The sequence below is a fragment of the Tripterygium wilfordii genome, chromosome 5, assembly GCF_013401445.1.
Source record: "Tripterygium wilfordii isolate XIE 37 chromosome 5, ASM1340144v1, whole genome shotgun sequence".
In the NCBI taxonomy this organism is placed as follows: domain Eukaryota; kingdom Viridiplantae; phylum Streptophyta; class Magnoliopsida; order Celastrales; family Celastraceae; genus Tripterygium; species Tripterygium wilfordii.
This window is the reverse complement of record NC_052236.1, coordinates 2,113,955-2,186,043: the sequence shown is the minus strand read 5'-3', so window position 1 is coordinate 2,186,043 and position 72,089 is coordinate 2,113,955. Positions and strand designations below refer to the sequence as shown.

General features: G+C 38.8%; 4 protein-coding genes across 4 annotated transcripts; 3 read left to right on the top strand and 1 right to left on the bottom strand.

Moving 5' to 3' along the window:
- The first annotated feature begins 32,876 nt into the window (after positions 1 to 32,876).
- LOC119998517 lies at positions 32,877 to 35,738 on the top strand. The gene is made up of 5 exons (XM_038845870.1): positions 32,877 to 32,952; positions 33,022 to 34,082; positions 34,160 to 35,302; positions 35,380 to 35,570; positions 35,630 to 35,738. Exons 1-5 carry the CDS (start codon positions 32,877 to 32,879, stop codon positions 35,736 to 35,738), a joined length of 2,580 nt encoding a protein of 859 aa, XP_038701798.1.
- Positions 35,739 to 46,019: 10,281 nt separating this feature from the next.
- Positions 46,020 to 47,171, top strand: LOC119998516. Its single transcript, XM_038845869.1, has 2 exons — positions 46,020 to 46,211; positions 46,257 to 47,171. The coding sequence occupies exons 1-2, from the start codon at positions 46,020 to 46,022 to the stop codon at positions 47,169 to 47,171; spliced, it is 1,107 nt and encodes a 368-aa protein (XP_038701797.1).
- A 19,597-nt stretch (positions 47,172 to 66,768) lies between these two features.
- On the bottom strand, positions 66,769 to 67,596 carry LOC119998515. Its single transcript, XM_038845867.1, has one exon. It carries the CDS (start codon positions 67,594 to 67,596, stop codon positions 66,769 to 66,771), a length of 828 nt encoding a protein of 275 aa, XP_038701795.1.
- A 298-nt stretch (positions 67,597 to 67,894) lies between these two features.
- Positions 67,895 to 69,584, top strand: LOC119998514 (G-type lectin S-receptor-like serine/threonine-protein kinase At1g67520). Its single transcript, XM_038845866.1, is given in 8 exon segments — positions 67,895 to 67,937; positions 68,026 to 68,201; positions 68,447 to 68,657; positions 68,755 to 68,844; positions 68,847 to 68,985; positions 69,068 to 69,108; positions 69,111 to 69,217; positions 69,308 to 69,584. Coding segments are annotated over 8 exon segments (1,005 nt in total). The 3' UTR covers positions 69,506 to 69,584.
- Positions 69,585 to 72,089: the final 2,505 nt, after the last annotated feature.

Below are 72,089 nucleotides of genomic sequence, written 5' to 3'. Positions count from 1 at the left end.
ATTTTTCAAAGGGTGAGGGATCATGTAAAACTGGAGTAGGAAGTCTATTAATGAGGTAGGTTGCTGTTTCAAAAGCATCCCACCAGAATTTAAGAGGCATGTGAGACTGGGCAAGAAGTGTTAGGTCGGTTTCTGTGATGTGGCTATGTTTTCTTTCAGCTCTCCCATTTTGAGCGGAAGTATGGGGGAAATTCAATCCCATGAGTCTTAACAAAATCACTAAAGCTTCAGTACTCACCTCCCATATCAGATTGTATACATTTGATTTTTCTCTCAAATTTGGTTTCCACAAGATTTTTGAATTGGAGAAATATACCAAAGGCTTCAGACTTTAGTTTGAGAGGAAACTCCATGTGAACCTGCTATGATAATCAAGGAAATGCATATAATATTTGTAACCAGAGGTGGAGTGGATCGGTGCAGGTCCCCAGAGATATGTGTGAATGAGATCAAGAATGTTTGAAGCATGAGAGGAGGACGTTTGATATGCAAGTAAGTGATTTTTTCCATATTGACATGCATCACAAAACGAGAGACTAGAATTGGGAGTAGCTTTTTCATTGCAGCTGTTTAAAATAGAGGACAAGACCGTTGGGAAGGATGGCCTAACCTCCTATGCCAAACTTCCTTTGAAGAGACTACAACACCTGAGTTCATAGACTCAGTATTCTTGGAATTTAAAGACTCATCATTACATGTAAAAGCTTGAGTTGAAGATGAATTGAAAGTTGAGTGATGAGAGGCAGCTTGAGTAGAATAACTGTTGATGTTAGTAGGCAAGTCAAATTGATAGAGTCCATCCTTAAGCTTCCCTTGGAGCAGTACCATTCCTGTTAGCTTGTCCTTAACAAAACAACCAAATGAGTGAAATTCAACAAAGACATTATTTTGAGATGTAAGTTGGGAAATGCTAACCAGGTTTTTGGCAATTTTTGGAACATGTAGAGCATAATGTAGTGCTAGATTCATGTTCTATCTAGTAGGCAAAAAACCTGAACCAGTGTGTAGAATATTGAGTTTATGGCCATTACCAACCATTAAAGTGTCATTACCATGAAAGTCATTCTGTTGAGTGAGCTTGCTGGAATTGCCGATCACATGGTTGCTAGCTCTACTGTCAGTGTACCAAGCAGGATCATAAGTAAGTTCTGGTGAAGCTATGAAGGCAGAGGATTGACTATGACTCATTTGTTGATTGTTCCTGTTCAGGTTGGGAGGTGTTCCCATATAGTTTAAGTCGATGCGAAAGTAGCAATGGGCAGCACTGTAACCCACTTTTCCACACACTTGACAAACCGGTCTTGCATTTCCTCCTGACCTTCCACCTCGAAAACTAGAGCGACCTCCTCTGCCTCTATAATTGTTCCCTCTTGGTTGTCTACTGGAACCTTGAGATTGCCCTCTGTGAGGATTGCTCCTGGTTGTAGTGAAATTGGCACTGGCTTGATTGATGTTCATGGTGGATAGACCACTATTGATTTGCTCCAAACGTCGCTCATAGGTGAGAAGAGCTGATTTCAGTTCCATCCAACTGACATTTTCTCTTTCATTTATTTGACAAACTACTGGATTGTATTCCATGGAGTCCAAGCCAGCAAGAACCTGTGAGACTAAATCATCATTGTTGACAGGTTTTCCTGCCAAGGCCAAATTGTCAGCAAGCTTTTTCTTAGCTGTTAACTATTCATTCATCTTAAGACCACCTTTCTGCATCTTCTGGAATTCTTTCTTGAAGAAGATAACGATAGAGCAAGTTTGCACCGCAAACAGGGTCGTCAATGCGACCCAAAGTTTTTTTGAGCCTTCTTACCCCAGAACTTCTGAAGCAACTTCCACATCAATGAAGTTGTAGATCCACCCAAGAAGTTTCTGATCTTGGATAGCCCAGTTTTCGTGGTCTGGGTTTGGTCGATGTAGTAACCGGTTTTCGTCCGACCCAAAAAAATAAAAAATAGAAAAACACAAAAAATGCAAAAGCCCATTCTTGAGACCGCGAGCTCACAAAAATTTAAAAAGCCACTTTTGGACCCACAAGCCTGTAAAAACTCATTTCCTTGACCCACAAGCCCACAGATATTCAAAAGTTTGTTTCTTGGATCCTTAAGCCCACAAACACCCAAATATTAGCCCAATAAAACCAAACCGTAGAAATTATCTATAAAATAAGGAAATTGAAAGATTTTGGGAAATAAAACCTCAAAAAGGAAAATGTGACAACTTTTTAGGGTTTTGCAAAAGGAATGAAAAATACAAAAAGGGTAATTTTCTTAGGGTTTCTAAAGAGGAAGAAAATAAGGTTTAAGGCGACTTTTTGGTAAAAGAGTAGAAATAGGGTTTTTGTGTGAGGTGGTACGGCATTATATAAGGGAGCTAAGGGGGAGGAGAGACACAATTAAGAGAGGAAGAGAAAGAGAGGAGGCGTGAGAGAAAACAAAAGGCTGAAATTGAGAGAACAAGAGGGAGGGCAGCCACACGAGCAAAAGAGAAAGAAAAGAGAGGAAAGTAAGGTTTTGGTGAGAAAAACAATAGAGAATCGCCGACAATATAGAGATCAAGAAATGAGAAACGGAGGTGATTGTTCTTGTCCTGTATTCGGCAGAGTTTTATTCTCTGAAGGTAGTAGTACTCGATTCTCAATCCAACGTTATTTTTCCTGTTTTAGGTGTTAATAACTTTGTTGATGGTTCACGGGTTAGTGTTGAGCTTAATTGTGCCAACGTTTTTCATGGATATATGCTTTGATGAAATTGGGTTTGCTCTCTATTTTTACTTAGGGTTCTGCCTTGATATATGTGGTTCATGGTGTATGATTGATAAGAACAAAATATGAACCCATGCTTGCTGATTTTCAAATCTGGTTTCTATGTCCATGTCTATTCGATGTCCATGTTCATGATTGTTTCCTCTGGTTCCATTATTGGTCTGCCTCTAATGTTGTTCTCCTGGCTTTACATCTGGTTGCTCCCTGTTTTAGCTGATAAAAAGTTTTGGCCTCATGTATATATGTATATATGGCCCGAGTATATATGTATATGTGTATGAGTGTATATATGTACGTGAGATTATATGTTTATGTGTGTATATGCAAATATTGCATGGGTGTTTATTGTGTATGTGTATGTAGCATGGTTTGGGTCTACATGTGTTTATGTGTGTATATGAATAGATATATACATGGTAAGGTTTGTGTATGATATTATTGTATATATGTTTATATGTGTACGTGAATCTATAAATATGGGTTTGGTTTGATATTATATTTGAATACTCTTTGATCACTCTTTGTGTTTGATGTTAGATTTGAACTGGGCTTAACCCTACTTGAGCAAGAGGGCATATTTAGAGGATTTGGGCTGGAATTATTGAGAGCTTGAGTAATTTTTAGATTTTGTCCAGATTATTTGTAATGTGCACATATGTGGCCCTTATGTTGGGTAATTCATTCATATTGACATGTATAATTTGGACGTTTATTATTCAAATTATTTTTATTATGAGTGTATGAGTTTAAAATTGAATGTAGGTCATCTCAATTAAGGAAATCATAAGTCGATTTCCTTTATTTGAATTATGGGCCTTATTTGATTTCATTTATGAATTTGTCATAAGTTGGCAATAATAATTTTAATTGATAGATGACATTTTCTCAATAGATCATTTATACCATAAGTTGGTATTTAAAATTAAACCTACCAAAAGTTGGTATTGTATTTTCATTAAACCTACCAAAAGTTGGTAGTGTATTTCCAAATACAAACTATTAAAAGTTGATAGTAATATTCCAAACTTTTTCCCAAAAACTATCATAAGTTGATAGTATTTTTCATACAAACTTTTTTCTCAAAACAATTATATCTTGCAGAGAGCAAGTTTCCAAGAGATAGCCATTAAATTAATTATGGTAACTGTTTTCAAAAGGGAGTTATGGGGTGCCTAACACCTTCCCCACACTCAATCCATCCCCGTACCCCTTTTCTCTGGTTCGCAGGTCTTTACGATGTCCAATTGCACCTTAAATCAATTGGTGGCGACTCTAAACATTTTTCATCCTCCAACGCCGGTCCACGTCGTGACCCCGGTTGCGACAACTGGCGACTTCACTGGGGACACCAGGTTTTTTAAACCTAAGAGGGTCAAGCCCATATGATTAATTGATTAGTTATGGTTACTTCTTTTTGTATGATTAATTGTTTGTTTCCTTTATATGTTAAAGATGTTGATCTATTTTGTTGTGGTAAATTTTTTTTTGTCATCTCATACATTCACACTCACTATAGCCTACCACCCGAGCTCTACCTTTAGTATTAGAGAGGGTTGACCACTATTCTCGTGAGATTCCGTCTCCGCATGGATAGTGGAAGACATCCTCACCGGATCGACTTCCCTTAAAAGTTAAGGGAGGAGCTTTTGTCCCAATAGTTGGGATTTTAAAAGCAACCTGATCTGGGACCTCGCGGAGTAGTTAGATAAACTTACCCATGCACTTTATAAAGCCCTAGATCCATGTTCGAAACCTCCAGAAATTTAAGTTACCCTATGTAATGGCATATTCTATTTTTGTGTGATTTATTCATTTGCTGCTGATGTTTTGTTTTACACATTCTTAATTGTAATTTCCATTACTGGTTTCTTTTCCCATGGAATTCACATAGGAACAGTCATTGCAATTTGGTTTGATAATATTGTCAAAACATCTTTCAATTGAAACAGGATGGCTTCAAGAGTATCCATATATGAAATGGTGGATATCTATGACGTAAGAGATGAGTTGAGCAGAATGCAATCCGAGCATGGAGATAGTTTGAAAGAGGATGTCTTATTACCAAGGGTAATGAAGACAGAATTTCAGAGTCACACATTGCCACGTCTGATAAGTTTATGGGCAAGGGTAAGTTCGCATTTGAGCCCGGAGTTCTCAAAAAATATGGTCTCATCGGGAGTCTGCTAAGGGTCGATACACCAGTGACATTGCTTCAAGCAGCTATTTCATATTGGGATCCGACATACAGGTGCTTCACATTTGGGCAAATAGATTTCTCACCCACAATTGAGGAATATGAGTTACTACAATTGGAGCCTCATAATACGAAAATGTATTACTTCCAGGAAAACATGTCAGGTGAAAAAATTATTGCCAAGATGTTGGGATGTGAGATTGAGAATGTCAAGAGGATGGGTTCATTCAAAGGGAGCAAGTGGTGTTTCCTAATAGAGGAGTTGATGAAATATGTGGAGGGAAAGCCGAAGACAACATTGGGACAGTCAGCATTGGCACTTGCAATATATGGAGCTATATTATTTCCTTGCACTCAAGGATATGTGGAAGGGAGAGTGATCAAGCTTTTTAATCAGGTAGATCATGGTGTGAACCCAGTTCCTGCAATAATATGTGAAACGATTCGTTCTCTCAACTTTTGTCGTTGCAATATAAAAACAAGGTTCAATGGATGTTCAGCTTTGCTCGGAATCTGGTTGGTAAGTCACATCAAATACTGCAGGGAGCTTGATTTTCCAAAGATTGGCTTTAAGGATCACACGTGGCCAGAAAGGAGACCAATATTGGAGTTCACAGAGGCAAAGTGGAAACCTGGCCACCCGAATATTGGAGAATGGGAAGAGTTCTTGCAATCCCTGGATGTTCGTAGTGTAGAAGGAAAAGCACCTTGGTTTTTGCCTGACACATGTTTATATAAATGTGGAGATTTTCCTTGGGTTCCTCTTTTAGGCTTGTAGGGAGCTGTCAGTCAAGCACCAGCATTAGTATTTAGGCAAATAGGGCCTAATCCTTGTATTCCAGCAACACATGGGTTGTTGGATCTTGATTTTTATTATGATGATGGAGAAGATTTGGAGTTGATTGTACCTAGGGTACGAAAGATACTTCAAGCATGGAAAAATCTCAAGATTATGAATCGAGGCAAGCACACATCAGATGGTACCCTAATTTACTTTAAGTGGCATGAGAAGAGGGGCAAAACTATTTCAGAAGATCATATCCAAGGAGGAAATACCCATAAGGAAAGAACAAGGGTACCTCAGAATATAGTAGGGGAAAATGAAATGAGGTTTCAAGGAAATGAGCATACGGGTCACAGAAGGAAAGGGCCTGACATTGAAGAAGTCGAAGACTTAACTGTGAAGAAGATTCAGAATTTAGAAGAAGTGTTACTGAGGATGACTCAAGAAGCCAAAAGCTATAAAAGGAAGTATGAGTTAACACAAGAAGAGCTCTCTCAAGCAAAGATACAAGAGATGGAGGAAATGAAAGAACTAGAAAGGGTGAGTAAGAAGAGGAAGCAGTTGGAACAAAATAACCTACAGATGCAATTTGAACTCCAAAGGACAAAAGTGGAGATGTCACATGCATTAGAGGAACTTAAATCTTGGAAGTCCCAACACCAAAGAATTGAGCGAGCAAATGTCACAATGGAAGCAGCCATGAGAAGAACGAATGAAGAAATTAAGCAGCTAAGAGTGTTACATCAAGAGTTGCTAAACCTGATCCAGACTGAGATGGTCAGGCTAGCAGATGAGAATGAGGCATTACTTGATGGACTTGTAGAGAATCGTGAGGCACGGTCTACGCTTACGTGTCAGATTGAGATAGCAATGTGCCAAGTGATAAAGTTGTCTGCATGGGCTATTGCTTTTGAGGAAGAAGCTGCAAAGTTGAGCCAAACTGAAGTGCTTCAAGGGCAAGAGTTAGGGAAAGTCCTACAATTCTTGGCCAATCTTTGCAAGGACCTAGAGATAATTGGAGGGCTCCAGCATGGAGGGTTTCCAAACTAGGGATTAATTTTATTTTCAGGCCTATCATGTAAAAGTAAAAGTCGTTTTAATGTAATGATGTTTTGTTTTTATTGTCTTTTCAAATTGCAATGACTATATAGGATTCACACACAAGCATGCATAAGAAAAATAACAAAACAATAAAACTAAACTTGCTACATTTTTTCAAATCAAGGGTTTTAATGCATCATTAATCATAGCTTTCAAGAAGCAACATCGTCACCCCTATCAAACTCGTCTGCAATCCAAAATTACCGAGAATATGGAGCACGAAATAGGGGAACAGAGTCAGAGTCGGGATATAGCAGAATTGAAAGAGAAAATGGCCTTATTGGTGAAGAATATGGCGTTATTGATGAAGAGGAAAGGAATAGCTGAAAATTCTGAAATATTGGATGTTCTAGAGAATCATCCGCACCAGGAAATACCAACTTACCCACCCGGGTTTACTCCTATTCATAATCAGCCTTTGCCTGGTATGCATCAACATCAATATGCTTCCCAACAAGCAGTTATTCAGAACCCGACGTATACTCATCCAGTTGAGACTCATATGCATGATAATTCATTCCCAATCGGTGCTGATACCAAGGGAGTTTTCACTAGTAGAGTAATGACTGAGGGAATTCAAAAGGAAGAAAGTAGTTCAGTGGACGCAATTAAGAAGTTGGAAAAGCGATTAAGGGCCATGGAGGGTTTTAATGCTTCTAGAATGTTGAACCCAACCAATTTGTGCCTCGTGAAGAATTTGAATATTCCGCATGATTTTGTACTGCCAAAATTTAGCTTGTTTGATGGCACGGGAGTTCCCTTGGATTAACGATGTATTATCGGCGTATGCAGCCATATGCAAGTGATGAGAATGTGTTGGTGCATTATTTCCAAGATAGTCTGACTGGGGCAGCTCAAAGATGGTTCAATACCCTTAATCCTTCTTCGGTATCTTCGTGGGAGGACTTAGCTGAAATGTTTATGAAGCAATATAAGCACAATGAAGAGAAGATCCCTACCGTTTATGATCTGCAGAATACAACAATGAAGAGTGGGGAAAGCTTCAGCGAGTTTGCTCATCGATGGAGGGATTTGGCAGCTCAAATAATTCCTCCACTATCAGAGAAGGATTTGTTGAATGCTTTTATTGATGCTCTCCAGGAGCCTTTTACTTCCAATTTGGCGGGAGGTGGCCATAATAACCTAGCTGATATGATACAGGCAGGAGAACGAGTTGACCGATGTATGAAGAGAGGTACTCTGTATTATCCCACCCCTGATAAACCAGACCCAGCTAAAGGAAGTAAAGGCAAAAAGACTGAAGTGCATTCTGTGAATTTTGATTCAAATCCCGCTGTTTATGGTGTGCCTACTTCAGACTATCGCCCTAGAAGCAATGCCCCAAGGATGTCAAGTCTAGGAGCCTACTATAACCATAACCACACCCAAAATCCTTATTCACCCCGATTCAATGCACCATCACCCAATCAATACCCACAAAACCCAAACACTTACCAAAACTTCCAAAACCCAAACACTTACCAAAGCCCTCGTCCAAATTTCCAAAACCAAAGACCCAGAAGGCCCGTTGAGCATTTCGATCCTTTGCCCATAACCTATGCTAAATGTTTCACGAAACTTCAAACGCAAGGAGTAGTGGCTCCTATTTCGGGACGGGTCCACCAACCTCCATATCCCCATTGGTACGACCCTAATACCACATGCTTATATCATGGAGGTACACTCGGGCACTCAACTGAAAGTTGTCTACAATTCAAAAGGATAGTCCAGGGGATGATTGAAGCGAAATGGCTGGATCTTAATGCAATCAATAAACCAAATGTCAACAACAATCCATTGCCTAATCATGAGAAGGAGGGTGTGAATGCCATTGAAGAATTCTGTGCTACAAAAAGATGGGTCTCAGAGATTGCGATGCCGTTGGGCCAATTGTTTATGGTGTTGAGGAAAGAAGGATTGGTTGAGGAGGTAGTAGTGGATACACCCATTCAATGTGGACTTTTTGACGCCATGAAGGCTTGTGAGTTCCATAAAAGACAAAGGGGACATGCTATTGAGAATTGTTGTGGCTTTCAGGAGAAGGTACAAGATTTGATGGATTTGAAGATAATAAAGTTTGAGGTGAAAGTCCAGTCAAATGAAATCAATGTCATAGGAGGATATTATCAAGGGCCTAGGCCGAATTGCACTCCTCAATTTGTCTTGCAGTATTATGTGAAGATGCGCCACCAGTTGGACCACTAAAACCAAAGATAGATCCTTTGTACAAAAATGACAAGGCTGTACCATGAAATTATGAAGTAGGAGCTAGTGGAAAGCAGGGAGAAATGGTAGATAATATTTCTGGTGTCAGTGGAGTTACCCGAAGTGGGAGATGTTACGCAAGAAATAAGACAGAAGGAAATCTAGTGGTGGATCTTGAAGCTGAGCGTAAAAGGAAAGGGAAAGCAATACCTGAAATTGAAGGGTCAGGTTCTATTCTAGAAGAAGGTCTTTTTGTACATCCAGAAGAGAAAAAGAAAGTTGTAACTGATATGGAAGTTCAGGAGTTCCTGAAAATTATTCGGCAGAGTGAATACATGGCAGTGGATTAATTGAAGAAAACCTTGACAAAGATTTCGATCTTGGAGTTGATAATGAGTTCTGAGCCACATCGACAAGTCTTGATGAGAATGTTAAACCAGGCGTATGTATCAGACAAGATTCCTACAGACTCTTTCAATGGCATTGTGGGAAATGTGTTAGCGTCCCATTTGTTGTCCTTTACTGAAGATGATATTCCGCCTGAAGGGATGGGGCACAACAAAGCTTTGCATATTTCAGCCATGTGTCGTGGAAAGGAATTAGCAAGTATCCTGGTGGACAATGGGTCATCCTTCAATATTTTACCAAATGAGACTTTTGAGAAGCTGTCGATTGACAGATGTTATTTAAGACAAGTACCAATGGTAGTGAGGGCATTCGACGGAACTTGTAGAAAAATTATGGGAGAAATTGAAATACCTTTAGAAGTTGCAAGTGTAATGTTCAATGTGCCGTTTGTGGTAATGGATATCTCACCAACTTATAGTTGCCTGTTGGGACTACCTTGGATTAACATTGCAGGAGCTGTTCCATCATCGTTGCACCAGATGCTCAAATTTATTTATGATGGAAGGGTTTATATAGTAAAGGGTCAGTCAGAATGGATGGTTGCCAACTTGTCTAATAGTTCTCCTACTGATGCTCCGACGGAGGGGATTGAGAGTTCATTCCAACATTTTGAAATTGCTAGTGCTAGCTTTGTGAAGGAAGGACTTTCTCCCCTAAAGCCACAAATATCCAAGGTTACGAAGAATGTAGCAAAATTTATGTTGAAAAAGGGGTTTCGCCCAGAAGAAGGACTCGGTAAAAATCGACAGGGAATTAAGAAGCTAGTAGAAATGGTGAAACATCCAGAACGTTGGGGTTTGGGTTATAAGCTAACCAGGGTTGACAGGAATCGTATGCAAGCAGAAAAACAGGCAAAGAGGTTTGCTCGTCTGGAAGGAAAGGAATTGGAAGTTGAAAAGAAACTGATTCCCTGGCTTTATGACAATTTTGTGTATGGAGAGATGCAGAACAAGATAAGTTTGGCTGATACTGGGACAATTTTTGGAAAACTACCATTGGAAAACTCAACTAATGTAACTGGGGCAATTTTGGTAAATATATGTGATCAGTTTGAAGAGTTCCAAGTTGCTGTGGTGGAAGAGGAATAGAGTTCGGCTGCTAGACCTTGCCTTGTCATCTCGCGTCCCTCAATATTCAAACTCGGCAACTGGACTAGTCTGGAGCTCCCAGTATCTCTCAAGAACCCACAAGAGTAATCCCGAGTGCACTACCATTGTGGGCCTAGCTCACGGCCTTTGTTTGGGTCTTTTGTAATGAGCATGCTTTACTTTGCTTTCAATAGATTTTATAGTATGGCGATTGCATGTTCTATCCAATGAAAGTCTCCTGATAGTCATCCATATTCATGTTTCTTCATTTCCATTCAAGTTTTTATTCTCCATTCTCAATACCACTTTCATTCATTTCTTTAAAAGGATTGAAAATTATGATAATAAAGAGGACGAACTTAAAGACCAGATTTTGATACACCCATTAGCAATGTTGAATCTGACTATGAAATAGATGAAGAAGTTGAGATTTTTCCTGAGATGTTAAGACAAGTCAATCAAGAAGAGAAAATAATATAGCCACATCAAGAGTTAACTGAAGTCGTGAATTTGGGAACTGAAACGGAGAAAAAGGAAGTCAAGGTAGGAGCTGCCTTTGAAGGAGAAAGCAAAAAGAAGTTGATAGATTTATTGCATAGTTACCAGGATGTCTTTGCATGGTCTTATCGGGACATGCCCGGTCTTGATACAAACGTTGTAGTTCACAAGTTGCCATTAATTCCAAAATGTACCCCCGTGAAACAAAAGTTGAGGAGAATAAAAACATATATGTTGTTGAAGATAAAAGATGAAGTGAAGAAGCAGTTTGATGCTGGTTTCTTGGCAGTGGTACGATATCCAGAATGGGTGGCGAATATTGTACCTGTCCCCAAAAAGGATGGCAAAGTTCGGATGTGTGTCGACTATAGAGACCTCAATCGCGCAAGCCCGAAGGATAACTTCCCTCTTCCTCACATTGATGTTTTAATGGATAATACAGCCGGTCATTCTACTTTCTCTTTCATGGATGGATTTTCGGGTTACAATAAGATCAAGACGGCACCAGAAGATCGCTAGAAAACAACTTTTATTACTCTACGGTGAACTTTTTGTTATAAAGTCATGCCTTTTGGTCTGAAGAATGCTGGCGCCACTTATCAAAGGGCCATGGTCACTTTGTTTCATGATAAGATGCACAAAGAGGTTGAAGTTTATGTGGAAGACATGATAGCAAAATCCAAAGAAGGTGAAGATCATATTGTGAATCTCCAAAAGTTGTTTGATCGATTAAGGAGGCATCAATTGAAGTTGAATCCAGCTAAGTGCACATTTGGGGCAACCTCGGGGAAGTTGTTAGGTTTTATTGTAAGCAGGAAAGGAATTGAGGTAGATCCTGATAAAGTGAAGGCGATTTTGGAGATGCCACCTCCTCGGACAGAAAAGGAAGTTAGGGGTTTCTTGGGAAGATTGAATTATATCGCTAGGTTCATTTCACAGTTGACGGCTACTTGTGAACCTATTTTTAAATTGTTGCGTAAAAGTAACTCTACTGAGTGGAATGAAGATTGTCAGGTAGCATTTGAAAAGATCAAGCAATACTTGAAAAGTCCTCCAGTGTTGATTCCTCCTGTGACTGGCAGGCCGCTTATTCTCTATTTGACTGTCTCAGATAGTTCGATGGGATATGTGCTCGGACAATATGACTCATCGGGAAGGATAGAGCATGTCATTTATTACTTAAGCAAGAAGTTTACTAGTCGTGAAGCAAATTATTCGATGTTGGAGAAGACTTGTTGCTCGTTGGTTTGGGTTACGCATCGACTTAGGCAGTACATGCTTTATCACACTACATGGTTGATTTCCAGGATGGATCCTATCAAGTACATTTTTGAGAAACCTTCTCTTTCAGGGAGGATAGCTAAATGGCAAATGTTATTATCAGAATATGATATTTTGTATGTCACACAGAAGGCAATCAAAGGGAGTGCAATAGCAAATTAGTTGGCAGATGGAGCGATTGATGATACTCAATCTATGGATTTGAAATTTCCAGAGATTGATGTCATGTATGCGTCAATAGAAGTGGAGAATCAGAAGAATTTGGCAAAATGGCGCAAGCCCGAAGGATAACTTCCCTCTTCCTCACATTGATGTTTTAATGGATAATACAGCCGGTCATTCTACTTTCCCTTTCATGGATGGATTTTCGGGTTACAATAAGATCAAGATGGCACCAGAAGATCGCGAGAAAACAACTTTTATTACTCTACGGTGAACTTTTTGTTATAAAGTCATGCCTTTTGGTCTGAAGAATGCTGGCGCCACTTATCAAAGGGCCATGGTCACTTTGTTTCATGATAAGATGCACAAAGAGGTTGAAGTTTATGTGGAAGACATGATAGCAAAATCCAAAGAAGGTGAAGATCATATTGTGAATCTCCAAAAGTTGTTTGATCGATTAAGGAGGCATCAATTGAAGTTGAATCCAGCTAAGTGCACATTTGGGGCAATCTCGGGGAAGTTGTTAGGTTTTATTGTAAGCAGGAAAGGAATTGAGGTAGATCCTGATAAAGTGAAGGCGATTTTGGAGATGCCACCTCCTCGGACAGAAAAGGAAGTTAGGGGTTTCTTGGGAAGATTGAATTATATCGCTAGGTTCATTTCACAGTTGACGGCTACTTGTGAACCTATTTTTAAATTGTTGCGTAAAAGTAACTCTACTGAGTGGAATGAAGATTGTCAGGTAGCATTTGAAAAGATCAAGCAATACTTGAAAAGTCCTCCAGTGTTGATTCCTCCTGTGACTGGCAGGCCGCTTATTCTCTATTTGACTGTCTCAGATAGTTCGATGGGATATGTGCTCGGACAATATGACTCATCGGGAAGGATAGAGCATGTCATTTATTACTTAAGCAAGAAGTTTACTAGTCGTGAAGCAAATTATTCGATGTTGGAGAAGACTTGTTGCTCGTTGGTTTGGGTTACGCATCGACTTAGGCAGTACATGCTTTATCACACTACATGGTTGATTTCCAGGATGGATCCTATCAAGTACATTTTTGAGAAACCTTCTCTTTCAGGGAGGATAGCTAAATGGCAAATGTTATTATCAGAATATGATATTTTGTATGTCACACAGAAGGCAATCAAAGGGAGTGCAATAGCAAATTAGTTGGCAGATGGAGCGATTGATGATACTCAATCTATGGATTTGAAATTTCCAGAGATTGATGTCATGTATGCGTCAATAGAAGTGGAGAATCAGAAGAATTTGGCAAAATGGGCTATGTTGTTCCATGGCGCTTCTAATATCATAGGATGCGGAATAGGTACGGTATTGATATCACCTGAAGAAAATGTTATCCCGTTTATAACTAAGTTGTATTTCGAATGTACCAACAATGTGGCTGAGTATGAAGCATTTACGATGGGAATTCAAGCTGCTATTGATATGGGGATTAGGAGGCTACAGGTCTATGGTGATTCACAGTTGGTGATTAGGCAATTGAATGACGAATGGGAAACCAAAGATGACAAGCTCATTCCATACTACCAGCATATCAAAAAATTAATCAAGTTTTTTGATTGGGTGGAGTTGGATCATATCCCAAGGGAAGAAAATCAAATAGCAGATGCTCTGGCAACTTTGACAGCAATGTTCGATGTAGACCCAAGAGGTGAGGTGTAGGTGATTAAAATTGAGAAACGAGAAGTTCGAGGTTATTGTTCAAATCTGGAGGGAGAGCCTGATGGTAAATCGTGGTATCATGATATTCAACAGTATATTGAAAAGAAAGAATATCCATCAGGGGCATCAGAGAATGATAAGCGTACCATCAGGAGATTGGCAGGATCTTTCTTTTTAAGTGGAAATGTTCTTTATAAAAGGAATGATGGGATAGTTTTTCTGCGTTGTGTTGACATGGCTGAGGCTAAACAAGTCATGGAAGAAATTTATGAAGAAATATGTGGGACTCACTCCAGTGGATATGCAATGGCACGGAAGATTATTCGTGCTAGATATTATTGGTTAACCATGAAGAAGGAATGTATAAGGTATGCAAATAGGTGCCACAAGTGCCAGATTTATGCAGACAGAACACATGTTCCCGTTAATCCATTACATGTGTTGACGTCACCATGGCCTTTCTCGATGTGGGGATTAGATGTCATTGGTCCAATTGAGCCGAAGGCTTCTAATGGGCATCGTTTCATTTTGGTTGCTATTGATTATTTTACTTAATGGGTGGAGGCTGCTTCGTATTCTAATGTGATGAGTAGCGTGGTTGTTCGGTTTTTGAGAAAAGAGATTGTTTGTCGATATGGAGTCTCGGAAAGAATTATTACTGACAATGGTATAAATTTGAAAAACAAAATGGTGAAGGATTTTTGCGACGAGTTCAAAATTCGTCACCATAATTCAACTCCATACCGCCCAAAGATGAATGGGGCTGTTGAAGCAGCAAATAAGAATATTAAGAAGATTATCGGGAAGATGACAGAGAGTTACAAAGATTGGCATGAGAAGCTCCCTTTTGCTTTATATGGTTATCGAACATCAATACGCACATCTACCAGAGAGACTCTTTTCTCTTTGGTGTACGGTATGAGGCGGTTTTGCCTATTGAAGTAGAGATTTCATCCCTTCGAGTAGTTCTAGAGGCGGGTTTGGAAGAATCGGAATGGACTCGAACGAGATATGAATAGTTGAATTTGATTGAAGAACGAAAATTACGAGCAATTTACAAAGGGCAATTGTACCAAAGAAGATTGATGAAAGCACATAATAAGAAAGTTCGACCTCGTAGTTTCAGGGAAGGAGATTTAGTGTTGAGAATGATTTTACCACCTCAAAAGGATCACCGAGGGAAGTGGACACCAAATTATGAGGGACCATATGTGGTGAAGAAAGCCTTTGAAGGAGGGGCATTAATTTTGACAAGAATGGATGGAGAAGAACTGCCCAATCCGGTGAATGCAGACGTCATAAAAAAGTATTACCCATAGCAAAAAAAAAAGGCTCGCTAGATTGAAAACCCGAAAGGGTGGTCTAGGCAAAAATTAGAGCAAAAATCCCGCTGGAGTGAAAACCCTTGTGGGCGCTTCAGGCAAAAATTAGGGAAAAAAAAAGAAAAGCCTCTACTAGAGTGAAAACTCTTCTTGGGCGCTTCAGGTTACAGTGAGATTAGAAGAGGAGTAATAGAAATGATTAAAGGGAATTGGCATAGGCATTTATGAGAAGTCGAGAAGAATGTGGAGAAATAGAGTGATCAACAGATGGCAAGGCTATGCACAGTTGAACTAGTTATGATCGGGGGTATACATGATGAATTTGTGGGAGAGAAAATTCATATGGAAATAGTCAGATTCAATAATTGCAAAGTGGGTGCAGACAAAACTGGGGCAGTTTTGTGCGGAATCGGAATTGTTTCATTTATATCCTGCAAAGATTTCTGCTATTTCCTTTGTTTCTAACCTTCTGGAATCATATATGTACTTCATCGGTTTCTCCTGTTATCTATCCATTTTTAATAAAATACTCTGAGGTCATTCATTTCTGAGTTCCTAATTCATTGATTGTTTTCATCAAAATTCTGATTGTTTGCGTAAAATTCTCATATAGTACAAGCATCGCCATGCTATTGAATTTATTTGAAATTGAGTAAAGTAATAAAAGAATTATGACAAGTGCATTAGGACATTGTTCTTAATAGGAACTTGAAAGATTTTGGCATTCTTGACTGTACAAGAGCTAAAAGGAATTTAAGGGCATTAAAGGCATGGTGGAACTTGAAAGATTTTGGCATTCTTAACTCTACAGGAGCGAAAAGAAATTAAATGGCGCTAAAATGCATGGTGGAGCCGGAGAGATTTTGGCGTTCTTGGTTGTAAAAGAGCTAAAAGAAATTAAGTGGCGCTAAAAGCATGGTGGAGCCGGAGAGATTATGGTGTTCTTAATTTCGAGGGAGCTAAAAGAAATTAAATGGCGTTAAAGGGCATAGTGGGGCCCGAGAGATTTTGTTTAGCATAACAGGTATGTTGGATTTGATGGAAATCAGATGTAAACAATAAATCGATGGAATGATCAGCAAAAAGAGAATGAAAGATACGAGAATAAGGGTAACCTGGCAGATTGAAGATATGATGGAATCAAAAGATGCAGTATTCTCATGATGGATGATTACAGGATGATAGGGGTGATGGTGCTTACGACAATTAACCAAAATCGAATTTTCAAAATGAGAAAAATAAAATAAAATACAATCTTCTTCATACATTCATACACTCATGGATATTTTCTTGCATAAAATTCAAACAAATATTTGGCCAAGCCTGGAATGGCCTTGTGATCCCGTGCCCTCTATTTCTCTGCATAAATATTTGGCCAAGCCGGGAATGGCCTTGTGATCCCGTGCCCTATATTTTTCTACATAAACATTTGGCCAAGCCGGGAATGACTATAGTGATCCCGCGCATTTCAGTGTTCTTATGTGAAACTCGGTTAACTACACCTTTGTCTGTATTTTATTTCATAAAGGACATACAAAGGGGGGCAGCTGTAGTAACCAGTTTTTGTCCGACCCAAAAAAATAAAAAATAGAAAAACACAAAAAATGCAAAAGCCTGTTCTTGAGACCGCAAGCTCACAAAAATTCAAAAAGCCACTTTTGGACCCACAAGCCTGTAAAAACTCATTTCCTTGACCCACAAGCCCACAGATATTCAAAAGTTTGTTTCTTGGATCCTTAAGCCCACAAACACCCAAATATTAGCCCAATAAAACCAAACCCTAGAAATTATCTACAAAATAAGGAAATTAAACGATTTTGGGAAATAAAACCTTAAAAAGGAAAATGTGACAATTTTTTAGGGTTTTACAAAAGGAATGAAAAATACAAAAGAGTAATTTTCTTAGGGTTTCTAAAGAGGAAGAAAATAAGGTTTAAGGGGACTTTTTGGTAAAAGGGTAGAAATAGGGTTCTTGTGTGAGGTGGTACGGCATTATATAAGGGAGCTAACGGGGGAGGAGAGACACAATTAAGAGAGGAAGAGAAAGAGAGGAGGCGTGAGAGAAAACAAAAGGCTGAAATTGAGAAAGCAAGAGGGAGGGCAGCCACACAAGAGCGAAAGAGAAAGAAAAGAGAGGAAAGTAAGGTTTTGGTGAGAAAAACAATAGAGAATCGCCGACAATATAGAGATCAAGAAAAGAGAAACGGAGGTGATTGTTCTTGTCCTGTATTCGGCAGAGTTTTATTCTCTGAAGGTAGTAGTACTCGATTCTCAATCCAACATTATCTTTCCGGTTTTAGGTGTTAATAACTTTGTTGATGGTTCACGGGTTAGTGTTGAGCTTAATTGTGCCAACGTTTATCATGGATATATGCTTTGATGAAATTGGGTTTGCTCTCTATTTTTACTTAGGGTTCTGCCTTGATATATGTGGTTCATGGTGTATGATTGATAAGAACAAAATATGAACCCATGCTTGCTGATTTTCAAATCTGGTTTCTATGTCCATGTCTATTCGATGTCCATGTTCATGATTGTTTCCTCTGGTTCCATTATTGGTCTGCCTCTAATGTTGTTCTCCTGGCTTTACATCTGGTTGCTCCCTATTTTAGCTGATAAAAAGTTTTGGCCTCATGTATATATGTATATATGGCCCGAGTATATATGTATATGTGTATGAGTGTATATATGTACGTGAGGTTATATGTTTATGTGTGTATATGCAAATATTGCATGGGTGTTTATTGTGTATGTGTATGTGTATGTAGCATGGTTTGGGTCTACATGTGTTTATGTGTGTATATGAACGTATATATACATGGTAAGGTTTGTGTATGATATTATTGTATATATGCTTATATGTGTACGTGAATCTATAAATACGGGTTTGGTTTGATATTATATCTGAATACTCTTTGATCACTCTTTGTGTTTGACGTTGGATTTGAACCGGGCTTAACCCTACTTGAGCAAGAGGGCATATTTAGAGGATTTGGGCCGGAATTATTGAGAGCTTGAGTAATTTTTAGATTTTGTCCAGATTATTTGTAATGTGCACATATGTGGCCCTTATGTTGGGTAATTCATTCATATTGGCATGTATAATTTAGACATTTATTATTCAAATTATTTTTATCATGAGTGTATGAGTTTAAAATTGAATGTAGGTCATCTCAATTAAGGAAATCATAAGTTGATTTCCTTTATTTGGATTATGGGCCTTATTTGATTTCATTTATGAATTTGTCATAAGTTGGCAATAATAATTTTAATTGATAGGTGACATTTTCTCAATAGATCATTTATACCATAAGTTGGTATTTAAAATTAAACCTATCAAAAGTTGGTAGTGTATTTCCAAATAAAAACTATCAAAAGTTGATAGTAATATTCTAAACTTTTTCCCAAAAACTATCATAAGTTGATAGTATTTTTCATATAAACTTTTTTCTCAAAACAATTATATCTTGCAAAGAGCAAGTTTCCAAGAGATAGCCATTAAATTAATTAGGGTAACCGTTTTCAAACAGGAGTTATGAGGTGCCTAACACCTTCCCCACACTCAATCGATCTCCGTACCGCTTTTCTCTAGTTTGCAGGCCTTTACGGTGTCCAATTGCACCTTAAATCAATTGGTGACGACTCTAAACATTTTTCATCCTCCAACGCCGGTTCGCGTCGTGATCCCAGTTGCGACAGTCGAGTTTCGACTTCTATTGATCCTTAAATAGGAGTGGTGATGAACTTTGAAGGACATGGCTTAGCTCCTGTGATGAACCCTTCTAATCGGTTTCCTTTGATAACCGGTAATACCATGCCTTTCCATAACAGGTCATTTTCATGATTCAACTTCACAGAGGAGAAGGAACCCAGGCTATTGTCGGATGGGTTTTCGAATAAGGTTTGGCTTTCTGTTGAGCCAAGGAGATTCAACGTGCTTTCTGCCATGCTTGGGTTGTGAGAACTCGATGCCGTTCCTTTCACTGGAGCGATCTGTTCACCCAGGAACTCGATAACCGTAGTCATATTGCTCCGATACCAAGATAAAGTTGTGGTAAATGGGAAAAGTGTATTGTATTAACTTGACGGCTCCCTTTACAGACATCAGAGACAATTGTATAGATACAGTATGTAGGGAAGAAGCCCAAGAGCTAAGCCAATTAAGCAGTGCCACATGGCATTTACAACAAGAGTAAAAAGGTGTAGCTTAGGAAGCTTTCTTAACAATACAAGGTTACAATAATATTACTTGATTTCTCAATTTTTATCTTGGTATAAGACGCATTGTTGAACACAAGTCAGCCAAAATACAGACGTTCAATCGGTATGGGGTTCTTTGAAGAAGTGTCTATGCGCAAGATTCTCAAGAAAGAGAATTCTCATTACGTCACCAACTCTCATTCCTCCGCAAAGGTGACAACACTACAACTAGAGACATTATTAAGACTTTCAAATCCATTTGTGATAGTCTTGCTGCCATTGGAAAACCGGTCCCAAACAATGACAAAGTCTTTTATCTTTTATCAAGTCTTGGACCAAATTACAAACAATTTGTCACCACCATGATGCGTCGTCCGCGTTCAACGTATCCAGAACTTGTCTCTCAATTGCAATGTCATGATCAATGGAATATGCTAGTTCCCGAACAAAATGTAAGTACTCTTGACACTCTTACTGGTTCTGGTACATCCTTTGCATTTTTTGGCCAGAGACAACAATGCAACACACGTGGAGCTCCTATCTCATACGGTTCCAACCATGCATACAAAAGGAGGTCGCTATACACCTAATCAATTTTCTAGTATTGGTCGAGGATTTCAAGCCCAAGGTGGACATCCTATACATTCCCAATTTGGTTCCCAACTTCAACTATAGAATGCTGGATATGAGCAACAAGGACCACGTAAACCACCTCCACCAGGCTGCAAAATAATGTCACCAACTGAAAGAGACTTGTATAGGAATGAGGTTTGTACTCATTGCAAAAGACCAGGACATGTATCCAAAGTTTGCTGGTGGCTTCAACTTGCAAATCAACATCAGAATGAGGAACTTCCACATGCACTTGCCACACTCACACTGGACAACACGGTCACTGAAACCGAATGGACCACCGATACCGGTGCGTCAAACCACATGATAGGTAATCTTAACTTACTCTAGAATTTGCAACAATATCGTGGTTCTGATTATGTTTTCGTAGGAGATGGATCCCCTTTGCCTATCAAAGGCATAGGTGAATCAAGCATAAAAGGCCAAAATGTCGCTCTGAAATTACTGCAAGTATTACATGTGCCTGACTTAAATAAAAATTTGCTTTCTATAAGCCAGTTAACTAGTCAGTACCCTTTGAATTTGGAGTTTTCTAATGTTGGATTTTGTGTAAAGGAACGAGAAACAGGTCAACAGGTGATCACAGGAATGCACAAGGGTGATTTGTATGTTTTACAGAATCTACAGGAAGCTCATTTCTCCAACCGTTTTAAATTCGGGACTGCAGAAGTATGGCACCAGAGATTGGCACATCCCCAAGTGGGTACCTTAGTTTTTCTCAAGAATAAATGAGATACTAATGTTTTAGATTTTAATAAATCACAATTTTTTTGTGATAGTTGTCAACTAGGCAAGCTTAGTAAATTACTCTTCAGTCACCTCTGAACATTTGAGCATTGATATGTTTGAGAAATTTTTTTGTGATTTATGGGGTCTAGCACCTATTTTATCATCATGAAATTTTTGATACTATGCTTGTTTAGAAGATGATTAATCACGCTATACCTGGTTCATCCCTCTCAATTCTAAACATGATTTTGATAATGTCTATCTTGAGTTTGAAAAATATGTTGAGCGCCAGTTCAACAGAAAAATCAAAAATTTTTACTTCGACGGAGGGGGTGAATTTGTTAATAACAAGTTGAGATCACACTTTCTCTCACAATGTATTGTTCACCACTTATCTTGTCCTTATACACCTGAGCAAGTAGGAATGGTTGAGCGGAGACATCGTGTCATCAGAGAACTGAAATAGTGGATTGCCACTAAATCTCTGGGTTGAAGCCTTTAGTACGGCTGTATTTTTATCAAACGCCTACCCTCATCTGGTATAAATTTTGAAACTCCATACTTTAAATTCTATGGTAAACATTTTGACTATACCACACTCTGGGTCTTTGGCTCAAAATGCTTTCTATATGTATGGGATACACAAAAAAATAAATTTGATCCTAAAAGTGTTCTCTATATGTTTGTAGGTTACAGTCCCCAACATAAGGGCTACAAGTGCTACCACCCTTCAAGTAAAAAGGTACTCATTTCGCGACATGTGGTATTTGATTAGTCAAATTTTTCCTACAAACATCACAAGCTGGACGGCCCAGCCCCTTCCTCCGCTCTACTTCGCCACATCTTTGATCAATGGTTATCCAACGTTGGCATTAGTGACACATTAATTCCATCTCCAACTCCCTCTGTATGCCACAAACAATCCAGTCAATTGGCTTCCTCAATTGACGAACCATCATGCTCCACAAACGAAGATAATTCCTCCTCTCAAGTTGACCTGACATGTTCCACACCAATAGCAACAATTCAACCCACTACCATTCGTACACTGTCTAGTGACTCCACTCATAGTGCTGCCCAACTTGAGCCTCCTTCAGTTACAAATAATGTTGCACCAGTTGAGCCCAACTCCCCAACTTGCCCAGTGGTTTCTCTGGTTTGTCCGCCCACTACATCACATACAGTCCCCACAACTGATCTTGACCACATTTCCTCAACTACATACCTCCAGGAGATCTCTTCACCATCCCTACCTATGCCAATACTTGCCCCCATTGACACAGAAGCTCACGCTATACCAGACAATACTTTGCCAGTGGTCAACACTTCACCATCGGTCCCTCCTAACATTCATCCCATGACAACACGTGGGAAAGCTGGTATCATGAAGCCCAATCCAAAGTATGCTCTCACTGTCAGTATCCCGAATGTCCCAAGGGAACCCAACTCAGTTCGTTCTGCACTTTCCCATCCTGGCTGGACTCAAGCTATGAAAGACGAACTTGAAGCTCTTCATACAAATGAAACCTGGCAGTTGGTTCCTTGCACACCGAACGTGCATGTGATAGGCTCTAAATGGGTTTACAAAACAAAGTCAAAGCTAATGGGACATTAGACCTACTCAAGGCACGTTTGGTTGCCAAAGGTTACCATCAAGTAGATGGGATAGACTACACAGAGACATTTTCTCCAGTCATTAAACCTGGCACAATTCACATGGTCATCACAATTGCTCTCGTTCGACAATGGCAAATTCGCCAATTGGATGTCAAAAATGCATTTCTCCATGGCTACATATCTGAGGACATCTACATGGCACAACCTCCTGGCATGCCGGATCCTTGTTATCCTACACATGTTTGCAAGCTCAAAAAGGCCCTCTATGGCCTTAAACAAGCCCCACGAGCCTGGTTTGACAGATTCAGCACTTTTCTACTAAACTATGGCTTTTCTTGTAGCTTAGCTGATCCTTCCTTGTTTGTGTTCCACACGGCTAATGAATCACTAATTTTATTACTATATGTTGATGACATGCTTCTTACAGGATCAAGCACTCACCTAGTGAACAAGTTCATTGATATTCTCAGTAAGGAGTTCGCTATGAAGGATCTCGGACCACTCCATCATTTCCTAGGAATTGAAGTACAATCCACCGAAGATGGGTTACATCTTTCACAGACTCACTATGCATCATCCATTCTAGAAAAAGCTTGCATGCATGATTGTAAACCGATGAGTACACCCATTGAGTCCAAAACAAAAGGTCTTCAAACCACAATGGTTATTCAAGATCCTAGCTATTTTCGAAGTATTGTGGGGGCTCTCCAATATCTTACCCTTACCCGTCCTGATATCTCGTATAGTGTGAACTACATATCTCAATTCAGGCTTTGTTTAAGAAGTATGCTTCGAAAGTAGGAAATGGGCTTAGCCCAACTAACTTTAGGTAGTATTTGTTCACAAGTCTAGCTTTCACAAGCAGCCACGAGAAGGGTCTAGATATACAAATAACGAAGACATAGCTTGTCAGAGAAATAAGAATTGAATTGAAATTCGTCTGTGTTTGTCTTCAGCAATTGGAACCAATTGAGCGGGTGTGGAGGACTCTCAAGAGTTTGGGTTTAGGGTTTAGGGATCCAACAAGTGTGAATCGATGATGCATATACAAACCATTCTCAAGAGTGACATGAAAATGATTTTGGAGCTAAAGCAAGAAGAGATGTGTTCTCGGGTACACCAAGGTAAGGGCTTTAAATCCGTGTCTAAAACTATGATTTGTGATTTGGGAATAATGTTTAATTTGGGAGTGCTTTCGCATATGGCTTATACTGTATTCAAAGCTGAGTTTGAGCAATTGAGGTGTAATTGTTTTACGGGTACTCGAGGGAGCAAGGTGTGTTCTGACAGCATCTCAGGTGAGTGAATAGAAAACTTATTCGATACATTGGACCACACATGCTTACGACATTGCACATGCTTTCTACGGGATGCCAGCTTGGTACTATTGTCATCTTTGTATGTTTAGTGTCATTACCGTTCATTTGACTTATGATGATGCCATTGGTTCATATATTTTCTTCTAGGACGAGCTCTGAGTTATTGTTCACCATTTGGTATGACTTCATATTAATTCGAAGTTTTTTTTTTTTTTTGATAAGCCACAATATATTCAAACAAGATGTAAAAACAACAAAAAGGGGCATCTCAGGAGATGGCCTAAGAGAGTATCAGAAAATGGAACATTCCCCCAAAACGTAAACAACAATAAAAAAACTAGGTAGAATATTTCAAGCCTAAACAAAACAATAAGCCTAGAAAACATAAGACTAGTGAAAGTATACTTGAAGAGAATGACCAAAAGCCAAGATGTAGCCAAGGTTCCTGGCGTTTTTGAGCCTTGCTTGGATGTGGATGTTGTTGAAGAGAGAACAAAATCAGCCAGATAAATAATTTGAGAATCATTGGAAACTTTGTGTTGGAAGCCACAGACCATGTTGATGAAGACTATAATCAAACCAAAGGTTGCACTTTGATGTTTTCCGTAGAACTGTATTGGAAAACTGCCAGCTTTGACTGCACCAAATATTTGCTAATCCTCAAAAAATCTTGTAAAGTATTGTTCTTCTTCTTCATGACCTATTTGATATGTCAGTTTTGAAGATCTGACAAAGCCTTTTTAATGTGAAAAAACAGTACCACTGCACAAAGGTAAGATGAACAAAAAAGCAACTCCAAATCTGTTGAAGGCACACCCCTAGGTTTGGGAAGGAAACTCCCAAGAGTGGGAAGGACGCCAGCGCCAAAATTGAAAGACATTAACGAATTTAGACCAACGCTAAGAAGAAATAAGGAGGGAAGCACTGATAGCAGATAATTGAAGTAAACCTGGACAAACAGAGATTCACAAACACCTGTAAATACTAGCTCAACGAGAGCTTCATCATTTCGGAGAGAGAGATTTCAAAGAGTTAGGGTTTTGAGTATATAATTCAGTACGACAACAGAGCCAAGCTCCAACCTTTTACCCTTACAACAAAAGACTAAACTAACCCTGCAAATAAAGACATAAACTAACTTTAAATACATCAGCTAGTCAACAAGTCAACAATGCAATTCACTCAACACTCCCCTTGAATTGCATTGCAGAAACCATGCCCAACTTGCTCCTCAGAAAGCTGAATTTGTTTCTGGGCAAAGCCTTAGTGAAAATGTCTACAAGTTGTTCTCCAGAGCTGCAGAAATGCAAACTGATTTGCCCTTCGTCAATAGTGTCCCTGACAAATTGGTATCTGAGAGCAATATGTTTAGTGAGATTATGATCAACAGGGTTCTTGGCAATAGCAATTGCTGATTTGCTATCACACATGATCCGAGTTGGTGAGCTTTGACAGAAACCAAGATCCTCCATAATTCTCCTCATCCATATAGCTTGAGCAGCAGCTTTTGATGCAGCAACGTACTCAGCTTCAGCTGAAGATAAAGCCACACTCTTCTGTTTTTTAGAAGCCCAAGCACAAAAACCAGAACCCACTCCAAACAGGTATCCCGATGTGCTTTTCAGATCATCAAAATTTCCACCCCAGTCACTGTCACAATATTCTGACAGATTTACAGATTTTCCCGCTTCATAAAGAATTCCATAGTCAAGAGTACCCTGCAAGTATCTCAAGACCCTCTTAGCAGTACCAAAATGAATATGACTAGGATTTTGCATGAACCTGGATAAAAGAGTAGCAGCATACATGATATCAGGCCTAGTAGTGGTGAGATACAACAAGCTACCAACTAAGCTTCTGAAAACATTTGGATCTGGACTACCAGAATCATCATCTTTATTCAACTTTTCAGTTTGGATCAAAGGAACAGACACTGGATTGCAACCCAACATATTAAATTTCTTCAACACAGTCTTAGCATAACCTGCTTGAGAAATAAAAATTCCAAAAGAATTCTACTCCACTTCAATCCCAAGAAAATATTTAAGTAACCCCAAGTCTGTCATCTCATAGGTGCTCATCATACTCTTTTTAAACTGCTCAATTTGCATTTCATCATTACTAGTGACTATCAAGTCATCTACATATATAGAAATAACCAGAATGGAGTTACCTTCTTTAAGAGTGTATAGAGTGTTCTCACTCCTGCTTCTTTGTAACCCTTTCCTTTGAAAGAACTTGTCTACCTCAGAATACCAAGTCCTGGGAGATTGTTTCAACCCATACAAGGCTTTCTTAAGTCTGTAAACCTTACTTTCTCCCCCACTAACCAGAAACCCTTCTGGTTGAGCAACAAATACCTCCTCTTCCAAAACTCCATTTAGAAAAGCTGACTTCACATCAAGCTGATGCACCTTCCAACCCATCTGAGCAGCTACAGATAGAATAGTCCTCACAGTCTCTAAACGAGCAACTGGAGCAAAAGTCTCATGGAAATCCACTCCTGGCTTTTGAGTGAATCCCTTGGCCACCAACCTGGCTTTAAACTTTTGAACACTTCCATCCGCATTCATCTTTATCTTGTACACCCATTTCACCCCCACAACTTCTCTATCTCGAGGTCTTTCAACTAACTCCTAAGTGCCATTTTTTTGGATCATGCTCATCTCTTCTTTCATAGCCTTCCACCACATAGGATCACTCCTGGCATCCTCAAATTTTTCAGGTTCCCTCTGAGCAAAATTGCAGGTTTCATACACCTCTGACAGCTTCTTCATCCTGGGAGGAGGAGATTCTTCATCCATCTCATCTTCAGAATCTGACTGATATATAGCTGCATCATCATTGTCATTTCCATATTCACTTGCTTGTTCCTGCACAATATCATCTTCTGTATACAGATCAGTTGCACCACTTCCTTCACTATCAAGTAACTGCATATCAACAGTTTCATAATCAAATAAATGATCCCATTTCCCCACAGTCTCCTCATCAAAGATAACATCCCTACTAACTGACAGTTTTCTTGATTCCACTTCAAACACTCTGTAAGCTTTAGAATTGGAACTGTATCCTACAAATAAACATTTCTTACTCTTCTCATCTAGTTTGTGCCTTCTTTCTGCAGGAACGTGTATATAACATATGCTGCCAAAAATTCTGAGATGCACAACAGAAGCTTTGTACCCATGCCAAACCTCAAAAGGTGTCTTACCCTTTACTGCCTTAGTAGGACACAAATTCAAAATGTAAACAGCAGTGTGAACTGCTTCTGCCCAGAATACTTTAGGAAGATTCTTCTCACTCAACATAGCCCTGACCATTTCCATTATTGTCCTGTTCTTTCTCTCTGCCACTCCATTTTGTTGGGGACTGAAACCAGCAGTAAACTGCTTCTGTATTCCCTCTGTCTGACAGAATTTTTCAAACTCTTCTGAGGTATACTCCCCTCCCCTATCACTTCTAATCTTCTTAATCTGATGTCCACTTTCCTTTTCAACCAGAGCTCTAAATTGTTTGAATGTAGAGAAAGTGTCTGATTTTACCTTTAGAAAGTAGACCCAAACCATTCTGGAGCAATCATCAATAAAAGTCAAGAAGTACTTACAGCCACTAAATGAGGGAATCTTCATGGGACCACACAAATCTGTATGTATTAACTCCAAAGTCTGTTTTGCCCTCCAAGTACTATGTTTTGGAAAAGATTGTCTATGTTGTTTCCCCATAACACATCCTTCACATACACTCTTCTCTTCTGGCATGTGAGGTAGACCTTCCACCATACTTTTATGTTGCAATAACCTGAGATCACTGACATTCAAATGGCCAAACCTCCTGTGCCACAGTTTTGTAGTTTGAACCTTGTCGACAGTGGCCTTAAAAGCCAACTGTTCTTTCCCCTGAAAATCCACCAAAAAATTCCTACGATCCCTCATTTGAACAGACATCATCAACTTCTCTGTGTTATCTTTATCAAATATTTTGCAGCCATTATGCTCAAAAACCAGTTTGTAACCATGCTCAGTCATTTGGCCCACACTCAAAAGATTTTGATTAAGAGCTGGGACTAATAGTACTTGATTGATATATTTCAACCCATTACTAGTATGAATCTGCACTCTCCCCAAACCTTTTGCTTGAACTTTGGTACCATCTCCCAGTTTAATTGTAGACACCACAGTATAATCCACATGATCAAACAAATCTACATTCCCTGACATGTGGTTACTACATCCACTGTCTAAATACCATTCAGTTGACTTAGCCGGAGAACGACATTGAATTGTATAAAACAAATTTTCCTCAGATCCACTACTATGCTCAGCAAAATTTGCCTTATTTTCTGATTTAAACCTACAGTTCTTTTGCAAATGACCAAACTTCTTACATTGGTGACATTGGGGCTTACCCTTAAACCAACAATCAACAGCAGTATGAGACATACGTTTACAAATGTCACAAGGAGATCGAGTAGTACCTTCGGACCCTCCTCTGTAGTTTTGCTTTCCCTTCCTGACTTCATCTCGGACAGACAACTGTGCTTGAAAAGCAGTATCCAATGACTGGTTAGATTCACCACGTCTGGACCTTCTATGTTCATGAGCTTCAAGAGACCCCACCAATTCCTCAGGCTTCAAAATGGATAAGTCTTTACATTCCTCAATGGCCGCAACCACAACATCAAATCGTTCAGGTAAGCTGATTAGAATTTTCTGAACTATCTTCTGATCAGAGATGTCTTCACTAAGAGTCCGCATCTGGTTGACGATCTCTATAGTTTTGTTGTAAAAATTCTTCACCGTGTCTGATTCATTCATCCGCAAGTTCTCAAACTCACGCCTGAAGTTTTGCAATTTGATGACGATTGTTTTGCCATCTCCTTCGAACTCTTTAGCTATTGTGTCCCAGGCTTCTTTTGCACTGGTTGCCCTGATTATTCTGGGGAAAATAGTCACACCCACACCATTCTGTATGCGAGAGAGAGCTTTGGCATTAACCATACGCTGACTCTCTAGATCCTTCTTCTGTGTTGCACTCAGCGAACTGTCATCACTGGGTTCACTGAAGCCACCCACCACAATACTCCACAATCCCTCAGACATCAAATAGGTGCGCATCTTAACCTTCCGAGAAGTGTAGTCATCACCAGTGAAGACCGGCATGAATAGTTTGTCACTCGAGCAAGACGAAGCTGCCATCTTGCTAATTAGATCAAGACTTTGAAACAGACCAAGTTCGGCTCCTGCTCCGATACCACTGATAGCAGATAATTGAAGTAAACCTGGACAAACAGAGATTCACAAACACCTGTAAATACTAGCTCAACGAGAGCTTCATCATTTCAGAGAGAGAGATTTCAAAGAGTTAGGGTTTTGAGTATATAATTCAGTACGACAACAGAGCCAAGCTCCAACCTTTTACCCTTACAACAAAAGACTAAACTAACCCTGCAAATAAAGACATAAACTAACTTTAAATACATCAGCTAGTCAACAAGTCAACAATGCAATTCACTCAACAAGCACAAAGCCAGGGAAGCCAAGACCAAGAAAGAAGACATCCAAATGGAAGAGAATAGAAACAAGAGAAAAATAAAGGCAAGAAGAGAGAAAACACACACCCCCAAAACAAAGACAGTAGGTCTTTGCAGCCCAGGACACCAAAGAGAACTACAGAAATCAAGCAAAACAAAGAAAAGAAGGGGAGGCAGAGAAAGAAAAAAGAGGAGGAGGAAAAACAAAAGCCAAAAAACTAGAAAGAGAGATAAAGAGAAGGCAGAAAGCCAAAGGACAAACAAGAGAACCAGGACAAGAGAAGAATTAGGAAAACTCACACACACAACGAGGCAAAGAAATAAAGGGCCAAGAAAAAACAAAGAAAAAAAGCACCCGAAAAGAGATACTGCAGAGCTTTTAACTCCTTGGAGAGGAAGAGAAAAGCCACACACACACACACAAACCAAAAAAGATGGAAGCCAAAACACAAAAAAGAGAAAAATAAAAAACGCACACACACAAGGCGAAGGCAGAAGGCGAGACCCCAAACAGCAAACTAGAGCCACGAAAACTGCAGTAACAGAAACTCTCAACAAGGGGGAGAGGGCAACAAACACAGAAGGAACATCAAAAAGACAGACTGAAAACTTGAGAAGAAGAGAAAGAAGGAAAACAAAAAACTCACACACCAAAAGAAGACAAAAGGACAAAAAAAACTAGAAAAAAGGCACCAAAAAAGATCTGCAGAGCTTTAACTCTTAGGGGAGGAAAGAAAGTCACACACACACACCCCCAGACTTGGATGATACTCCGATATTGATTCTGATTCTGAGGTCATTTTGTTATGGATCCCAACTTTGAATTATGCTTTCTAATTACTTGTTTTCGGGAGAGACTTTGTCAGAATACTATATGCTAACGGCAGTAATCGTTAGCCTTGGTGCACTAAGTATGATACGACACTGTGTGTGCTGCCTCCTACGGCACTTCATGTGTTGTCTTTTACGACACTTCGTGTGTTGCCTGTTACGACACTATGTGTGCTGCCTGTTGCGACAGTTCATGTGCTGCCTGTTGATTATGTGCAGAAGTCCTCCCGCCTAATTATCGCTAATTGGACAAATGTTGGTTCGTATGACTTGAGAAAAACTTGACTTCCATGCTACTTGATTATTCGTCTTCTTCAGCTTGCTTGTCCCCTTTTGTATTGCTTAAGTTGCTAATCATTCACTGAGTCTTGTAACTCATGCTTCCTTATTAACATTTTTGTTTTAGATTAAGTAGATTCGGTAGATCTCGATCCGTCTTCTGTCTCTTAGAATTCTTTCAGTTTCTGGTGATTTCGACATCGCTATACGGGAGGTTTCTATGATATTTTGTATATTTATACTATGTATCTACATATGATCTAGAAGCTCCGTTAACTACAAATAGGATATTTTGCTCTATAAGGCCATACGTCCTGACTGTATTCAGATTTTTCTTTATTTTGAATATTTTTGTCCATTTGGTATATTGTGTTTATCTGTTCTGAGGCTTGCGTGATCTCCATGTGCAATCTTGGATTACATTTTACTTCTAACACTACTCTTGATATGTGTGCTTTTTCTGATGTAGAATGGGCAGGGAGTCCTTCCACACACCGTTCCATGACAAACTACTGTACATTCCTCAGACACAACATCAGCTCTTGGTGTGCAAAAAAATAAAAGACAATTGCACTATCCAGTACGGAGGCGGAATATCGTGCTACACTACAACATGATCTACTTTTTGTGGCGACAAAAGTTGTCATATATACATTATCATGTCACCGCAATATCATTTTCCGACGACATAAATCTGTCGCCGTAAAGTGCCGCAAAAGGTTATGTCACAAAAGGTATTTGCGGCGACAATATATGTCACCGTAAAATGGTGAACCTTTTGTGGCGACATTTTTGATGCCGTAAAATATTAGTCTATTATGGCGACAAAGATGTCACCGCTAAATATCATTCATTTTTTGCAGCGACGTAAATTTTGCCGTATAATGTATGTATGCTACGGCGATAGGATTGTCGCCGGAGAATAGTGCTATATATGGCTCATACCACTGTTGAGCTCACATGGGTCACTTTTCTAACGAAAGATTTGCAAGTTCCAATTCGTAGGCCCCCGATTCTATTCTGTGACAACATGAGTGCCCTGTACATGACTATGAATCCTATCTTCCATGCACGAACCAAACACATCGAATTGAATTATCACTTTGTTCGCGAGAAAGTCGCACTTGGCCAACTGATTACTCAGTATGTTCCCACATTGAACTAAATAGCAGACATCTTCACAAAACCAATGTCTAAAGCTTTTCTTTCCTACTTTCACAACAAACTTTGCCTCGCCCCTCTGCTAGTTTGCGGGAGGAAATTAAGACTCAAGTGTCTGATACTCAATCAGCTACACAACATATGGATGAGGACCAAAAAAATGAGAAATCATTATGGAGAGATAAGGCTGTAACATGGAGAGATAAGGTGGTTCCTGTGGAGAGATAAGGTGATTCTAATGGGTCCTCAGATGGTTTGATGTGAGATATGCTGAATGATAAGATCGGTCCAAGTGTAACTTCCTCACAGAAAAGAGATAATTCAATTACTAGCTCAATCTCATCCTTATCAGTCAACGAGACTCAACAACATATTGTTGATCAACCATAAGAAGGACTTGATCTCTATCTTTCACAACAAAGAGATTCACTCGCAATAACTGAGGATAGGAATGAATGTCTTGTATGGTTAATAGCTCTCTGTATACATGAGCTTGTGTTCAACGTGAAATACAAGGTTCCAATAATATTACTTGATTTCTCAATTTTTATCTTTATCTATCTATATATGTATAATCGGCTAAAATATTATATATATCCTTGGACTTTCACATTTTTCTCGATTGTGTCCTTAAACTATTTTTTTTCCTCATTCTATCCTCAAACTATTGTTTTTCACATCGTTTATATCCTGAGTCAGCTTTCCGGGGTTGACTCGATGAAAACGCTAACGTGGCATCCACGTGTATTTAAAAAAAAAATCAATTAACACGTGTATATGCAATTACCCACGAAAGTCTATTGCTTTTCCGCCCAATTTTTAGGGTTTTCTTTATATGACATCGTTTGCTCTTCGTAAGCAGGAAAGAGAAACGTTGCAGACGTCGGCAATATTGAACGAAGAGTTGGTGGCACAGAGGTAGATCATTTGTTAGGGATTTCTGCCACCCGTTGCAAAGTTCGGTGAGTGGTGCGCAATTTTTTATTTGGTGGTTCTATAATATCACTTTCCAACTGTGCAATTATATTGGGTTATGTTTTGTTGTCCTTTTCCCTAACAATTGCATGTGGCTAGGTTTTAATAATGGTAGATGTGGGGTCTGTGGGTGCACATGCATTGGGCAATGAGAGTGACCATGAAGAGAGTGATGATTGTGATAGTATGTACGATAGTGAAGATGACTCATTTGCTGTAGAAACTGATGAATTAGCTTAGGAGAAATATATAGATGCTGGCATTGAGTCATATCCTTTGGATGTTATTTATGAGAATGAGGATGAAGAAGAACATGAGATCAATCATGGGATAACAGTCAATATCAGAGGTCTTAGTGATGAAGAGATTTCTGATGATGAATTGCATAGTATTCACAGTGATGATGATTATGATGATGATGAAGAGGGTGTTGTTACTCATAATTTTCCTAACTTTAAACCTAGAAAAGACATGACAGACTTCAAGTGGGAGATAGGCATGAAGTTTGGAAACAGGGATGAGTTCACAGATGCAGTATCTTCCTATGCAGTATACTGTGGCAAAAAAATGAAATGGGATAAGCTAGATCTATTCAGAGCAAGAGTTGTGTGTAAATTGGGGTGCCAATTCTACTTGTATTGCTCGAAGACTGTTAATGATCCTACATGGCAATTGAAATCTGTAAACTTGCAGCGTAGTTGTACTAGGAGTTTGGAAGTTAGAATGCTCAACTCTACTTGGTTAGCCAAGAGGTTAGTTCCTAAGCTGAAGAGGAACCCTAAGATGAAGTTGAGGGAGATAAAGATGAGAGTATTGGAGAAATATGTTGTCGGGATCAGTGTTGGTCTTGCGGCTAGGGCAAAGAAAAAAGCAATGGATATTGTGCAAGGCAGTCACAAAGAGCAGTTCAGAAGATTACATGACTATTGTGCAGAGATAATGAAATCTAATCCCGGGAGTTCTGCTGGAGTTTCAGTTGAAACACCAACTGATGTCCATCAATCAGAGGATACACCCCCAAGGTCTTTATCTCCTGTATTTGAGAGGATGTATATTTGTTTGGATGCATGCAAGAAATCATTCTCATTTTGTAGACCCATCATTGGGATAGATGGATGTTTCTTGAAAGGTGTTTATGGAGGACAACTACTTACTGTAGTTGGCAGAGATCCAAATGACCAAATGCTTCCCATAGCATATGCCATAATCAATAGGGAGAACCGGGAGAACTGGACATGGTTTCTTGGTAGATTACTAGAAGACATTGGTTCACACAGAGAAAATAGATGGACTTTCATGAGTGATCAACAAAAGGTAATTTAACATTCCATTTATTATCTTAAATGAACAACATTGCATAGTTGATACTCATAGTCCTGGTTTCATTGCAGGGTTTACTGTTGACACTAGATGAAGATCTCGAAGGAATGGATCACAGGTTTTGTGTTAGGCATTTATACAGCAACTTCAAGAAGGTCTTTCCTGGAAGAGAGCTTAAAGATCTAATGTGGAAAGCAGCAAGAGCCACATTACCACAGGAGTGGCTAAGGACAATGAAAGAGATTGAGAAGAAAGATGTAGGAGCTTATACACGTCTGATGGGCATTGAACCAAGATTTTGGACTAGATCACACTTCAATGGACATCCCAAATGTGACACCTTGGTTAACAATATGTCTGAGACCTTCAACAGTGTGATTCTAAGTGCAAGGGAAATGCCTGTTGTGTCAATGCTCGAGGAAATCAAGAATTATCTAATGATAAGGTGGTGTCAAAATAGAGAAAAAATTGTTAGGTTTGAAGGAAATATATTGCCAAGGCCAATGAAGAAGATTACTGAGAGGTGGGATGAGAGTGGTAAATGGCTATGTAGGTGGGCTGGTGGTATGAAATTTGGGGTTTCTAAGATGAGTGAGACCTTCACTGTCAATTTGGCTGAAAGAGAGTGTAGTTGCAGACAGTGGGATATATCAGGGCTGCCATGTTGCCATGCGATTAACTGTATCAATTTCAAGCATCACAACATTGAAGACTATGTACCTATATGTTTCAAGAAACCAGCATATGAGAGATGCTATGATAATATTATTGAGCCAACTAATGGTCCAAATCAATGGGATGATACCAAACTTCCTGATATATTGCCACCACCAACCAAAAAAGTACTGGGCAGGCCTAAGAAAAGGAGAAGACTAGAACAAGATGAGATCAGATCAACAATGAAGAAAAGTAGAGTTGCCACACCAATGAGATGTCATAGATGTGGGATCACAGGACATAATGTAAGGACTTGCAAGGCTGAAGTTACAGCTTCAAACCAAGTTGATGGTGGAATTGTGATTGGCAGAGGACAGAATAGAGGAAAAGGACATGCTAGAGGAAGAGGGAGAGAGGCAGGTGGAAGGAGGAATAGAGTACCTAGAACAAGAGGAGGACATACTAGAGGAAGAGGGAGAGGGTCAGGTGGAAGAAGTGGCAGAGGTCCAGCTATAGTTTGTAATGCAGGACAAGCCAATAATCCTAGCAGATTTAGGGTATGCCAAAATACTATTACCTTATCTTAACTTTTTTAATGTGTAATGGTGTATGACATTTTTTCCCCAAATTACAGGAAGTAGCTGGGAGGATCCATCCACATATGGTTAACTACCTTAACGAGTGTAACTTCAACAGAACTGACATGAGAAGAGGCTCAGCAATGGAACATCAAACTTATGTTGGTTATCATGCGGAGAGCTCTTCAAGTGCGCAAACGAGGCTGGATGAAAATACCTATCCAAGTCAACAATCCACTATTGATATGTAATGTAAACAGTCATTGGTTGTGGGCCATTTTTTGTTAAACTTTTGGTATCATTTAGGATGAATATTGTAATGGCTTATGTCCAACTTTTGGATTTCTTGAAAACTTCTTTGATCGATTTCGTCGAACTGATGATATCAATCTTGCAGTCAACCATTTTGGAATAGAAATCTTAGTAAATTTGGGTTTTATAAGATGTGTGCTTTACGATTTGAAGAGGCGAATTGGAGATTGAATTTTTTATAATTTTTTAGAGAATTTCCACCTCAATTATACACGTGTTAATTGAATTTTTTTTAAAAAAAAACACGTGGATGCCACGTCAGCGTTTTCGCCGGAGTAAACCCCGGAAAGCTTACTCGGGATATAAACGATATGAAAAACAATAGTTTGAGGATAGAATCAAGAAAAAAAATAGTTTAAGGACATAATCGAGAAAAATGTGAAAGTCCAAGGATATATATAATATTTTAGCCATGTATAATCTATGCATTTCCGGCCTTATGGTGGCGAGTTCGGTGGTGTTTTCGTACTCTCGAAAGTGACGTTGTTTGGGTTCAACAACTGCCCCGGTAAAACGACATCGTTTTTGGTTTGTCTTTCTTTTGTTTCGTCTTGACGTGCTATATACTAGCGCGTCTGATCGATTCTTTAAAGCAAGCAGCTTCACTTCATTTCTTAGTTATTTTCATAATCTACGCATTTCCGGCCTTATGGTGGCGAGTTCAGTGGTGTTTTCGTACTCTCGAAAGTGACGTTGTTTGGGTTCAACAACTACGTCGGTAAAACGACATCGTTTTTGGTTTGTATTTCTTTTGTTTCGTCTTGACGTGCCATATACTCGCGCGTCTGATCGATTCTTTAAAGCAAACAGCTTCACTTCATTTCTTACTTACTTTCGGTTCATGCATCAATTGTGGCAGACTTTCTCGATCCGCTTGTATAACAATTCCTTTATGGGAGTAAACCATTAATAATGGGTTCTGGCTCCCTTAGCTTTGTTCTTCTGTTGTCATTATTTTTATGTCGATTTTAACCTGGAATTGTCAAGGAGCGGCTAGTAAGCTTTTTCGGCCAGCTCTCAAAAATTTGATTGCTACTCATCGTCCTCTTATTTTGGTGATAGTAGAGCCTCGGATAAGTGGTTCAAGAGCAGAAGCTGTGATTAAATCTTTGAAATTCTCTCGATCTCATCGTGTGGAGGCTCAGGGATTTTCAGGTGGTATTTGGATTTTATGGCACGAGGAGAAAGTACATCTGAATGTTCTTCTTAATCAGAAGCAACTTATCCATACTCAGGTGAGCTGGAATAATGGAAGTTTTGTTTTTACAGCTATTTATGGTAGCCCAAATGTCTACAATCGGGATAGATTATGGCATGCTTTGAGAAGTATCAGTCGTAATAACTCAGAGCCTTGGCTTATGGCGGGGGATTTTAATGCTATTTTAAGTTCCGATGAGAAGAAAGGGGGAGCTAGAGTTCGGCCTAGATCTTGTGATGCTTTCAAACGTTGTATTGATGATTGTGATTTAATGGACTTGGGTTATTCAGGACCAAAATTTACCTGGGTTCGAGGTAATGTTCACGAAAGGCTAGATAGGGCCCTTTGTAATCAGGACTGGAGGATTCTTTTTGAGGAGGCTTCTGTTAGTCATTTACCGCGAATCAAGTCTGATCATAGGGCTCTCCTTATTCGTTTGATTTCTCCTCCTTCCCGTCCTCGAGGGAAGAGTAACTTTCAGATGGCTTGGCTGATGCATAAAGATTTTAATAATTTTGTTGCTAATAGTTGGCAGAAGCGGCTTGTTCTGGTGGATGCTGTTAAAGCTTTTCTTGGGGATGCTCAAGTGTGGAACAAGAAGGATTTTGGGAATATTTTCAATAGGAAAAAACAAATTTTGTCTCGGCTTGATGGAATACAACGCTTTCTAGAGCATTCTCATTCAGATTTCTTGATTAATCTCGAGAAGGAACTACGAGAAGATTATGAGCAAGTGCTCCTCCAGGAAGAGGTCTTTTGGTTTCAGAGATCGAAAAGTGACTGGAATCTTTTAGGAGACCGAAATACTAAATTTTTTCATGCAACAACTATTATGAAACGTCGGAAGAACATGATTGAGAGGTTGAAGAATACTTCTGGTGAGTGGATTGTTGATCAGTTATGTCTTAAACAGTTGGCTGTGGATTTTTTTACTGACCTTTACGCTGAGAATACTCATGTGAATCCTGTTTCTATTCATGGGCTATTGCCAAGTCCTATTTCTAGTGATGATGCTAGTTCTCTTTCTTCTGATGTTAAATGGGATGAAGTGAAGGCAGCTCTCTTTGACATGCATCCCACGAAGGCCGCTGGACCTGATGGAATACCAGCTGTGTTCTTTCAAGACCAATGGAAGGTGGTGGGTTACAATATCTTTGAGTTTGTGAACCGAGCTTTTACTCTTCAAGATTGGAATGTGGAGATGAATAATACTATTCTAGTTCTTATTCCGAAAGTTGATATTCCCACCAATATTGCTCAATTCCGCCCGATTAGCTTATGCAATGTTGCGTACAAAATTCTCACCAAGTTGATTGTAAACCGTATCAAGCCTATGTTGGCAAAGATTGTGTCTCCTACTCAGAGTAGTTTTGTCCCGGGAAGGCACATCACGGATAATATTATTCTGGCTCAGGAGATAATTCACTCCATGCGTAATAAAAAAGGGAGGAATTTATTCATGGCTATTAAGGTTGATCTTGCGAAAGCGTATGATCGGTTAAGGTGGAGTTTCATTAAAAGCACTCTTGAGTTGTTTGGTTTTCCTCTCCAGATGGTCGATATTATTATGAGATGTGTTGGCTCGGTTTCTATGCAAGTTTGTTGGAACGGGGAATTATCAAAGCGATTTTTTCCTTCTAGGGGAGTCCGCCAAGGTGACCCGTTATCACCCTACTTATTTGTTTTGTGTATGGAACGCCTCTCCCTTCTCATTGAGTCTGTGGTGGCAGATGGTCGTTGGAAGCCTATTCGTCTTTCTAGGCATGGTCCTAAGATATCTCATCTATTTTTTGCGGATGATTTATTATTGTTTGCTGAAGCATCGCTAGACCAGGTAGAAGTCATTAAAAGTTGCTTGGATATTTTTTGTGGGGCTTCTGGTCAACTTGTTAGTAAAGAAAAAACTTCAATCTTTTGTTCGCGCAATACTCCACCACAATTGGCAAGACAAATTGGACGTGCCTTTGGGTTTCAACTTACTGATAACTTGGGTAAATATTTGGGAGTGCCTCTTCTTCATGAGGTAATGAATACCCAGACCTTCAGTTATATTGTGGACAAGATGCGTTCTAAACTTAGTACTTGGAAAGCCCGAAATTTTTCTCTTGCTGGGCGAATCACTCTAACTCAGTCCGTGCTTGCAGCCATTCCAGTATATTGTATGCAAACTGCAAAAATTCCAGTATCCACTTGTAAGGAGATTGAAAGGCTTTGTCGTAATTTCATTTGGGGCTCTAGCGATGACGTCCGCAAAACACCTCTGGTTAGTTGGGAGCGGATATGCTGCCATAAGTCAGTTGGTGGGTTGGGCGTTCGACGCATGGTACCTCAAAATATGGTTCTTCTTATGAAACTGGGAATCTGGGATGGTCGTTGTTAATTCAAAAAAGCACCCTTTGGGTTCAAGTGTTGAGGGCTAAGTATAATGTGGGTAATGAGAAGCTTCCTCTAGTTCTTAAAGGTTCAGCTGGTTCCAATCTGTGGCGAGCTCTTCGGCATGTTTGGCCTACTTTGTTGAAAGGAATCCAATGGTCTATTGGCAATGGGTTGCAGGTAAGGTTTTGGAAAGATCAATGGTTAGGTCCTGGTATGTCTCTTGCCAATGAAGCTGTTACTCCTATCCCAAGCTCTATGGAAATGAATGTAGTGAGGGACTTGATCAATGACTCAGGTGAGTGGAATTGGCTGACTTTGAACCATTATCTTCCCCCAAGTATTTGTAGTAAGATAGCGGCAATTAGCCCTCCTAGCTGGGAGGCTGGTGAGGACAAAATTTTTTGGGGCCTTGAACAACACGGGAACTACTCTTGCAAGACAGGTTACTCTTTGATTTTTCAGTCTTCTAGTTATTCTGAAGATGCTTTGTGGACTAAAATTTGGAAATGGGATGGCCCTGAAAGATTGAGGAGTTTCTTGTGGCTGGTTGCTCATGATAGTTTGCTTACTAACTCATTTCGTGTCAAAAGAAAAATGACAGATTCTGCTGGCTGCCCTCTTTGCTTAAATAGGGAGGAAACAACTTTACATGTCCTTCGGGACTGTACTGAAGCTTCCATCATTTGGAATGCTTTGGGTGCTACTCAACATGTTGCTGATTTTTTCAATTTGGAGATCCAAGATTGGTTGTCCTGCAACATTGTTGTGGAGAATGCTATGAGTGAAGGGGAGAAATGGGCTACAGTTTTTGGTACTACTTGTTATATGTTCTGGCATTGGCGTAACAAGCTTTTGTTTGATGAGGAGTTTAATTATCCCACACGCCCGATTCATCTTATCCGCCAGAAGGTGTGCTCTTGGAAGATTACAGCTTTGGGAATTGATAGGATTAAAAGAATAATCAAAGAGAAGGAAGAACATTTCATTCGTTGGATGCCGCCGGATAGTGACTGGACAAAAGTCAATACAGATGGAGCAGTGCGTCTCAGCGAGGATCGTGCATCGGCTGGAGGTATTATTAGAGACTCCAATGGGAATTGGGTAAGTGGTTTCTCAGATAATATTGGGAGTTGTTCGGTGCCAAATGCGGAGCTTTGGGGCGCTTTTGTTGGCCTTCAAAAAGCATGAGATTTAGGGTTGTGTAAGATAGTGTTGGAAGTGGACTCTCAAGTGGTGGTGAATATGTTGAACAAGGAAGTTGTGTTTACTAATGCCCATACTCATTTAGTCCAACGCATAAAAAGTCTCCTACGTCAAAATTGGGAAGTTCATATCAGTCATGTGTATCGCGAGGCGAACTTTTACGCGGATAACTTAGCAAATCTTGGTTTTGACATGCCTCAGGGAGTGCATTTTTTCTCTAATCCTCCTGTTGTTATTATTCCTTTCCTTTGGGAAGATTTTGTAGGGGTTTCCCGCCCCAGATTATGCCCTGTTTAATATATATATATTTTTTCTCTTAAAAAAAAAAAAAAAGACGCGCTTTAGTCTAACTGTTCTTGCGATCTGTTCATCTTCCCTATCTTCCTCATCTCCCTCAACTGGGTTGAGGGGATTCTTTCCTCGCAGAATCCCGTTCTGGGCAAAACCTATTCTCTGGGTAGTTGATGCAGTTGATTGTTTTAGTTCTGTAGTCCAGCTGTCCAGGTCTAACGCCGCAAGTGGATCATTCACATCGAGCGCGCAACTCGTGAGAAGGTCGACGGGCAAACTGTCAACATTGCCATTAACCCCTCAAAGGTCGTCATCACTGAGCTCCGCCTTGACAAGGATAGGAAGTCGCTCCTCGACCGAAAGGCCAGTGTTGAAGGTACCAACTACCAGTGGGTATTCTTAATTTTTATATTCAGTATATTATGTGATGGATCTGGAATTTCATTAGGGTTTCTGAAAGCATTGTGGAATTTTACAGTATTTCAATTTTATATTTCGAGGAGTACTCTAATTCTATGCTGCTAAATTAAATCTTGACTGCAATTCTGCCTGATTGTTTTTTCCTTTCTTGGGCCAACGAGCTTTTAATTGTGCTGTTATTTGATTATGTTTCAAAGTTACTTACTTTTTGCTGTTATTGGTACCTTTGATAATGACCTCATGAGCCTATATCTCTGGTGAAAATATATATTAGACATCAAATTCTTTTCTTGATGTTCTGGGATAGATCAGCTGCAGTTGAATGTCTTTTTAACTGATTTGTGATTCCCGGAAATAGATGAATCTGAGAAAAAGTTGAAAGATAAACTGGATAGGGTATGTCCGAAACTCAAAAGAAGGGAGAGCAAAATCCATCTTTTACTAGCAGTAAAATTGTCGGAAAAAATGTTAAACAGGGATCTCAAAGCTCAGATCCATCTAAAGAGGAATATATCCATGCTAGAGCTCGAAGAGGCCAAGCAACAAATAGCTACAGCCTTGCAGACAGAGTAAGATTCAATTTATATCATAAATGTGCTAAAATTGGAGAATACCTTTGTATTGCCATAAATGTGAGGATTTAGAAACTCAGCAGAACTTACCATGTTTTTTTTTCTCTTTTCTTTTCATCACCTTTTCGCTTCTTCAATAAACGGTTCATCAAGCCTAAAACACCCAGCGCAACGTGTGGGGTAACTACCTAGTATGTGTATAGAGTTGGATCATATTATCAAAGTCAACATGCATAAAAACGAAATTGCATGCAAGTTTGCCTATATTTCATGTATGATGGTTTAAAATACATCAAATTGAACATCATTGAACATACCTTTGAATTATAAATTAAATGCACCTCTTGTTGTGAGAGAGAGCTTTTTGGGAGAGATTCTTTGTTAATTTTCGTTCTTGGTTAGAGAGTGCACACAAAGTGCATGCCAATGGTGTTGTAACTCCCTTTGTCCACTCCTTCAACTGCATGTCATGGACAGCTGTAACTTCATTGGAGGAGTTTTGACCCATCTTGCGTGCCGTCCAATATAGATTATATAGACCTACATCTCATACTTGTCTATTATGAGCTTAAAACGTCTACTTTCACAGTAAGGTTCATACTGACAAATACCTATGCTACCGACATATTTTGAAAGCTTGTTGCTATACTTATGTTAAGAATATACAGTTGTTCGAATACTTGGACAACTCCACTGAGTATATTTAGTAAGCAGGGGCGGAGCCACATGGGGACCAAGGCCCCCCTGGATTTTGAGAAAAATATAGTAATTATATATATATCTTTTGTATATTATACACTGAACTTTGGCAGTTGGTCTAGGGACAACCCATGTGGTCTTTCATATCATATTGCTGAGTTCGAATCTTAACTCTTGTATATCTTTATTTTTTTCTTTTTAAACCCACTATTATCCTTGTACCAGCATTTCTCTCTTTTTTAAAACCTACCAGCATATCTTTCCTTTTTTAAACATATTCTTCTCCTTTGACCCATATTTCTTTCTTTTTTTAAACCTCCCAACATTTCTTTTTAAAAATGCTACCGTTTTATTGTAAGTGTCATGGCTCATATCCGAATGCGACTTCGAGGGGATTGAGGTCCGAGAACTAAGTAGCAGATGAGGTCGAGGTCTTTGTAAGTATGTGGTCTCTATGCATTCCATGAAGTTTTTGTTTTTCAGTTTAATTTTGATGTATAATCAATGAGAAATTAGTTAATTTTTCAGTAAATAACCCTAAAAAAATATTCGGGGCAATGCCCCCAAACCGTCGCCAACTTTTCGCCCCCTCACAAAAATTCCTGGCTCCGCCCTTGATAGTAAGCAACACCCCACGTCGATCATTCAGTCATATTTATACATCTCTTGGTCTCTTAATCATCATATCATAATTCACAATTATGATTTATCACATAAAATAATCATAACTAGTCGACCTGTGAATACATTAAAATATGACGAAAATAAATTATCTTTCTTCTCATCTTCTATCTCTCAATATTCAATCAATTTGCTTTCCCAAAGATGTTTCATTAGATTGAATGTCACATGATCATTGATAATATTCTAAGATAGCAATCACTGACCAAAATCTTGAGAAACGAATAGAAGTCGTAAGGGTACTAAGTGAGGTAATCCTTTAAGGGTTTGACACGTCTGAAAGTTGAGATTAGTACTTTCATTATCCTTATTGGTCGAATAATGAGCACATAGTATAAAGTATGTATTACGGTATTTTTCTCCTTTTCCCATGGAGCGTATGTCATCAATTGTGAATTGAATACCATACAGATGTTTAAGATATAATCAAATGTCTAACTTCAATTCACATATATACTCCTTTTAAAAATTTTCAGAACTCTCATTTGGCATCAAAAATAGATGTGTTAAATCATGGGTTCTTTCACTTTCGGGCACAAATAATCATGTAACCTCATCTTAACTTTTGTTACGGTGACAAATATACTTAGTATATTTAACATGTCCAAGGATTTAAGCGACATAGGCGACAATTGTGTGAGTGGGCTAATTATTTATTTGTTTGACGTACCTTTGCCAAATAGAAATACACTTAGTATTTTTCATGCATGTATCTTTAACAAAACTCATTAGGCATAAATGACATGTATATCATTTAGAGAAAAATAAAATATTCAGTACGTAATTCTATAGATTTAACATGTCCAAGGTTTTAAAACGCCAAACTTCAAGGAAAAAAGTTAGTTTAAGTCAATATGGGCAAATTTGGAACAACATAGTTATTTTGTTTAGTTGAATTGCATTAAATCATGTTTCCTAAAATGGTTGGATTTTAAAAAGCATGACAGACAAATTGAGACGGATGGAGCACAAGACAGTCCATTTCACTTACGATATGGGCAGACTGAGACCCGCACACACAACAATTTTCCACCTAAATCTAGGTCAAAGTCAAACCGTCAAACCCAGCACAGTGGCCGGTAGATTCAGGTTTGTTGTCTTGCACCATTTTTTATTGGGTTATGACTTATGAGAGTGAAAAAGATTGGTATTTCACGAAAATAGTCAGCAAGTCTTGACAAGGAGAGGTGAGACTTTTCTTCTGGATTCTTATTTCCAATTTCACAATCACAAGTCATGGAAATTTCAACCTATTGTCGGTTCACAAGAGCCAATTTCATAGTTTCAGGAAATCTACATGAAGTCTACATATCAATAGTTCTGCAGGTATTGCAAAACATGCACATGACCTTTTGTGATGAAGTTTACGTATACATGACCTTTGTTCGGTAATTCAAGCTTGGATTGTGCGATAATTTTATTTACTCGATCTGCTAAAGATTTGTTTACGTATACATGACCTTTGAACTGGCTCAAGAGAATAGTAAGTTCTTCCAAGTCTTCACTTGCTGAACATGTTGCATGTATAGGCGTGCCATATAAAAATATCAATGGTGTGGAGTAAAAAGGTACACCCGTATGTATAGTTCTCCCAGACGGAAGCAGTTTCATCTGACAGTCAGTCACTCCATATATACGGTTCTTCCAGACAAAATAACTGAAGCAGTTTCATCCGACAGTCAGTTACCGACGGTTACCATGAGCAGTTACAAGAGAAGTTACCAGAGGCAATTAACCACACCAACTGACATATCCCAAGCCTATAAATACATTTCCTTTGACATTTGTAAGCAATCATCGACAATCGACTCTAATAAAAGATCAGACTCCGTGGACTTAGGCAAGTTGCCGAACCACGTAAATTCTGTGTTGTTATTCTCTTGAATCTTTCTACTTAATACACATTCTATACTTCGGTGTAAATTTAGCATCGACAATTGGCGCCGTCTATGGGAAATCGTTCATTAATATAAGTCATGTCTCAAGAAGCGGAAGTATCACTACAGGAGGAATTGCCTCATCCAGAAAAGGAGAGACCTCGGCATAATCATGATGAAATAGAAGAGAAAATTCCAAATGAATTGGAACTGGAAGAAGCCCTTCTTAAGGCAGAAGAAGATTTGCAAAAGAGACAAGAGCATGCTCAAGCTCTAAGGGAAAGACTCCATAGCATGAGGAGAAAGGGGAAGCGTTTGGCTAGTGAAATCCAGAGTGTTGTCCGAGGTGATAGGGATACGGATCCGAAGCGTGTTCGGGAGCAAGACAGTGGGAGCACTGGGAGGTCACGTCGGAGGAGGGGACCAGTTACGAAGAGGAGAAGGCATACTCCTCCTCCAAGGGGTGCAAGGAACAAATCCCCGCAGCCGTCCAGGAGGATAAGACACCGAAGCCTTTCCCCAAAAATTCAGATGAAGAAAGATACTGGGGAGGTCTTATGGAGTGCTCAGAAGAAGGCTGAGCAAAGCCTCAGAAAAATGACTTCCACACCCTTCGTGCGGGCTCTACGACTGGAAGATCCACCAAACAAGTTTTCACCCCCAACCTTTGCAATTTATGATGGAAAAACAGATCCTGTAGCACCTATTTCAGCCTACACTCTTAAGATGGCTCTTTGGGCAGGTCGAGACGGACTCATGTGCAACATGTTTCCATGAAGTATCGGGACAACAGCCATGAAATGGTTTCACCAACTTCCAGAGAATTCAGTTTCGTCTTGGAGGGAGTTGGCCCGGATTTTCGTAGCAAGATTCATAGCAAATAGTCGAGATCAGCAACATTGGATACTCTATTTGCTTTACATCTGAGGAGAGGAGAGTCACTCCGGGCTTACGCTGCCAGGTATTCAGATACCTATGCGGATATAGAAGATTGTGATGAAAGGACCGTAGTGGCTACTTTTCACCTCGGGCTCCCTCGTGATTATAAACTGCGAGAAAGTTTGACGATGGCTCCACCCAAGAATATGGCTGCGCTTCATGACAGGATTAAGCAATACGTCAAACTGGAAGAAGACAGACAAGGGGATCGACAGTTTGCTTCTCAAGAAGGAACAAAAAAGGAAAAGAAGAAGTTTGAAAACAAGAACGGGAAAGAAAAATACTCGAAGAAGGACCCAAAGCCCACTTCTTACGAGGCGGTAAAAACAATATTTAAGGACCCAATTTTTTGAATTCTTCCTCAGATCGCAAACAAACCGTATTTTCGACGGCCAAATAAGATGTCAGGGGATCCGTCCACTCGAAACCAATCCAAATGGTGTTCCTATCATAGAGACAAATGTCACAGGACAGAAGATTGCAGAGAGTTCAAACGACATTTGGAAGAATTGGTTCAACAGGGCCATCTTAAGGAATTTATTGACAAAGAAAAAACCGCTGCCGAAAAGAAGGCAGAACCTCAGTCAAAGGAGTGGGGAGAACCTTCACACTACGTGGTTAATTTTATTGATGCAATGGTACCGGATGCACAACTTGGTAATGCGATAAGGCGAACAGAGTATAGGAGGGTCCAACACCAACAAGAGGTAATGCGGATGGATCTTAATCCCAGTTTGGGAACTAAGAGACCAATGGAGGCAACTGCAATCACTTTCACCAAGGAAGATGCAACAGGAGTCATCTTTCCGCATAATGATGCTCTCGTGATCTCCCTACAAATCGGAGCAGCAACAGTGAAGCGAATGATAGTAGACCAAGGAAGTTCTACAGAGATCATGTATTATTCACTCTTCCAGAAGTTAGGGAAAACTCATGCAGATTTGATTCTTGTTCCAACACATCAGGTGGGCCTTAATGCGACCCCAGTTTGTCATCTCGGAAGGATACGAATGCCAGTCACGGCAGGTCCAAGAATAGTTGAGGTGGATTTCCTTGTTATAGATCTACCCTCAACGTATAATGCAATCATGGGCAGGACTTGGCTTCACTTAATGGAAGCTGTCCCTTCATCTTATCATCAGATGCTCAAATTCCCCTTCGGGGACAAAGTGGTGGAAATAAGAGGAGACCAAGCTGCCTCAAAAGAATGTTTTATGGCAAAAATAAAGCAAGCAGGAAAAATAATGATGATGGAAGAAGAGGCTCCAATCCTAGAGTAAGTTGGAAAGGAGCCAGCAGCCAAGTCAATGGAAGAGCTTGAGAAGGTTCAACTTACACCAGAAAGTCCTGACAGATACTTTCTAGTTGGGACTAGCTTGTCTATATCAGAGAAGGAATCCTTAATTGGGATGTTAAGGAGAAATGTGGGCGTGTTTGCATGGACTCCCTATGAGATGCCAGGGGTGGATCCGGAATTGGCAATCCATAGGTTAAATGTCAAACCAGATTTTTAACCTGTGCTTCAGAAGGGGAGAAGGTCAGCCGTACAGCATACGGAGGCCGTGGTTAAGTAGGTAGAAAACTTATTGGAAGCTAAGGCCATCAGGGAAGTACAATATCCCGAATGGCTCTCAAACACAGTGGTGGTCCGAAAGAATGACGGAAAATGGAGGGTTTGTGTTGATTTCACTGATTTGAACAAAGCATGTCCAAAGGATTTGTTCCCGCTTCCTAAAATCGATCAATTGGTCGATATGACATCAGGAATGGCAAGAATGAGCTTCCTGGATGCATACCGAGGGTACCATCAAATCCCAATGCATCCATCTGATCAGGAGAAGACTTCGTTCATTACCCCAAAGGGAATATTCTGTTACCAAGTAATGCCTTTCGGCTTAAAGAATACAGGTGCCACATTTCAGAGAATGGTGACGAAACTCTTTGGACCTCTAATTGGCAAGACTATGGAAGTTTACATAAATGACATGGTGGTTAAAAGCAAATTTCAATAGGACCATTTGATGCACCTTCAGAAGGTGTTTGATGTCTTAAAGAAAAATAACCTAATGCTCAATGCAAGCAAATGCACTTTTGGAGTTAGTACGGGCAAATTCCTAGGCCATCTTGTTACACAAAAAGGAATCGAGGCGGACCCAGCACAGATCAAGGCCATTCAATGCTTGGAGCGACCCACTAAAGTGAAGGAGATACAGAAATTAACTGGAATGGCGGCGGCACTGAACAGGTTCATTAGTAGATCCTTAGACAGATTCAGGCCTTTCTTTCGACTACTTAAGTCGGGGAGAGCTTTCCAATGGGATGATGAATGCGAAGCGGTTTTTCTTGGGTTAAAGAGTTATTTGCAAAAGGCCCAACTGTTAGCAACTCCCAAGGAAGGAGACACGCTTCAACTATACATGGCCGTGTCAGATCATGCCATCAGTGCCGTAATCCTGAGAGAAGAAAAGAAGGTCCAGTACCCAATCTACTATGTAAGCAAGACACTGCTAGATGCTGAAACAAGGTACTCACCCCTGGAAAAGCTTCTCTTGGCATTGGTAATGGCTTCTAGGAAGTTGAACCATTATTTCCAGTCATACCCAGTGGAAGTGGTGACAGAATATCCATTGAAGACCTTGTTAGGAAAAGCGGACATGTCTGGAAAGGTTGCCAAATAGTCAGTCGAATTGGCTCAATATGATTTGAAGTTCATCCCAAGGACTGCCATTAAAGCGCAAGTTTTAGCTGATTTTGTTGCCGAGTTCACCACAGAGCAACGACCTAAAGGAGCCAACCAAATATGGAAGGTACAAATAACTCCTTCGCATCTTTGGGAATTGCAAGTTGATGGTCTTCAACAAGACGAGGATCCGGAGCAGGAATTGTGCTAGTAGCACCGGAAGGAGAAGTATTGGAGATGGCTATACGGTTAGGGTTCCTAGCAACAAATAATGAAGCAGAGTATGAGGCCTTGTTTCAAGGAGTCCAGAATGCTCTAAGACTTGGGGCAAAGGAGTTGGTGATTTATTCCGATTCTCAATTGGTAGTCAATGAACTCACTGGACTCTACAGTGCCAGGACGGCAACTATGGCAGCTTACATGGAAAAAACTAAACAGTTGCTCGACCGACTTCATGACTATAAGGTAATACAAATTCCAAGAGAGCAGAATGACCACGCCGATGCTTTGGCTACCCTTGCGTCGGCCGACCAACTAGGGGTGAAGAGGGTTATACAAGTGCAGGTGCTCGAACGACCAAGCATAGATGAGATGCCAGAAGAGATACGATGCGCAGAAGAGCAGGCGCCAAGTTGGATGGATCCCATCGTTGCTTACCTAAAGGATGGCATTCTTCCCGAAGATAAGAAAGAAGCCAGGAAATTGGCAGTCAAAGCAGCGCGCTTCTGGTTCTCTTCTGATCAGAAGCTCTATAAAAAGTCTTTCTCAGGTCCATATTTATTATGTGTTCACCCAGCAAGAGTGGAGGACTTGTTGTTTGAGATTCATGAAGGCTCTTGTGGAGCACATGCTGCGGGAAGGACACTTGCATTTCGAGCAATTACCCAAGGCTTTTGGTGGCCGTACATGCAGAAGGATGCTTTGCAGTACGTAAAAAAGTGTGAAAAGTGTCAGAAGTTCACACCAATCCCCCACCAACCGGCTGGTGATCTTTGTCCTCTTACAAGTCCTTGGCCTTTTGCCCAATGGGGGTTGGATATTGTTGGACCACTTCCGCGGGCTACTGGCAATAGAAGATTCTTAATTACCGCCACTGACTATTTTATGAAATGGATCGAGGCAAGGCCCCTGGCAGCAATCCGAGATATAGAAACAAGGAAGTTCGTTTCGGAAAATATCATAACAAGGTTTGGAATCCCTCATGCCTTGATTAGTGATAACGGAACTAAATTTTCAAGTGCCAAGTTTAAAGAATTTTGTGGCGGATATGGGATAAAGAATCTCTATTCCAGCCCCGCCTACCCACAATACAATGGTCAGGCAGAAGCGTCCAACAAGATCATAGACGGAATTAAGAAAAGATTGGAGTCGTCCAAAGGCAAGTTGCCGAACCACGTAAATTCTGTGTTGTTATTCTCTTGAATCTTTCTACTTAATATACATTCTATACTTCGGTGTAAATTTAGCATCGACAAATGGCCAATAAACCTAAGAAACGTAAGAGACTAGGTTAAATGGCTCTACTGTACAAGCATGTGAAATAAAATATCTATGGCAAAGAAAATATCTTTGGCAAGAGAAAGGTTGACATGTGGTAAGTGATTGGACCTCTAAATTAAAATGTTCATAATTAAGGTATGTTAATACTTCACTAATATATTTTATTATGTTTTAGCTTTGTTTTGCAATTACAAGTGTTTTCCTTTGATTTTGTAGGAAATGAACTTAACTTGAACGAGTTTGGACGCTGGAGTTGAACCAGCTGCAATCTAGTGGAGACAGAGAAGAATATGTCTGGACACTAACATGCACAAATAGACACAGAGCCTACAGACAACTCTTGTAGGAAATGGACATAGGCAGTGTTTGGGAGGGCGTTCACGTGAGATTAAAGCTGAGCTGTACCGCTAGCGGTATCAGTTATACCAAACGGGTCTAATAAGCTAGCTGTAAAGCCCTATAAACACTCAGTAAACCGCTCCCAAAAATAATCTCCAAAACAAAGCTTTTGAGAGAGCGGTTTATCTAAAACTCGATCTCTGTTTGTTTCACTCCTCCGTCACGAGTTCTTTGCACAGAAGAGAGGTGCGAACCGTTGCGATCTCGAGCTCATCACCCTCCACGACGAGGTTAGTTTCGTGTGCAGATCTGGCCTTACATATGCTACTGGTATCCTCTTCTTCTTCTTCTTCCAATTTTCTGATACTGGTCGATTTTCTTGTTAGGTTTTTGTTGATACCAGTGGTTACGTCTCTGTCTTCGTTCAACCCAAGGAGATCACAAAGCCACTTGATTTTCTGGTAAGAACCCATAACTCTATCCTTTGTTTGTAGTGGTTTGATTGAAAATTTACATCTGTGATTTGTGTGTTTCGTTGTTGTGAATTTATGGTTGTATTTTGGGCAGATTTTGTGCAATTGTTTGAGTTAATTTTTGGGCAATTTTAAGTAGTTTTCTGGGTAATAGGAATTTCCTTCTCTTTCTTCCATTTTCACGGAGTTTCTGCCCAAAGTAGCAGTTTTGCCATCATGTGTCCAGTTAGAAAATAAATGAATTGGAGTGAGGCCGAGAGACATTCTACTTTTTCCAAATGCACCTAGCTTTCTCTTCCTTCTAACGTGGTTGATCAAGTAATTGACTTAAGTCAGGCTGAGCATGAAATAGGCAGATTCGGTTAATGAAAGTTAGGCTTTAGCCGAACCAAACTGGACTCATAAGCTTAGAAAGGGAAGGCTTTCACGCTTGGGCTACCTCAGTTTTTTGTGTACTTTGGGGCAGTTTGTGTGCAATTTTTTTGGGTAGTTTATGGACAGTTTTTATGCAATTTGATCAATTTTGTCATTATATTCTGGGCAGTTTTCTGGGATTTTTTGTTTGTATTCTGGGCAGTTTTTTGGTTGTATTCTATGCAGATTTTATGCAATTGTCTAAGTTAATTTCTGGGCAATTTTAGGCAGTTTTCTAGGCAATTTTAGGCAATTTTTTTTGTACTTTCAGGGCAGTTTGTGTGCAGTTTTTTTGGGTAGTTTATGGACAGTTTTTGTGCAATTTGATCAATTATGTCATTATATTCTGTGCAGATTTCTGGGATTTTTTGATTCTATTCTGGGCAGATTTTGTGCAATTGTCTGAGTTAATTTCTGGGCAATTTTAGGCAGTTTTTTGGACAATTTTAGGCAGTTTTTTTTTGTGTACTTTCAGGGCAGTTTGTGTGTAGTTTTTTTGGGTAGTTTATGGACAGTTTTTGTGCAATTTGATCAATTATGTCATTATATTCTGTGCAGATTTCTGGGATTTTTTGCTTGTATTCTGGGCAGATTTTGTGCAATTGTCTGAGTTAATTTCTGGGCAATTTTAGGCAGTTTTTTGGACAATTTTAGGCAGTTTTTTTGTGTACTTTCAGGACAGTTTGTGTGCAGTTTTTTTGGGTAGTTTATGGACAGTTTTTGTGCAATTTGATCAATTATGTCATTATATTTTGTGCAGTTTTCTGGGATTTTTTGGTTGTATTCTGGGCAGTTTTTTGGTTGTATTCTGGGCAGATTTTGTGCAATTGTCTGAGTTAATTTCTGGGCAATTTTAGGCAGTTTTCTAGGCAATTTTAGGTAGTTTTTTGTGTACTTTCAGGACAGTTTGTATGCAGTTTTTTGGGTAGTTTATGGACAGCTTTTGTACAGTTTGATCACTTTTGTCATTATATTCTGGGCAGTTTTCTGGGATTTTTTTGTTGTATTCTGGGCAGCTTTTTGGTTGTATTCTGTGCAGTTTTCTGGTTAGTTTTTGGCAGCTTTTGTGTAGTTTCTTTTGGGCAGTTTTGTGGGTAAATTCTGTGCAGTTTCTAGGTAATATTTTCCTATGAGTTTTGATTTGTTTTGTTTAGTTGTTTGCATCATTTGGTTGTGCAAGTTAAATGATGCTAAAGTAATATTTTCCTGTGAGTAAGTTATGTTGTTTTGTAAGACTTTTAGTTTCTCATGTTTGTATTTTATATGTATACCTAATGTTTAGATATGTCAAGGAAAGGGAAAGATAAAATGACTTCATATGAGGGTAGTCATAATGAGAGAATTAAATGGGATGATTCGAATACTCGTGTCTTGGTTGAGATATGTGTTGCTGCTATGAAAGCTGCTAAGCGAGTCCCTGGCAGTCGTATACCAAAACTGGAATGGGAAGAACTTGTGGTCCAATTCAATGCTAAAACAGGACATAATTATCAAAAACAATCATTAAAGAATAAATGGGATTTGCTTAGAAAAGACTGGACATTATGGGTGAAGATGACTACCCAGGATACGAGTGTTGGGTGGGATGCTGTTACTGGCACTATAAATGCAAGCGACGAATGGTGGGAAGAGAAAATTAAGGTACATGTATATAAATTGTAAACTATATTTTGCAACCATTATGGCAAATTCCGTAAACATGGCTTCAAGAATAAGGCAGACCTTGAATTCTGTTTTACGGGGACATATGCTACTGGTTCAGCGAGATTGGCACCGTCTAGTGGATACATACCAACTCCAAAATACCGTTGTAGTGATGGTAATCAGAGTACCCAACCTGACGATGATTTGGATACTTGGTTTGGAGAAGGATATGTGCCTGAGCTACCCAACACATCGAAAGATTCACCCTACCCATACACTGATCCATCCAATGAAGTACACCTTGGAGAATCACCTAAAAAAATTATTGAGAATGATGATATTTCTTCTGCAAGTTCACCTTCTAAAGGTGTTCCGGTGACACCATCTCACACATCCGGATCATTGGGAAAGAGATCATTCGAGGGTTCAGTTAGCAAGAACTCAAGTAAGAAGCGATCGGTCACCAGAGCTGATGAACATGAGACAATGCAGAGTTGGAATATGCTGTGGAGTCCCATGTGTCTGTGAGTAACTCAGTGGCAGCACCTAGGGTTCGCAACGTCACCAAGACCACTGTGGCTATGGCTATGGATATTCTGCGTCAGATGAGGAAGGAAGAAGGAATTTCTAATAAACTTATTATCTTTGCAGCTGAATTGTTTTCTGATAATCGTGCCAAAGCGGACATGTTTTGCAACTTGGACCCTGATTTGAGGTTGCCATATCTGGAGCAGAAATATGAGGAGAGAAGCAATATGGGTGGTGTGTGATGACAATGACTTTAGTTGCATTTTAACATGTTTTTTTTTTGGATATTCCAATCTAGGTTAATGATAGTATTAAGATGAGAACAAGAATATTTTTGACTATTATGTATGTCTAATGAATGGAATATTTTGATCAATTATATATGTCTTCTATTTTTAAGTATTATGTATGTCTAATGATACATGTCGTGATTTTTCACCGTTTAAGTTTGATACAGATTGTGCTTTTTATTTTTCTTTAATGCATTTGATTATTTTGAGCACAACTCACGGATATTCCTTTACATCCAGGCAACAACACAACTGATATGGGTGCTGATGAGTTTGATGACACTGATGATGATGATGAGTATGATGGGATGGATGATGATGAATAGGAATTGAACCGTAAAAGGAATGATGATTTTATACTCATAGCGTCTGTAACTGCAGCTGCAATTTATCATCGGAGAAGACGGGCTGCATATTTTGATAAGATGCCGTGTAGGACAAATAAATTACAGGGTGCGAAATGGGTAGCTGAAATTTTACATGGACACCCAGATAGATGCTACCAGACTTTTAGGATGAAGAAAGAGATTTTTAGAGACCTATGTTATCAACTGAGGGATAAGTACATGTTACGAACAAGTAACTACGTTCAAATACCGGAAATGGTTGGGATGTTCCTCTTCACACTGGGCCACTATGCAGGGAATAGATTGGTGCAGGAATGTTTTCAGCATTCTGGAGAAACATTAGCAGGATGTTCCATGAGGTATTGCATAGTGTGTACTTGTTATTAGTGGACATCATTAAACCGCGAGAGAACCAGTTTGATGAAGTCCCAGTTAAGATTAGGGGTGACCCAAAATATAGCCCCTTTAAAAATTGTGTTGGTGCCATCGATGGAACACATATCTCAGCTGTGATTCCTAAACCTGACAGAGGTCGATTCATTGGGAGGAAAGGCACAACGACCCAAAATGTAATGGCAGCGTGTGACTTTGATATGCTGTACATATTTGTGTCGGCTGGATGGGAGGGATCAGCACATGATGCACGTGTTTTCCAGGATGCAATGTCAACACCGGAATTACGATTTCCAATGCCACCTCGAGGTAAGTCTTACTTTATGTAGTTATTATACTTTCTTATGACATAATTTATTGTATATATAATTTATTTTTATTTGTTTTTACCTTAAACAGGAAAGTATTATCTGGTTGATGCGGGGTATCCTAATAGGACCGGTTTTCTTGCACCTTATAAAGGTGAGAGGTATCATTTATCTCAGTTTGAAAATGGTCGCCGAGCAACAGGTCCTCGTGAGGTGTTCAATCACACACACTCGTCACTCCGAAGTGTAATTGAAAGAATTTTTGGGGTTACCAAAAATAGGTTTCCTATATTGTGGAAGATGCCATCTTACCCTTATGAAACCCAAGTTCAAATTGTAATTGCGTGCATGACACTTCACAACTTCATTCGATTGAGGGTGACGAATGACGAAGAATTTACAGAAACGGATGAAGGGGCAAGTAGTTCATCTCAAGAACCAACTACTGAAGATGTTGTTATTGGTGTTGATGATTTGAGCGATGACAGGACCATGTCCTTTGTTCGGGATAAGATTGCAGATAAACTTGTACGTAGGAGGCAGAGGTAGAGATAATGAGTGATTAGAGTGGTATTAAATTTATGTCAGTAGTATTTTAATTAATGTTGTAGTACTTAATTTAAATTTGGACATGTAGGTTTATTTGTATCCAAAAAATTGTCAATTTATTCTTATGTGGTGTTCTAAAAATAACAACTCTTGGCAAATAACCAAACAATGCACAATTTAGTACAGCTTATAAGCTTTAAACAGTTTTTGGTTTTACCAAACACCTCACAGCTTATTTCACAGCTTTAAGCTTAGCTTATTTTTCACAGCTTAACAGTTAGCGTTGAAAATCAACACAACCGCTCTACCAAACGGAGCCTTAAATTGGACGAGTTCAAACGCTTGGAGCTGAACCTGTTGTAATCTCGTGGAGACAAAGAAGAATCTGTTCGGTCACTAACATGCACAAATGGATACAAAGCCTATAGAGAACTCCAGAAACAGGGAACATTCCAGATGTCCGGACAGCAGTTAGTGAAAATGGAGTCAGTGGCTTTGTCACGGATCTGTGATTTTTAGAGCAGATTTTTGAGGAGGACCTTTTGGGCAAATCTTTATTGTAACCAATGGAGAACGGTTTTGTAAGGGTAGATAGATACTTTTAGAGAGAAAAGAAGGCTAAAACCCTGATTGTATTCATTTTCTCAAGCCACCATATATAGTTGTAGGAGTAGTTTTAGGGTAGTTTCTTTCTGTATGTTTCCTTTGTTTTTTGTGATTCCTCTCTTTGATTTTGTGTAAACAATTATTTAGATGACAATAAATTTGATGTTTATCACCAAAATCATGAGTGGCTAGTTGTTTATCTAGTCTCTAACCCCGAAGGGTGGATGCGATGTTCGATTGTTCAAGGTATGTAGAGAATCCTGGCTTTGATTTCTCTCTTTCAATTTTGTGATAGTTATGTGTTGAGTGCATATGAATGGGTATGTTTTTATTGTGTCTCTTTGATTGAGAGTATGAATCGGGTTCGACGACTAAATTAGGCCTCGCCCCATGGGAGAACATTAATTTATAAAAATTGATATGTTGTGTGCTATGTATTCATCGTGTAATTTAAGAACTCAATTAACCATGCATCAATTAAAGTCCTTAATACCCAATGCATGATTTTCTCAAATGTTAGAGCTAAATTGCATACCCATTGATTATGTATATTGATAATTGGATTTTGTGGAATTTATGGAATGTGCATGATAGAGTTATGATTAATTTATCTTTGAGTATGAAACTAGGGTGCTTACAAAACAGAGCCTTGTTAGGAATATTGAGACGGAAGATTATGTGACTACCCCTAAGCTTTCATCGTAGACCAAGAGGCTCGATGACCTCCATGTAGGGATGAACGTCTTTATGCCCAATTTTCGTTGCTGTGTGTTTGAAATATTACCTTGAACATGAGAATTTGACATCCACCAGGAAGGATTAGAGGCAAGAGTTTTTATTTAATTGCTTTCTTTATTCTTACTTTAGTTTGGTTACAAATCGCATGCTTACCAAGTCATTCAGCCCCTTTTGCTTTTCTTGCATCCTTTACTTGTTAGTTGGTTACAAATCGCATGAGTCATTCGGTCTCATTTTCTTTTCTTGCATCTTATTCGTTATTCTTTGCATTTAGTTTTACTTGTTAGTTGTTTGCATTCATCCATCAAAAATTGCATTTGTTTCCCTGTGGATTCAATACCGATCTCATCGGATTATTACTTACTGACTACCTTGCACTTGAGGTAAGTTCACCACACACATTTTAGTGTCGGTCAAGTTTTAGAGAAAGGGACATGTGGCAAGAGAATGGAGAGTTGTGAATTGGGTATAGAAAAGGAGGGGAGGATTGAGCATTTGCACACTTGTTTTCTCGGATCCAAAAAGGTGAAAGAGAAAGAGTGGTGAGGGGAGTGACAAACAGAAAGAAGGAAATGAGTCTAGAGCCACCAAAGACATGCCATTAATTATCAAGGTAAGTGTAGAAACAAATCTACCCATCGAAAGTAGAAACCTTATAAGTAAAGAGTCTCTAATGGAACATTTGTGGTTTCTTGTTAGGAAATTGTCAAAGAGCATGAAGGAACTCAGATCTACTAAATCAAGGTAAGAAAAGGATAAGGGGGAGAAGTCCCTCGTCTTTGTAGGAAATGGTGAAATGGGTATTGGTATTGAATGTTTGTTTTTGAAGGATGTAAATGTATAAACCGTAGGCATTGACTAAAGAAATAGAAGAAAAAAAACATGGAAAGTTGGTGAAAATGGTGGTGGACTGGTGGGAATCAAGGCCATATGCATGCTTCCTATTTGGTAGGAGAACCAACAATTACCGTATGTGATTAATATGAAATTTTTTTTGGAAACCCACTGATAGTTATTTGCAAAAATCTGGTTAAAAATCTTGATAATTTGGCATGACATCATAGTAAGATCTATGCATGAAAACAGAATCAAATCAAGCATGTAAATAAAAGGGGGTAATGTTTGATTGTAATATGTATGTTGAAATACACTACCCGAAGTCTAACGTAATTAAATGGCTAGGAACCGATGACGTAGGATCGAGCTTTGGCCACAATAAGCAAAAAGCAAAAGCTTCTGTTCACGATCGAAATTATCGGCTAAGGTGAGGGGTTGTCACTGCTAACACATTATAAATGTTTTTATAAAAAGTGCTATCTTTGTGATATGTTTATCTGGAAGAAAATTATTTTTTCAAAAAGGAAAATATTTTTACGAAATTTTACGCTATTTCAAGTAAAGGAATTCATACTTAATTGTATTCTGAGTTTTGATTAAAAGATATCCCATTTTTGGGAAAAATATCGAGATGCTTATTTGGCCTTATTAAGCAAAATTGAATTTTGATTATTATTAATATCGATAAATGCATAACTTTTTTTTTTTTGCGAAACAGATGTGATCCCTTACGTACAAGGTGATTGTCGTTCAACTAATGGCTCACTTGCAAGTGATAAGCACATAACTTGATTTGTGGACAAATGAAAACTGTCCATTGATTTCTGAATAAGAAATTTCAGTATTTGCAATGATATGAATTGATTATGCTATTAAATCCTTGTTATTTTAGGAGTTGTTGTGGTTTCAAACCCCATGTGTTGAATTCCTTAATTACTTGGAAATTGATGAATATATTATGCATGCCTGTGCACATGGCTACCCCAATATTGGCCCCGGTCCTGGATTTTTCAAACTAGTCCCAGAGTGTGATTAGATTGTGTGTGGTCAGAGTGATTATACTCCCACACTGGTAATGATTGAATACCACGATCCTTCTAACGAGAAGGCATATGGGTGGTTATCCCCTTCCTGCTAACTTGGTTGACAAATCTGGGGAAAATCGCATGATGAGGATTCTAAAATCTAGACAACGATTATGACTGGAATTGTCAGGAAGGGAAGTTTTCACAACATTATTGAAATTCTATGTTATTTGAATTTGAGAAATTAATACTCTTCCGAATTTTAAAGCTTTACGTTCTTGCTTATAAGTGTTTCATGTTTAGCTTGGTTAACCCTCCTACATGTTGCTCATACATGTAGAATATTGGGCTCGAATAAAGTTTGGAGATTGCTTATGGATGGTTGTAGGAATGAGTTTATATATATTTGGAAATTTCCATCGTATGGATTATGTACGAATATTAAGGTTATGTTGAGGTATTAAAGTATAGTCAATGCATTCCAATAATTAAGGCTTACGGTACGCTAATCATACAAATCTAGGTAACTGGGAATGTACGAGTAGTTACCGTGTCGTGTAATCACCCTTAGTGAAGAAATTGGGGTGTTACAACGCCTCTTTTAAAAAATTAATAATTTCATATTCTCATTTACCATTCCTCTTCAAGACACATATATCAGAGATAGACAAATCTAAGAAACTTTCGCCTCCATGTCCACCACCATCACCATTGCACCTGCACCATCATCTCCATCATATCTTATTCGCTTTCGTTTTCGTTTTCATTTTCAAATATTTTTCATATTAGTAGTGGTGGGGGTTTTGTTTGATATTAGATATGAGGTGTAATTTTAGATCTGAGAACGTAATACTATTAGCCTTGGGCATTTGCCGAGTTGAATTATGCGAGGTCTCAGTCATCTTTCTATGCAACAAAACTAAGGCACCAAAAAGTTTTTTTGAGCTGTCATAGTTATAATGTTACTGTTCTGACACTATAACATTATATAATACAGTCAAATATTTTGACTTATTTTCTGAATCTCCCTATATTATGAAACTGTAATATTACACAATCAAAATATTAACATTATATGATGTAAGATTAGTGACATGATATTTATAAAAAAAAACCGATTAGTAGGATTGAAATGTGACGTTGTCCAAATCGTGCGAAATTTGACGTGACCGATTTCAACGTGCTGATCAAGACTAGTCGTCAGGCCACTTATCCCATCCTATTTTTGTCAAATTTCATCGTTTAGGACCTTAAATAAGTCTTTTAATGATAATGTTATTGTTTGAAACAACAAGAAATATGACAAGAGTATTGTTAATTATGTCGTTATTTGAAATAGTAACATCAACAAGTATGAATGATTTGAGAAAATTTGATAGATTGCTTCAGATCAAACACTCACAAGATTTCAAGAGATTGCTTAATAAAAATTATGTACCCAATATCTATACCTAAATGAAAGTAACGAACAATAAAAACAACATATCTAAAACTTTTTAAAGTTTTAAATTGTGAAAAATGTATTTAGAGAGAAAGGGGAGGAGAAGAAATCATTTGTACATATTGTTTACACATCCAACACACATTAGTCTTTAAGAGTTTCTGAACGAAAATTCAACATTCCTAGATCTAGACCTAAGCGAAAGAATATATCTAGAGATAGAGAGAGGAGAAGAATAAAGAGACAAAAAGAGACGAAGAAGAAAAGGACAATCGTGGAAGAAAGATGGATAGGGTGTAAAAAGATAAATGATCATATTCTTTGGATAATTTTATGTCCATATCTTAAGTCAAAGATTGTGAATGTTACACCATGACTGTCTCATGTGCCCCCAGCCCCAATAGTCCATAACTGGTGAAACTCTTTCTTCTACAAACTGCAGTTAAATTCAAGTGTTCCCTTTGTTTTCAAATGGTTCTAGAAGGCATCTTTTGTAAATTCAAATTAGGGTTACGTCAAGAATATCTATATAGATACCCTAAATTAATATCGTAATAATTGTAGGACTCATTAATTGAGCCAATACCGTACTAGGTCTATATGACATCATAAAAACTTGTCATATAAATATTCTATATGGATCTAAATTCGAGCCATCAAACTTGTGGACATAGAAATTTATCACTTGATAATAAGATAAATTGGATCAAAATTCAACATGATCACAAGGGTAAAAAAAAAACACTATACAAAGACGAAGACAAGAAAAGAAAAGAAGAAAAGAAAAAGGAAAAGGTCCAAATTTTTGACCCAGGATCTGCCTCTATTATTACCCGTCCTGTGTACTTGTTTGGCAATATCTTGCAACCTTAATGAATGCCATTAAAGAGACTAACACATGTCTACTATGGTGTGGTGTGTCCCTAACTAACATTGACGTGTCTTCACGACCCCAAAGGTCATTAACTATGAGGGATTGTCGTGGCAAATAAGGATACAATAATTGTGTGGAGGGAGGTTTGTTCTGTCTTATATTCAAATCAATTATGCAATTCATCATCTACAATATTCATTTGCATAATTAAATGCAGTCAGTTTGATCATGTTACATGTGCTCTCCTCCATAGCTGTGCTTCTTGACCAGACTCCGATACCACTTTGTTGGGATAAATAACACAATAGATGAGAACCAGAACTTAGCGTCAAGAATTTTTTACGTGGAAAACCCTCAAAGAGGTAAAAATTATAGGACCCTTAGGCCGACCACACAAAAACTTCCACTTTATTAATCGGATTACAAACATTACCTATAGGTGAATCACTTAAACAATACAACAATTATATAACTGCTATTTATGAATAATCCTCTTATAAATTGGTTTTCACTTTTTCTTTCTCAGACAAACTCTCTCTGATGTTTTCTGTTATCCTTTTTTCTTAAAGATTCACTGTTTTAAGGCTCTCTCTTTTTTCTTCTATACACACCACACTACTACACTCTTACGAGGTGTTTGGTTAGTGTTTTGAGGGGGAATGAGGGTGAGATGAGTATGAGTTTAGATATTATATTGCTTGATTGAGTTTTGGAATGTGAAATCTCAAACTCATTTCACCCTCTATTCTCTCTTTATGGAGAATAGTCAAGCTCACCAAAATAGTGAGAGTGGCTATTGTCCACAAAGGGAGAATGACTATTTTCCCTTTGATGTGTAAAATACTCTTTTATCCTTATTATAAAATATTATTTATTTTCTAAAAAGAAAAAAGATAATATGAAAATTGTACTATTAATATTCTCACACTCATGCTCACTCTTTATTTTAAACCAAACATGATCGTGCTCAACTCACACTCACTCCACATTCATCTCATATAATCCACCTCACACTCGCCTCATACTCATTTCAAATAATTACAAACCAAATGCACCGTTACAACTTACAAAGAAAAATGACTTTTCATTTTTCTACAACCAAGTGGACAAAGGAGATCCCAAGCATGTGGAAAACTTGCATGGAAGACTTCGTACACTACTAAGTTAAGTCTACTATGATATAAAATATGATGGGATGGATGACCCCACGTGAAGACTTGTATGTATGCCCATGTAAATTGAGTGTTGCCCACGTCATTTAATTTGCATCGTAATTTGACTCTTAACAAAAAAAACGTGTTCAAAAAAAGATGATGCTTTCCGACTGTTAACACTCATAGGCTTACCATAAATGGTCTTACTTAATGCATCCTTTCCAAGTCAATGGGAATCCTACCCTTTCATCCTATTGCTTGACGTATCCTCAGCGGTAATGGTCGAAGAATCAGCGGTAATTAATTTATTACTTTTACAAGACGAAGACAGCAACCTCTCCTTGAATACTCTCTCCGTTGGAACCTCGATGGTGGTGTTCACAGAAGAGAAGATGATGGCGCATGCGTTGATAACGTGCTCGAAGAAAGTCCCAAGTGAAGTTTTTTTCCTTTGGAAGCGATGTCAATGGTTATGGACAGTCTGCTGCATTGAGAAGATAGAGGGATTGAGCTCGTGGGGTAGGCTCGAGTTTGGTGTTACAGTTCAAAATTGCCTTTGCCTTTGCCTTGTCTTCTATGCGAAAAACCAGGGCTTGCAGTGGAGGCGATTTTAAAAGGTTTAGGCTTTACACTGAACGGTTTTTATTTCTGTCAATAAACCTGCACTTGTTTACATTGCTTCTTCAATGGCTCGCAAGTTTCTCATTTTGCTCCTCCTTTGTTTTTCCTTGGAAGTGCTGAGTTCAAATTCAGAAACCTGGATTAAAAGTGGTTACTGGTATGTCGGGACCAACCTTCCCATTTCCGACATTGATTCTACTCTTTTTACTCACCTTTCATGTGCTTTTGCTTATGTGAACTCTTCCTCTTATGAGATCTCAATCAACTCCTCACATCAATCGTCCTTCGCTTCCTTCACCAACATTGTCAGGCACAAGAACCCTTCAATTTTTACTCTCTTATTGATCTGGGTTGGGAAACAATATTCTCCGGTTTTTACTCTCTTATCGATCTGGGTTGGGAAACAATATTATCCGAGTTCTCGAGTTTGGGCAAAAATTGGTGATTCTGTGTTTGTTTACCTAGAAAATCTGATGTGAAAATCCAAAATTTTCTACAGCTAATGCAAGAGATGCAGAATAACAGAACCTGGTAAAATTGTTGGTAATTGTGCTGGCTGTTATCATAGCGCTTGCCCTGCTGGGCACCATGTGTTGGAAGCAAAGTTTTCCGCAAACTCACTAAACCTTAAACTTATACAAGTAAGAAGAGGAACTCAAGATTTTATTTTCTCTTATGATAAAACAAGGATTACAATGATATATTTATAATACCCAAGAGATTATTCTAGAGACACACAAATCAAAGCAACAATTAACTCACACAAACTTTCATAAACAAAAACACTTTAGTTTCCTTCACTTCTAGAGAACTCCAAAAGACACATTTATTCTTACGAAAAACCAAGTTTAGTTTTCAACACCCACTCGTAAACTTGATTTCTTCACAACTCCAAGCAAGCTTCTTAATTTCTGGAAGATATCATGCTTGAGTGGTTTAGTAAAAATATCAGCCACTTGATCCAGGGACTTACAAATTTCAGATCAACTTCTTTATTAGCAATGCATTCTCGAATGAAGTGGAACCTTGGGTCAATATGCTTGCTTCGATCATGAAATACTGGATTCTTCGCTAAAGCTTGAGCTGCCTTGTTATCAATCATAATTTTCGTGGCTTCAACTCGCTCTAGACGAAGCTCTTTCAACAATCTTCTCAACAAACAGCATGACAAGTACAAGAAGCAGCTGAAACATACTCAGATTCACAGGTTGATAATGTGACTATAGGCTGTGTTTTTGAACACCAAGAAATTGCATTATTTCCCATGAAGAACACAAACCTAGTAGTGCTCTTTCTATCATCAATATCTCCAGCAAAATCACTATCACAAAAACCCATCAAATTAAATTCTTCTGAAAATGAATAAAAGATCCCATAGTCAAGAGTACCTTTAAGGTAACGAAGAATCCTCTTGGCTACCTTCATGTGAAATTCAAAAGGAGTTTCCATGAAACGACTTACTATGCCAACTGCAAATAAAATATCAGGTCTTGTGCAAGTCAATTACCTTAGACTTCCCACAAGGGTCTTGAATAAAGTTGGATCTACACAATTCTGACCATCCAACTTTGAAAGTTTTGTTCCACTCTCCATAGGAGTATTAACCAACTTGCAGTCAAGCATTTTGAACCTTTTGAGCACCTCCCTCGCATAATTTTCTTGATTAATAAAAATACCATCCTTCAATTGCTTCACTTCAATGCTCAAGTAGTAAGACATCAACCCCATGTCACTCATCTCGAATTCTCGAGTCATTGCACTTTTGAAATCTTCAAACATGCTTGGATTATTTTCTGTGAAAATGAGATCATCAACATAGATGCAAACAAATAAGAAATCTCCATTTACCTCTTTCACATAAAGAGCATACTCATGTGAGCATCTAGAAAAACCATTCTCACGAAAATACTTGTCAATTCGGCTACTCCATGCTCTTGGTGCTTGCTTGAGACCATGCAAAGCTTTCTTTAGCCTCAACACTTTATCTTCTTGGTTTTCAATCACATACCCCATAGGTTGCTCGACATAGACCTCTTCTTCAAGATTGCCATTCAAAAAAGTGGATTTGACATCCAATTGATGAATCTTCCAATGGTTTTGTGCTGCAAGAGAAATCAACAACCGTATCATCTCCATGCGAGCAACGGGTGCAAATACCTCTTCATAATCAATGCCTTGTCTTTGCTTATACCCTTTTGCAACAAACCTAGCCTTGTATCTCTCCACTTCACCATTGGCATTCTTCTTGATCTTGTATACCCATTTGACTCCAATTGCTTGATGACCACTCGGAAGAGAAACAATTTCCCAAGTGTCATTTCTTTCAATGGCTTGAATTTCTTCATTCATGGCTTGAATCCACTTATCTTCTTTTCTAGCTTCTTCAAAATTCATTGGCTCAACATCTGTAAACAAACAACACAAGTTTGTTTCATCATAAATGTCAATAAGTGTTCGATAACCTTGAGGTCCCACACTTGTACTCGAACTCGAACTTGCAAGAGATGTAGGTGTAGATGAAATTGGTGAGTTTGGTGGGGTGACAAGATTTTGGACTTCTTGAACAGCCCCTTCCGCTTCTTCTTCAAAATATGGAAAGAAATCATAGGATCCTACCACTTGAGAACTCCAATTCCATGATGCTTCCTCATCGAATTCAACATCTCTGCTAGTCACAATTTTTGAATTGATTGGATTGAATAGCTTGTAACCTTTTGAATTTTCAATTTTTCATCATAGCCAATGAAAATGAATTTCTCACTTCGATCATCAAGCTTGGATCTCCTTTGCTCAGGAACATGCACATAAGCAATGGATCCAAAAATCTTCAAGTGTGATACACTAGGCTTCCATCCACTACATGCTTCTTGAAGGGTCACATTCTTCAAACTCTTTGTTGGACTGCGATTTGAAAGATAAACTGCAGTTGCAACAGCTTCAGCCCAAAAATCATTTGGCATATTCTTACTTTTCAAGATAGCTCTTGCCATATTCAGAATTGTGCGATTCTTTCTCTCGACTACTCCATTTTGTTGGGGGGTGTAGGAACTATCATAGGACGGCAAATTCCATGCAACTCACAAAAATTTCTAAACTTGTTAGAAGTAAATTATCCACCCCTATATGTTCTTAAAGCCCTAATCTCAAGGCCACTTTGTTTTTCAACCAAGGCTTTGTACTTTTTAAAACTTCAAAAGCTTCAGACTTCTTCTTTAAAAAATATACCCAAGTCTTCCTACTATAATCATCAATAAAGAGAATAAAATAGGAACTTTTACCGAGTGATGGCGCATTAATAGGACCACAAACATCCGATTGAACAAGTTGGAGTGGCTTGGTGGCTCTTGAAAGAGATTGCTTCGAAAAACTCTTTCTTGAATGTTTTCCAAGTAAACATGCCTCACATAATTGCTCTGGGTGATCAACGGTCGGAATGCTCTTGACCATCTTCGTCTCTCCCAAGGCTTTAAGTGCTCCAAAGTTTAGATGGCCAAATCTCATATGCCAAATCCATGAAGGGTCACTAACACAAGCTTTCAAACACATGACCTCGGTATTTTGTAAATTCAATAAGAACATCCTGTTTTTAGTCATATCCACTTTGGCAACAAGATTAGCATCACGATCTCAAAGCCAAAGAGAACGTCACTCCATAACAATTTTACATCCATGCTCCAATAATTTCCCAATACTCAAAATATTGCTTTTCAACTTTGGAATAAAATACACATCATGAAGAATCTTATGTCCACCACAATTTGTTTTTAATAAAATTGGACCTTTGCCTTTGATCTCCACCTTTGTATTGTCACCGAAGCGCACATTCCCCATCACACTGGTATCAAGTTCTATGAACTTGCTTCTATCCCCCATTATGTGATTGCTAGCTCCATTATCAAGATACCATATATTCTCATCACCTTTGTGCTAATCTTTTAAAGAAAGGAACAACGCTGCCTCCCCCACATCCTCCTTGACTTCCGTTAAATTTGCCTCATCTTCTTCCTTCTTGGAGTAACACTCCCAAGAGTAATGACCATTCTTGCCACAAGAATAGCATTCAACTAGAGCTTTGTCATTTCTTCGTGTATTATACATATATCCTCTACCTCTTCCTCATCCTCGGCCTCTTTGAAATCTGGTTTCATTGGGTGGATTTTGTTCATCTCTACCTCTCCCTTGACTCTGACCACGTCCACGGCCACGGCCACGGCTACGTCCTCCTCCTCTTCCACGAACTTGACCTTTTCCAAACCTATTTAAATAATCTTCTTTGGATTTCAAAGTCAGCTTTGCTTGCAAGGCTTGCTCTATATGCTCTTGCTTGCCACGATTCATTCTTTCCTCATAAGCTCGTAGTGAACCACTCAATTGATCAATAGTGATGGTGTCCAAATCCTTGGATTCTTCAATGGCCACCGGTACATGATTAAATTTTGAGTTTATAGACCTCAAAATCTTTTCAACCACTCGAACATCCTCAATGGTTTCACCTAACCTCTTCATTTGATTCACTACTTTTTGAACTCTTGTGAAGTAATCTGAAATTGATTCACCATCGTTTATCAAGAGTGTCTCAAACTCAGCCCTTAGAGTTTGAAGATTCACTTTCTTTACTTTGTCCACTCCTATAACTGAATTTTGGAGTGTTTCCCAAGCTTGCTTGGATATGTTCGCATTGGCAACTTTTTCGAACATTTCTTCATCCAAACCCTGATGAATGATGGTGAGTGCACTCTGATCTTTCTTCCTCTCCTTCTCCAAGCCTTCCTTTTGGGCTTGAGTCAAATTTGTCTCTTTTTGAGATTCTTCAAAGCCTTTGTCAACAACATCCCACACTCCTTGTGAGCCAAGAATAGCCTTCATCCTAATTGCCCAATTCTCATAATTAAACTTGGTAAGTTGTGGATAGTGAAAGGAAATAGATGCTCCCTTTGATGCCATAGTCAACGGCGCTCCGATACCACTTTGTTGGTAGCAAAGTTTTTCGCACACTCACTAAACCTTAAACTTACACAAGTAAGAAGAGGAACTAAAGATTTATTTTCTCTCTTATCATAAAACAAGGATTACAATGATATATTTATAATACCCAAGAGATTATTCTAGAAACACACAAATCAAAGCAACAATGAACTCACACAAACCTTCATAAACAAAAACACTTGAGTTTCCTTCACTTCTAGAGAACTCCAAAAGACACATTTATTCTTACGAAAAACCAAGTTTAGTTTTCAACACCATGGTCTGCTATTGCTTGCAAAGCCGAGTATTACAATTTAATGGTAACTTTTCAAGTTAGCTAACAAATTACAACTTTTCTAACTATAAGATGAAGACTGACATTTCCATTTCCTTTTGCTCTCTGTAAAGGGATTATGGATAGATTGAAAATGTTAGTGTCGAAAGTCGAAGCCAAAGTTTCCGATCCTCCTGACAGGAATGCTTCTAGTCTGCAAGCATTCAGTTTTGATACCATTAAAGCAGCGACAAATAATTTTTCGAATGAAAATAAGCTTGGGGAAGGTGGATTTGGACCTGTATACAAGGTAAACGATATTGTTGAACTGTGAATACCTTAATTTCTAGTTATCTGAATTCAAGAACAAAGGAGAAATTTTACTTATAATGTTACATACTCGATAAAAGGTTCATTTTAAGCTATGCAAGACTTCTAATGCAGTTGTCTTCATTCTACTTTTCATTTTTACAATGCAATCATGATCAGCCTGTACACTTGGCTTAAATTCATGATATATGGTGCTAATCGAATCGTGGCTGTGGAGTTTTCCAGGGAAAACTACCGAGCGGAGAGGAAATCGCAGTTAAGAGGCTCTCAAGAACTTCAAAACAAGGAATGGAGGACTTAAAAAATGAGGTCACACTTACTGCGACTCTTCAACATGTAAATCTTGTTAGTGTTGTGGGATTTTGCACTGAGACAAACGAGAAGATGCAGGTGAACAAGTACATGCCCAAAAGAAGCTTGGATCATTACCTCTTCGGTCTGCACTTTTTTTAATCCTTCAATGCTATTCTGTATATGATGTAGTGTCCCTGCATCTTACACTCACCAATGTTCGATGATTCTGATCGATGCAGATCCAATCGGACAGAATGTTTTGGACTGGAGAAAGCGAGTGAACATCATCGAAGGGGTTACTCAAGGTCTCTTGTATCTCCAAGAATACGCAAATGTTATAATAATGATATAAAAGCTAGCAATATTTTGCTAGACGATGAGATGAACCCGAAAATATCAGATTTTGGCATGGCTAGACTTTTTAGGAAAGATGAGTTTGAAGCAAACACAAACCGGATTGTTGGAACATATATAGCAAGTGGATTCTTCCCCCAAAACAGCTTACATATACATTGAATTCCTTGTTCATGGCTAATCAATTTGGTTAAGCAGCGGATATGTACCTCCAGAATATGTAAGAAAATGTGTATACTCGATAAAAACGACGTTTATAGCTTCGGAGTTCTACTTCTGCAAATCATAAGTGGAAAGAAGACCACTTGCTTGTACGGTCCAGATGAAAATATGAACCTCCTTCAATATGTAAGCATAATCCCAATACAATTTATATGATTGAGAAGTGTTATATGTATATCAGTATATGCTAACTATTGATAACATTGCATTTTTCAGGCCTACGAGCTGTGGAAAGACGGTGCAGGGATGGAGTTCATCAATGCAACGTTGGATGATTCATCTTCAACCTGTAAGATTATCAGATGTCTGGAGATTGCTCTCTTGTGTGTGCAAGAAAATGCTGTGGATAGACCATCAATGTTGGAAGTCTTTTCCATGCTCAAAAATGAAGGTACGCCCACCGCAACTCCTTAACACCCTGCCTTCTCAATCAAGAAGGATGAAATTCATGAGGAATGTCACACACTGATTAGGGAGAGAAGCTTTACAGTTGATGATGCATCAATTACACAAGCTGTACCAAGATAAGACTGTAAATTCTCCAGTTATTACTGTGCAGTAAGGAAGTATTAGGATGAAGCTTGGGTGAAATTAAGTGGAGGTCCGAACCGACGAATATTGGTTCTTCCCGAATGCGTTGAGGCGCAATAGTTGACTAGATATCCAGGGGTAGACCGTTATTTCGGTGCGAGTTAAGAGTTTTATCTATATAAAAAATTGTCAAGCTATTATGGCCCACATTTTGGGATTGTACCAAAATTGTCAATTTCCTAACCTTGCAAACTGTCCCAATTAGAATTAAGTAGTGTATAGTGGGGTTGCTAGCAATCAAATCAATCGTTGTTTTGCAGATAGTACACACGAGTAATGTCTTATTCTAGATAATAGTTATATGAAAAGTAATACAATGTTAGTTGAATCAACAAACCTAGTATATATATATTTTGGGCCTTTTCTAATTTTGCCCAACGTGATTTCTAATTGTTGCCCATAGCCCACCGTAACTTGTTAAATGGCCCAGCCCATCCCACTATTCCACCCATGCAACCTGTCTTTACCACTATCCCAGCCCATCCCACTATCCCAACCCATGCAACTAAGAGTCGGCATCAGCTCGGGCCGGCCCGACCCGGGCTTGACTTTTGACCATATAATATTATATGTATTTTTTTTTTAGAGAAATGTATTATTTATATGCATTAGTAATACATATGTATTATATGCATGCAAATATAATATATATATATATGTATATGTATATATATATTACATATACATATTAAATAATGTATGTTGTCTAGTCGGGCTTGGGCCGGACATCGGACTCGAACTAGGTCAAAATTGACCCGAGATGTCAAGCTTCGGGCAGGGTCAGCCCCCAGAAATATAATGCCCAGGCCTGCCCAAGTTGCCCAAAAGAGAGTTCTAGTCTGCAATAGAAAGATGTTTTGAAAGAGAGAGACAAATTGACGTACAAAGCCACAAAAGTAATTCTCTATCTTTAATTTTCTGCCATAAAGATTGTCAAGAATCGATTTCGGAATCGAATGGGCGACCAATAATTAAATGGGAGTAGTTTAGTTGTGTATATTGAGATATATGTTTTTGATGTTATTCCAAATGAGGTCCACATGAAAAATTATCGAGAACATTTATAAATCAACTTTCAATTATTATTTATCACTATTATATGAACTTATGATTTTTAATGTTATTTTTCGTACTCTCACATGTATAATTAATAAATAAATCAAAAAAAATTTCAGACACACTATTCTCGAACACCAACTAAGTTTTGCCCACCCTCACATAAATTCTTGCGTTTACCCCTAGTTTAAACAATTTTTTTAATTGAAAGAATAAAAGACTTTTAACAAGATGATATCCAGTTTTGACAATTCTTAACGAGCGGAGCCCAAGCTCAATATTTTTAAACCCTACAAAACTCGAGCTCGACTCAAACTAGACAAAAAAAGATAGCGAGCCGAGCTCAGTGCCAGTCCTTGGGCAAAGGAACCAAAGCCGGTGCTTGGGGCTGAAGGGCACTTCTCCCCGCAGCCGTGCACTTCTCCGTTGACTTCTTTTTGGGATATATTTCCGTCATCCTTTACTTCTCCTCGAGTTGTGGGAGATTTTTTTTAGATCTCGACGCTACATTCAAAAGTCGTCGCTCCCAAACATGATTGGGTTTTGTTCAAACCAGTTGACAATGCACATGTCTACTCAAGCAATCAAGTGTTCTTCTATCAAGGGGTTTCTAATAAATATATTAATTACCTAATCAAATGTTTTAACGATTTAAAAAAATATTAATTGTAATAATGAATTAGTGGGACACTTTAGGCTGTTGGAGAAAAGGTCCAACATTGACCTAACCCTTGAATAGGTCATGAATGACGGCCTTCTAGGTATTGTTGGTGTTTATATTTAAAAAGTCCCCATTTTGTACTTGTTAAAATATTTTTATTTAATAAACAATTAAACGTGTTTTCTACTTAATCAGAAACAAACGAATACAAGCACAACAAATGAATTCTTTTGTATTCTTTTGTGCAGAGAATATCAAGATAGGGAGTCATCTAGCACAATTCAGAGGTAGAGCAACGAATTATCATAAAGAGAGTCTTATAGTTCTTGACTCATCCCATTTATCTCAAATTTGATTCCTAAAGATGACGTTGTTGTATATTACTAACACAATTCAGAAGTAGAGCAACGAATCGTCATAAAGAGAGTCATCTAGTTTGTGACTCATCCCATTTATCTCAAATTTGGTTCGATTTTTTCAATTTCCTTGCTTTGCAATTTGCATAAGCGAGGTAATATTTAATGGTTTTAGATATTTAAAAAAAAAACAATAAAGTAAGAAGCAATCCACCAATTAAAAACATATAGATGGGGCATAACTAGCATTTCAACCACTCATAGTGATCCAGTATGCTTTCTGACACACACCAACCTCCAAAGCTACTATTTTAAAGGAATGGTCAAAGTGCCC

What these genes read in the sequence shown, in the direction of transcription:
- LOC119998516 (XM_038845869.1), top strand. Translation starts at nt 46,020, where the DNA reads ATGGCTCCACCCAAGAATATGGCTGCGCTTCATGACAGGATTAAGCAA. An exon ending in AGCCCACTTCTTACGAGGCG is followed by an intron (nt 46,212 to 46,256) that starts GTAAAAACAATA and finishes ATTCTTCCTCAG; the next exon opens with ATCGCAAACAAACCGTATTT.
- LOC119998515 (XM_038845867.1), bottom strand. Translation starts at nt 67,596, where the DNA reads ATGGCATCAAAGGGAGCATCTATTTCCTTTCACTATCCACAACTTACC.
- LOC119998517 (XM_038845870.1), top strand. Translation starts at nt 32,877, where the DNA reads ATGGTAGATGTGGGGTCTGTGGGTGCACATGCATTGGGCAATGAGAGT. An exon ending in ATAATCCTAGCAGATTTAGG is followed by an intron (nt 35,303 to 35,379) that starts GTATGCCAAAAT and finishes CCCAAATTACAG; the next exon opens with GAAGTAGCTGGGAGGATCCA. An exon ending in CAACAATCCACTATTGATAT is followed by an intron (nt 35,571 to 35,629) that starts GTAATGTAAACA and finishes GGTATCATTTAG; the next exon opens with GATGAATATTGTAATGGCTT.